The sequence below is a fragment of the Pongo pygmaeus genome, chromosome 5 (genome assembly GCF_028885625.2).
Source record: "Pongo pygmaeus isolate AG05252 chromosome 5, NHGRI_mPonPyg2-v2.0_pri, whole genome shotgun sequence".
In the NCBI taxonomy this organism is placed as follows: Eukaryota; Metazoa; Chordata; class Mammalia; order Primates; family Hominidae; genus Pongo; species Pongo pygmaeus.
The window spans coordinates 96,182,773-96,244,585 of record NC_072378.2 but is presented as its reverse complement, the minus strand read 5'-3'; the positions used below and the strand labels follow the sequence as shown (position 1 = coordinate 96,244,585).

Here is a 61,813-nt window from a genome sequence, read left to right as displayed (position 1 = left end):
GCCACTCTTCATCGGATCTTTCTGATGGCCAAGAGTTTCCTTAACTCCTGAAAAGCATATAAGTCTAGAGCTGGAACACATGAACATGAATACCTGAGCACATTTTCCAATATTTCTACCCTGACTGCAATAGCAGGAATTAGCATATGCAAGAATACAGCTACACATTTGCTGAAATCTAGTTAATTGAGAAATAATTTACTAAGATAAAATGGTTCGAGAATGGCAAACTCTCAAGGAATGAAAGACACTGAGAGCTCTGGAAATATTTTTGTGTAAGAAAAATAAAATCCTTTAATAATGTTCAAAATGAGAATTCAAAATGTATATATATAAAATATATGCACCAATTAATCTTTGTGTTAATAGAAGCTTCAAAGTACTATAAAATTTAGTAGAATAGGTAACTTTATTTTAAATAACAACTTTCTTAACCCTGCCCATTAAGATCACAGTAAACATATAATTTTATTAAGGAAATTAATCTTTACATACAAAATCAGCTATGTAATTTGACTTACAAAACAATAAAAACTGTTCTTTACTGTGGCAACAAAAGAAGCATTTTGACAAATAAAAAAATTAATGCAAACAAATTAAAACAATGCTTTTCTTTTTACTTGGTTCACTGTCTCTTCTATTTATTTTCTATGATCGTTTGACACAAACATGGATTACTTTGATATCTACTGAAACATAAATGATAAGGTTCTTAAAGGCTGAATTAAAAGTCTGGGTGTTCAATATTTTAGAAGCTGAATAAACAAATAAAATGAAATTGGGGTTTGTGATTACAGAGGATTTATCACTTTTTCCCTTTGCCCATATGAAAATATATAATAGAAAATTACCCATGGGAAAACATTTTTAAATTTAATGTTGCGTTCCTATCAACTTTAATAATAATGCCAAGTCAGCAATTTAATTAATTACTTTCACTAAGGATTAATACTTTGTCTAGAATGAAGCAGAGGTAGACTGATCTTTTCGTATTCAAATATTTTAAAATATAAAGTTTAAAATGTCATAAGGAATTATATAAAATAGTATTTTTAAATATTTGAAATTTAATTTATAATTACATTCAAAATAATTAAATCCCTTTTTGATAAATAGTTAAGTTGTTGCTTGAAATTCATTTGGTTGAAATGATTACTCTAAGGAACTCTTTTAGTTATTTTTAATAATAATCTTTAGAAAACAAAAATACCTATTTTTAAATAAGGGTTTCTCGTTTTGGAAAAAAGCTTCTAATGATTTAAATGCACTTACTTACAGATGCTCCTACCACTGGAAAAGGCATCCTATCTGTTTTTCACACTAGTATTTACAAAGTATTATGTGATAGAGCAGCTATTGAACTAAAAAAATAAAATGTACAAATGCAAACTGGGTCAAAGAAAAATCTTTGTATGAAATGCTTAGTTATTCCAATGTTAAATATGACTTGTGCTTACTGGTAATAAATTGCATGTGTTCTCTCTCTTGTTAGTAGCTTGTTTTAGAACAGAACACAGCAATGCATGGGCCACTCTAGCGTTCTTGTGCACCTGTAAAGGCATCCTTGCAGCCCCAACCAAAATCAATGTTTATTCTGCCAAAAATAAGAGCAAGGGCTTAGTAATAATTTTTCTTTTTTGTAAATTTCTGTATTTTAGTTTTGAAGTGCTTTCTATTTAAAAATAAAATACATGATTTATTTTCATTTCTGACACTGAAGTGTTTCTTTAAAAAAAAAAAAAAGACCACATTTTAAATTTCTGCTTAAATGTATATAAAGTATACATTTAAGCATACTGGCACTCGCAACAAATGAATCCTTCCCCAGGGATAAACGGATCAGAAAATTTGTTTTTCATTCAACACTTGGAAAGAGAACAAACCTGAAATATGTAATTTTTAAAATTATGTGAAAATAATGTTTATGTGAAAAATTTCATACAGTATTTGTGTGAAAATAAGGTGGAAAAAAACTTCCATGAAGAACCCAATTTACAAAAATTCACATCTTTTTAAGATTTACATTTAATACAACACTACTGTTTTAACTGAATTGTGTGTGTATGAGGTGGTTTTTGCGGGGAGAGGGGAGTTGTATAGTGACTACTTTTTTGTGACCACTCACCTTCAACCTTGGGGGAAAATGCTTACTATATGACAAATGTAAATTAAGATCATTACTCTTCTGTCACAGATGATTTCCTAGATTTGAAAACAAGGTCTTTAATGGATGAAGAAAGTTCTTGAAGCTCTTTACGAGTAGTACTGGCAACATCTTCTTGTTCTTTGTCTAATTCATTATTCAAGGGATAATCTCCCTGCCCAGTCTTCTTACTTTGACTGACTAGCTGCTTTACAACCAGACCTTGATACTTTACCAAAAGAGCATGCTGATCCTGTGAAAAGGGAAAGAAAAGTTAATCAACACAATTTAACTTTTTGTGGAACAGATAAAGTAGAATTTCTTCAACTAATACACATTGAAGGTCCTCATCTTTACAAAAAACTGGCCATGTAAGTAGCAAGTCTAATCTAACAGTTTCTGCTCTCAAGGAGAGTACAATTTAGAAGAGATAAAACATGAATGCAAATCACTTTACCATAAGTTGACTTTGCCTGGTTCTATCACCAAAGATACAGTCAAAGGGATAGGGAAGTTCCCTTTTAGCTGAGGGGTTTTTTTAGCTAAAAGGGATAGGACAAGACTTTTGAATGGGTCCTTGATGGATAAGTTAAACCTAAAGAAGCTGAAATGGGAGATTTGACATTATTGTATCTTTTCTGAAAGCTTAATTTCCAAATTCAGAACATCCTTGAAAGATTCTTGAGCTTTTTTAAAAAGCTCAATTTTAAAAAATTAATCTCCTAATCCACTGTTCACATTATTGGAAATGGGCTTTGATGTTAATATATTTTATACCCGAGTGCTGACAGTAATTCATCTCAATCCACTCAAAATATTCAGAATCTAAAACTTTGAAAGTTTCAAGTGTATTGAAAATGTAATACCTCTGGAATTTTACTATTAAGAAAAGCAATGATCTGTGGGACACATCTTCCAGGTGCATGGAGCATGCTGTGGGTTGAAAACTGAAACAACAGGACTGATGTGAGGTGCAGAATAAGAGCAGGGTCTTCTGTGACCTTTAGCTGTTCAGCCAGTGCTTGTCGATGTTGGAACAGTATCTGTCTAAAAAAAAAAAAAAAAAAACACACACAAATTCATTATCATAATTTAAGAAGTTCTCACCAATTTCAATTCATCTCTTTCTGTTAATTTTTAGCTTCTCTAGTTTATCTAATTCCATAAAAATTTAAGTTAACTTTTCAATATGGTATATACACACATAAAACCTAAATGGCATGGATAGATTAGTGTGCTACAAAATTAAAGAAAAAGCTATAGAGTGGGAATACTCAAAGTATGTTTTTTGTTTTGAGTTGCTGGAGGTCAAACAAATTTGCACTGATTTAGATAAGGTTTCCTGTAAGGAAAGTCCCCAAGCTAATAAAAAGTTCCTGGGCTTGATGAACTATAGGATAAAGAAACTCTGCTACTTGATCCAGAGGGTCAGAGAGAAATATCTAACTATTTTAAGACTTCGAATATTCTTGAATGTCTACAGCCATTTAGATATATTAGACACATTAGGTACATATTCTCTATGTAAGAGTCAGGCAGTCAAATTCAAATTTCAGATATGAAAGGTTCCACATTTAAGAACATGCCAAATACAGATTAATTTAATGTTACCTTTCCCTTTTTTTGTCTCCCCTTTTCACCATAATATCACAAGCTTCTGCTGCAGAATCCAGAGAAGAAATAAAGTCTTCTATGCTCTGAAAAGGCATTGAATACCATAATTTACTTTTATATATAACTGCATAAGGAAGTATAGCCATTTAACAACTGTTTTGTAATTTTACACCCCAAATACAATTTTTAAAAGGGTCACTTTCTCAGTAAGTTAGAAATTGTGATATAGAACTAAAAAATGGTAAAATGCAAGCAGCTTGGTCTTCTCTTCACATATCAAAGAGACAGCTGAGTGCAAAATACTAGTTTTAGATTGGATTTACAATTACTCTGATAAAAAATCTACTCAAAGATCTTTGTAACAAACTGCTAGCCCTGACATATAAATAGAATAAAACTTTACTTACCTTTTCATTCAGAGAGTTATGGAGTTTTGTAAGAGCTACTTTGGTTTCTTCTGATAATTTACTTAAAATTTTTTTTCTTATCTGTAGGGGTAAATAAAAATTCATTCAGTACTGTGCTTTTGACATGCAATGGATATAAGATAAAGTGAAAAAAATACTGTAACAAGTTGCTGAGTGGAATTTATCATATTCTTGAATTTTAGATCTCAAATTAGAGACAAAAACATTATTAGAGTCAATAGCCAATCAGCCAAACAGGCTAGATACAGCCCTGCTCCTCCCACCTGCTCCATCAATGTAAGAGAAAGACTAGAGAGAGTCATTGACCTTGTGAGAAGCAGAATATTTGGGTTAAGAGGCTAATTCTTCCATTGGAGTAGGAAGAGGGTGTTTTTCTCTACCCAGTGCCTGCTGTGAAGGGCCCCACTCATAAAGATCAAGGATGCCTATGAGATGGGAGACTGAGCTCTTGTTCATGGCTGGATGCTTGTTATGCTCTATGGTATGAGGAATCTTTTCAGCACCACTCTCTACATGTAAGTGTCCACTGAAGTTTTATGGTATTCTTGATCAGAGTCTTTTAGTTTCTTGTGGCATAAAATTTTGGCGCAGACTTGCTAGAATGGCTTGACACCAGGCCCTGAAGTGTATAATGTCTGGGAAGATTAGGGGCTAGTTGCTCCTGTCTAGCCTCCCTGCCCCAATCCCACACCAATCCTTCTGTGGCCCTTAAAGGGCATGGAACAAGATCTGTATTTTCCACAGCAGAGGTGGGTATAAGGGCAGGAGACATGAAACTGTCCAGACAATTAGGGATTTGCTTCTCAAGCAGAAGAAGGGAAGGGGGCCAGCACCTTGCTGGGGTAGGAGGAAGAAATAACTGTTCCTCTGTTTGAGGGATGGTCCTTACTGTGAGAAATCACATGAAACCAAACAACATTCCAAGGAAACAACTTATATCGCCTATGAGGCAATGACTAACTACATCACCAAAGACCACAAACATCAGACTGATTTGGTTTGACCTTGATCAAAGCAGTGACATGTAGTCAGTCACATCAAGACACTTTTTCCTCCCTCATTTTTCCTAAATCTCCAACTCGAAGTGGACCTAGAGAGGTGAGAAAGAAGAATAATAGGAAAGAGGAGGAGAAAGAGGAAGAGGAGGTAGAGGTGGGAGGGGAACAGAGAAGAAAGAGGAGGAGAAGGAGGGGTTGTCATCTTGGGACAGATCGCACCTTTCTTCCTCTAGGCAACTGGGAGCCATTCTCTACATTACATCGCAAGAACGGAAGAGATGAGCTTTTGAATTTAGTTTGAGATTAGAGTTTTTAAAAATTAATTGGAATTAGTCTACATATTGAAATGAGATGTCCTTAAAGGAAAATAACTTCAAAGTTATGGAAACGGGTCAGAATGTTATGGGATTTGCCAGTCATTAGGAAGAGGGAATGTGACATAATAATTAGGAAAAAACTGTTTATTCTAAAGTAATTAAGCATCATTACTTTTAATAGACTAGTTATACTACCAATCCTGCTAGCAACTGTATATATATTATACTGAAATTGAGTAAAAAACTTTTAGATTTTTTCCTCAAACCTCTTTCACTGTATTTTATTTTCCTCTTTACTCCAAATAAGATAAAATAAAATGTGTATAAATGCAAAACAGAACACATCAATAGTGGTAAGGAGATCATTAACATACTTCACTTGTAATGGCTGCAGGATCATCTACTGCCATCATTAAATCCGAAGCTAAGAAGTTGAAAATGAGGTTAGTGATATCAGTACACACTGACTTCAGCAAGTGTTTGGTAAGAGCAGCCTGTGTGTCATCTGGAAAATAAAGGACCTTTATTAAAACTAATTTATTCTCCAAATTATGAAAATCAATGAAAAAATAAGATTAACAAAGATTAAGTATACCTGCAAAAAACTTCATCCCTTTTTCAAATAACCTAATGTTATTGTACAGGTTTGAAACTTCTTCTTGCAAGTCCTTGATTGTGCGTTTTCTGCCCGTCCCAGAAGCAGAAGTTGTTGAAGACATGAATACTGAACGTACCACCTCGAGATAAGTTTTATTAAGAGGTCTGTGCATAAGATAAATAAATATATTTAGTTTATTAAAATGTACTGAGTATATAGATAAGGAATTTTGTTTCTATGGAAATAAGGCTTAAGAATAGAGATCTCTATTTTTTATACAAATAAAATTAATTTGGAGACAAGTTCACTAACAATTTGTTCCACAACCCTAGGAATTAAAACAGAAATAGATTAATTTTCTCTATTTTAAAGTATTCAAAGTTACTGCAATTAAGACACCAAGAATAAAAAAAAACCCATAATTCAAAATTGCTTTTTAAAATTAATTTGGAGAATAGTAGACTATAAATCTGTTCTTCATCTTCAGGAATTACAACTTAAAATTCTCAATTTCTAAAATATTAAAATACATTTTAAAAAAACCTTTTCATGCCTAAAAAGCAGTGCAAAATGATTAGTAGTAACTATTTCATTTTTTTACATGTGAAAACTGTAATTTTGTAATACTTTTATGCACAAAGAATATTTATATTAAAAAATTATCACCACAGAAGTTATATTTCTAAAATCAAAGTTAGATACACTGCTCTCCTGGATGGTATTTATGGAAGCGTACACAGTGAAACTAACTTGAGGGATGACCAGGTTAGTTAGTTACTAATGGTCAAGTTATACATAATTTTCTTCATTTTTATATAAAAATACCCTTAGCCATTCACAAGGTAGGAGTGCCTAAATTTATTCTTTTTGAAGTGAATTTGTTACTCTATATTCTCCTTAAACACTGTTTACTTTCTGCCAAATTAAAATAGAAAATTATCTTTTCTTCCTTTTGAATGTTATTTTTCGTGCTATAGCAGAGACCAGCCAGTGGTTAATGCCGGTCTTTTTCTCCCCAACCAAGACCTATGACTGTAAGATCGGTGAGTGAGGACACTTTCTCGCTCCTGCCTTTTATTTCTCATACTGCTATGCCCAAAGAACTTAATAAATATTTGTTGAATTAAACTGCCGCTGTAGGCAAATAAAATCTGGAATTTGGTGGCTAGGTTAAATTCCAAGTTTGAAATGAAAATATCTAATACATTTTCTTTCTATGATTTTGGAAAAAATCTTATTTAATAACCCATTGAATTTCTATCATAAAACAGAAAAAATACATTTTATACTTGCTTTATTAAGTACTCAGCAAGTTCTGAAATAAACTCCTCAGGGGCATCTTGTATGTGTTTTCTTAAAAAATCTTCAATCTCATCCTGGAACATAAAACTGATCTCTGGCTTCTTCTTTCCTATATCGGACATGAGCAATGGCAAATAAATAAATAAATAAAAAACATGCAACCAAATAGCAAATAGGGTTCCATTAATATATTTAGTAAGACAATAATTCATTCATCACTCAATTGTTAATGTCAAATAGCAACAACTAGTAAAAACAATTTTGAAATTAGGATATATAATAAAACCTCTTTTTAAAAAATATTTTATTTTATATTCAGGGGCTTCGTATACATGCTTGTTACATGAATACAAGACATACTGGCAGGGACTGGGATACTACTGTACCCATTAACCAAACAGTGAACATTGTACCTGTTAGGTAACTTTTTTAACCCTTGCCCTGCCCACATACCCCCTACAACTTCCCTCCTTTTGGAGTTCTTCTATTATTTTCCATGTGTGCCCATTGTTTAGCTCCCATTTATAAGTGAGAACATGTGGTATTTTGTTTTGTTTCTGAGTTAGCTCACTTAGAGTAATGGCCTCAAGTTCCAACCACGTTGCTGCAAAGGACAGGATTTCACTGTTTTTAATGGCTACATTGTATTCCCTGGTATATACCACATTTTCTTAATCCAGTCAATCATTGGTGGACACTTACGCTGGTTCTATGACTTTGCTATCGTGAATAGTGCCTCAATGAACATAAGAGTGTACGTGTCTCTTCAATATAATAATTTCATTTCCTTTGGGTAGAAACCCAGCAGTGGGACTGCTGGGTCAAATAGTAGTTCTAATTTTAGTTCTTTGAGAAATCTCCATACTGTTTTCCATAGAGGTTGAACTAATTTACATTCTCTCCAACTGTGTATAACCATTCCCTTTTCCCCATATCAACACTAACATCTGTTGTTTTTTGACTTTTTAGTAACCAATTCTGACTGGTGTATGATGATATATTGTGGTTTTAGTTTGCATTTATCTGATTAGTGATGTTGAGCATTTATTCATGTGTTCGTTGGCTGCTTGTATTTCTTCTTTTGAGAAGTATCTGTTCGTGTCCTTTGCTCAGTTTTCAATGGGGCTTTTTCTTGTTGAGTTCTTCATAGACTCTAGATATTAGTCCTTTGTCAGAAGCATAATTTGCAAATATTTTCTCCCATTCTGAAGGCTGTTTACTCTGTTGTAATCATTTATTTTGCTGTGCAGAAACTTTTTAGTTTAATTAAGTCCTATGTGTCAATTTTTGGTTTTGGTGCATTTGCTTTTGGGACTTTTATCATAAATTCTTTGCCTAGGCCAATGTCCAGAAGATTTTTTCCTAGGTTTTCTTCTAGGATTTATACAGTTTCATGTCTTACATTCTAAATATTTACTCCACCTTGAGTTGATTTTTGTGTATGACGAGATGGGATACAGTTTCGTTCTTCCCAGCACCATTTATTGAATAGGGTGTCCTTTCCCCATTGTTTATTTTTGTCGACCCTGTCCAAGATCAGTTGGTTGTAGGTATGTGGCTTTATTTCTGGGTTGTGTATTCTGTTCCAGTGATCTATGTGTCCATTTTTCTAGCAGTACCATGTTGTTTTGGTTACTATAGCCTTGTAGTATAATTTGAAGTCAAACAATATGATGCCTCCATATTTGTTCTTTTTGCTTAGGATGCTTTGGCTATTCAGGCTCTCTTTTGGTTCCATATCAACTTTAGGAGTGTATTTTTCTAATTCTGTGAAAAATGATGTTTGTTTCTGATAAAGATTGCACTGAATCTGTAGATTGCTGTGGGGAGTATGGTCATTTTAACAATATTGATTCTTCTAATCCATGAGCCTGGGGTGTCTTTCTATTTGTTTGTGTCATCTACGATTTCTTTCACCAGTGTTTTGTAGTTACCCTTATAGAGATCTTCCATTTCTTTGGTAAAATGTATTCTTAAGTTTTTTTGTTTTTGTTTTTGTTTTTGTAGCTATTAAAAATAAGACTGAGTTCTTGATTTGGTTCTCAGCTTGAAAGACACTGATGTATAGAAATGCTACTAATTTTTGTATACTGATTTTGTATCCTGATATTTTACTGAAGTCGTTTATCAAGACCAGGAGTCTTTGGAGGAGTCTTTATGGCTTTCTAGGTATATGATCATGTCATCAGAGAACAGAGATAATCTGACTTCCTCTTTTCCAATATGGATGCTTTTATTTCTTTCTCTTGCCTGACTGCTCTGGCTAGGATTTCTAGTACTATGTTGAATAGGAGTGGTGAGAGCAGACATCCTTTGCCTTGTTCCAGTTTTTAATGGCTCTATCAATTTTTCTCCACTCAGTATGATGCTGGTTGTGGGTTTGTCATTAAGTAGCTCTTATTATTTTGAGGTATGTTCCTTTGATGCCTAGTTTGTTGACGATTTTTATCATGAAGTGGTAAAATTTCTTATGTGATCATTTTCTAACTTCATTTAAAACTGATTATTTTCTACAAGTCAATCAGAAAATAATAAAGAGTTTTCCCCTTTGTTAAACCTGGATGATACAAACAGCTGGAAATCAAAACAAGTATTTCAAAACAAATTTTTAAGGAAAGAATAATTTATCTTTGTTGGACAAGGAATACTGGGCACTTTTTCCTCCTTTATAAAAATATAAATTTATTAGAAATTAAATAATCCTTATAATTTAAATAAGATCTTTGGAAAGTATAATCGTGTGAATCACAATTCAAATAATTGTTTAAGCTAAAATTTATCTTTTGGAAAAGGCATAGATTAAAAAAAAGTCTCAGAATTCTATAATTTATTTTTGCTCTCACAAAAATAAGTCTATAGTAAGGAAAATTTGTATGCAGCTACTGTAATGAAAATAATAGTTAACTGTGCAAATGTCATGCCTACCCATTTACTTAGGAAAGCATGGGTTGCAGACAAAAAAAAGCTAACAATATTTCCATTAGAAATTGTAAAGGTATAAAAGTGACTATTTCTAGCTTAATTAAGTTATTGATTCTATAAGCAAAAACTTTACAAATAAAAATAAAATGGCTCAAAAATCAATTTTCACTATAAATAAAAATCTAAGGAGTTGACATGCTAGCTGTAGAGTAGACAGACAGTACTATTATTTTCTGGGATCTGCTGTCCATTCCTAATGTTCACATTAAATGATCTATGATTTCCCTGTTTACTTCCTTTATGCATTTTACAAGTTATTAAATTATATTTTCTTCTAGTAATCTTTCATACTGAGTTGATCCTATATTTTAGCTGAGAACCCAATTTCATCCTCTATTTCAAAGATTACAACACAAATTTTTTTCAAAAGCACTGAAATTATATTTTTAAAGGTAGAATGGTTTTACTACTTTTATAGCTCCTTTCAATAATAATCTATTCACAAAAGGAATATCACATGCCTCATTTGACCATTATTTAAGATTACAGATATTAGAGAAGTGTTTTTTTGTAATGCCTCTTCACCCACATGCCTAGTACACCTGGGAAACAGGAAAATTCATTTACCAGTGAAAAATTAAAATTTACAATGGATAGTCTTAAGCCTATTTGAAATAAGGATAAAGCTAGTAGTTCCTATAAAGATACTTTTCCTTTAATTAACATTGTTTTGCATACATGAAGAACAGTAGTTATTTCTACCTATCTCAGAATACTTTAAAGGCAAATCTTAAACAACTGTACTATTACAAATAGCAAGTACAACATTAATAGCTGCAGGCACATCACTTGATATCTACATCTTCCAGCTATAGCCCGTATGTAATGAATTCTGTGAAAGAGGAAAAACATAAATCTCAATCTATTATCATTTAAAGTTTTTTTTTTTAATTTTCATTTTGCTGGGGATAAGGAAGAGGGCAGTATCATGTTTTCATTAAGTTTACCTTTTTTAAACAGAAAAATTAAAAATATCATAATTTTAATTAGAAAAACAAAAGATGTCTCTTTTAGACTTTCTTGGCCAAGCGCTAACAAGTCTAGGAAAAGAAAGATGCGTATAATTAAATCTCTCTCTTAGATATAAGTAACCAACCAGTTAGGTGTTACTATGAAAGTAAAATGTACATAAAATTAATGTTTCCTATTTAAATTTGCAAGTCTACTTTTCAAAAATACCCTAATACTTGTTTTGCATGGCAGTGGAAGACCATAAAAATGATCATGGTAAGGTGAAACCATGCAAAGCTTTCTTAATAATCAATAGGAAAAATTACAATTGTTCTGTGGCCTTTAAAAATTTTTGGTAAACATTAAAAGCTTTTACTGTTGGTTATAAATGTATAGGAAAATGAAAAATAAAACTAATGTTTATAATTTAATATGCCGTATTTTTAACACATTAGAACATGGAGAATGAAAGTGTTTTATTTCTGTGTAAAATACTTACCAGGAATAGTCTGAACAGTGCTTGCTTTCTTCTTATTATCAATTAACTTGCAGTATGGAGCAAGTACCTTTCCTATGCTTTATAAATTGTCATACCACTTTCTAACTCTGAATCAGCTTCCAATGTTTTATCCCTTGCCTTTTCAATGTCTTGGAATATCTCCAAGAATTGTGAAGTTTTTGCCTACTTTACATCCTCTAAGATGTTTTCATCCTTTTTGTCATAACCACTTTCCTCATTTTCTTGAGCAATGGCAGTGTTAACATTCCCACAGTCAGCCATTCCCTCTATAACTACATTTATGCTTGATTCCAATTTTATTTTCAGTGTTATCACTTTTCATTTATTTGCTACGCTTTTATCTTTGTTGGCCAATTCTCTTTTTGATTACCCATTTCTGTAAAATATCATAGCGTTTATCAGTGGGAGACAATTAGGCAATACAGCTACATGCTTTGTTGTTTGTGCATAAGGAATAACCAATGTGCAGTGACCAATCATTGATAAACTATACAATAAGTGGTGTGATTGTCATAGATCATGATATGCATCTGTTATTTATGTACTGATTTGTGGACTGAAGAGCTACTTTATACAATACTCAGTTAATATACGAAAGTATCTTTGTATCTAATATTTAAGATAAATAGTGTTACTGGACTGATATCATTTAACTAAAGTGTGGTAACTGAAATTTGTGTCACTGAAACACTGCAAAATAAGGACTTCCTGTATTCGCATATATACCTAATTATATACATCTTAAGAAAATATGTTAAAAATATCACACATACAACAAGGAAAAGTAAAGAAAAGCTACCTACCAGTGTGGGATGATTGAGATTCATCATCACTATCATCATCTTTTCTTCCTTTCTTCTTGATTTTTTTAATTTTGTACTCTCTGGCATTGCCCCCACCTCCTCCTCTCATGCTTCCACTGCCCTCTGGTGGGAAAATGACATTAGTTAGCATTACCTAACTAAATAATCATTTTTATAAAATAATGACACTATATTGTTGTATTTAACTTTACAGCAGAAAAAATAAAGGCAAAATAAAGAAACTTTTACTCTTTTTAAATCTGGAGCTCCCCTATGAAAAGTTTAGTAAATCCAATACATAAAAAATAAATAATAAAATACGAAATCTTTTGAGCAATCTACCTTAGATAGCCTGACCGCTCTAAATGCATTCTCTTTCTCCTTCTCTAATGTCACCTCTTCTCTGTAACTCTCAATATTTTCTTAACAAAAATCCATTCCTTCACCTCCTCTTCTACCTTCCCCAAAAGAAATGTGTCCTCCTTTGCTCATCTGTGTTACCACAGCCTCATCGATAACCTTCTATTATAAGACTTCACAAATTTAATTATTCTTATTTTGCTTTCTTGGTTGAAAGATTATTACCTGTTTTTAGAGGAGATATCCTGACCCATCTGCTACTCAACCAGATTATAAACTTCTGAAGAGCAAGGATCATGTGTCATTAATGTATATATTCTTTACAGAAATGCTTGAAACATAACACCTGCTTCATAAATGTTGACCATGAATATTAATTGGTTAAGTATAAAAGTATCATTACCTATTGACTATACACTTAAAAAAACAAATTATGAAACAAATGCAAACACTGTAAATAAAAATAAAAAATACTACTTCAGCATTTCCCTGCTCTTTGATATTGACATGTAAAATATCTACTCTACAAAATGGAATACTGATAATGGGTTTAAACCATTGAACATATTACAACTATATTATATTACTTCAAAATAAGTAAAAGATTAGTGTTTTTAATAAAATAAAGATTACTAAAGATCTTTTTCTAAATTCTAAATAGATTTGCCTTAGATTTCATCATATCTTAGAATTAAACTTCTATTATTTTTCCCTTGCTTTTATAATAAAAAAAATTCTATTTTCAAAAACATAAGTCTAAAGTGAACATGCTTTTTTATATTTGACAACAAGTTTCCTATGGGGGGGAACATTCATGATTGACATGATTCCACACACTGTAATTAAACAATTATAATACAATAGCATTATCACTGAAAACAAAACATCAAATGACCCTTAACTTTTAATAAGAAATAAAATATTAAATAGACTAGTTATCTGACATGTCATCAATTGAGTAAGGCAAATTTATAACTATATCTTCAAATATATGATAAAATATCCATAGCTATGAATATTACTGTGATTTAATTTATTAATTTTCCTGGAAGAATAGAGAAATTTCATAATGCCATTGAAAGGTTTTACAGAAAAAGATTTTGGAAGAGGAAATAAACTATCTCAAAGAATTAGAAGTGTATTTATTAATGAAAAATGTTGAATATTGAATTTCTTCAGTTCCGATAAAGCACTAATAACACTGTTCCTACTATAAAAACTATGGAAATACATGTTACTTTTCCATTGCAAATTACAAGCATACCAGTGATACCTAGAATAATTTCTAGTGACTTTAGATTAGAAAAAGAAATGTAAAAATATTTCATTGAGAAATTTTTTCATTTAATTAGTATGTTTACAGGACACCTAAAATATATCAAGTGGTGCTTTGGGTATGTAGCAAGAGTACAACAATAAATGAGATCAACACAGTTCCCAAACAATGAAACACATCATGGTGATAAAGTGATGCAAATAAACTGACAAAATGAGGTGGCAGAGAGTGACTGTGGCTACTATTCCAAAGGGTTAGGAGGCCTCTCTAAGGAAGTGGCATTTAAAGTCGAGCTCTGAATGAAAAGAATAAACCAGTTACTTAAAGTCTGGGAGAGGGCATTCCAGGTAAAAGGAACAGTTGGTGTAAAAGCTTTGAGGTGAATATGACCCTAGCAAGTTTAAGAATCAAAATAAAACAAAACAAAACAAAAAAGGGCTACTGGGCTGGAACACAGACAGAGGATGGGGAAAAACAAGAGATAAGCATGATGATAAAATTAAGTTTTCACAAAAGAAAACAAAACATAATCACCAATATTTCCATTTTAATATATAAAATTTAACACATTAGCAAAGTATTTGGTTGATATTAGCTGTTTAAAGGTAAATCGATAAACAAAAGGCCTTTCAAAGGGCATAATAAATGTGATAAATGCAAAGTTCACTGCAACAAATACAAAACTTATCTTTGAATATTCCTTGTTAACAATTTATTACCTGTTGCCTTCCTTCTTCGCTCATCTTTTTTATCCTTTTTGCTTGTACTAACGCTTTCTAAAGTGGATATTTGTTTCAGATCTTCTTCGGTGATTAAATGCACAGGATTATTTTTCATTTCCTAAAATAAAACATGCTTTTTTTTGGTAGGAAAAACACATAGCATTTCCAAAAGCATAAAAGTTGTTTATATACTCACTAATTATTCGTGTTTGGTTTTGTTGCTTAGAAGAACTATAGAGCTTTGTTTCAGAGCTGTCACTCTAAGGCAAATGTTTCTCCTTGCCCAAAATAGGTCTCTTCCCTTGCTGCTCTTGACTTTTTTTGTACCCATTATTAACTAATGAGAAATCCTATCTTGTCACTTAACAACTGATTACACAGCTGCAATCAGATGCAATCCTCTCCAGCTGTTACTGGCTGGTTTTACCACATCTTAATTGATGCCCCATGCTCCTTCGCTTTTTGAGACTCCCAATTCCAATGCCACCTGGATACTTGAGATTATTAAAGATAATAAACCTCCATCCCCTACCCCACCCAAATTACCATATGTGAGTTGCATACTCAGTCATATAATCTTTTTTCCCCCCCTCTGGACTCATTCTTGATAATTTCTGCTTTCAAAAAGTTTATGATAACAACCATGAAGTATTTCCAAGTTCGGATACTGGTTCTTTCTGATGGCATAAGGTCCCATAATCTCTAGTGACAAAAGTATATATTTATGATAAAAATAATATTATTTCCTTTTTGTTTTTCTAAAGAAAAATGCTTAAAATGTTGACAGTTCACGTGACAGAATCACCTTTTTCGGAATTTATTTTTGTGGTTAGAGGGAGAAGCCCAAGGAAAGAAGAAAAGTGATGACCATGTTAAATTTTTACTTGAGTAAAAAATCCCAAATAAAATTAAGAGTCATTTACTAACTGCTAGTTAACACGGAACAGACATTTTACATACATCCCTTATTTATATTTATTCTTTCCATAGTAGGTATCATGATCCTTTCTTTAAAGATAAGGAAACTAGAGGTCTATTTGTCCAAAGTCATACAGATAATACACGTTTTAAAGTCAGGGTTGCTGACATCAAACATGTATACTTTTTAACCTTCTCTGCTGCTTATCAGGCTAAATGCAGAAGTTTATCTCATTTTTAGACTATTAAAGAGCTTAGAAGGAGAACAGCTAAATATAAACTATTTACATATTTAATAAGCCCTCATGAATTTATTAACAGTTTAAAATAAATGGGCCTATTTTACCTATTTGAGAGCAGGCTTTACAAGGAGATGATGCTGCCAACTAGAAACATGAACTAAAGAGTCATTAACACAGACCCGGCAGAACCTCTATTTCAAAATACTTTCATAGCAGTTGCTCTGAGGAACTAATAAATGGTAACAAAATTTCTTTCTTCAGTAATTTACCCTGTCTGTGTACGCCAAATAGGAAAAATTATTGAGGCTCTGCTAGATTGAGTAAATATATTGTGTATTGGTTGACAAATACACTGTATATTTGTACGTATCTACAGATACTGTTTTTTGTGCATTTTGATGTTTTAAAGTTGGACCAACCTCAGGAAACCTAACTGAAAAGTGTAATTTCCTTTACGTTATTTTAATTTATAAAGTCAGTTTCACAACTTTTAAGTCAGATGTTTTGATGGGAATAAGAGAAAAAACAAATCTGGGAGACAAAATAAAAAGGAATGATACATTAAAGGAAAATAATAAATGATACCAAGTGTTCACTTTCGCTTATCCCATTTTTCAAAAGACATCAGATGATTCTAAATTGAAAATATTATTAAGATTAGCAGATAAAAGGAAATCTGGAATACCTTTTCGGCTTTCTGGTGCATCAGCTCACGGAACAGTTCTGTACAGTCATTTATAAATTTTTCACTGACTACAACAGTATCGCTAAAGACTACAGCTGAGGCCTGTTTGCTGAATGCCCTCATCACCTGCTGAAGCAATATGGCAGCATCTTCAACTGATAAAGAAGTGGGTAGCAGAGGCTAGAATTACAAACAAAATAAAAATAAAGTATAAATGCAATATAATACAGTGAAACCATTTGCTATATACGTATATGCTCTCTCTAGATGATCTCACTAAGTCCAGTGGCTTTTGGAACCATATTTATGCCGATAACCTCCAAATTATATTTCTGGTTTCATCACCACTCTGAGCTCTGAAATCACATATTCTATTGCCTACCTTCCCCACTTGCATGCCTAACAGACATCTCCAATTGTTCAAAACAACACTGAAACCTACAAGGCACACATAGTTCATTTTTCTCACAAAGTCACAAACAGTCCACCAGGATGTCCTGATAACCTTCAAAATGTATTTTGTCATAACTCTTTTTCCTATCTGAAATTATCTTACTGTTTTCCTTAACTATCTTTCCCTAATGTAAGTGGCCCTCCTAAAGACAGCAAGCATGTCTGGCTACCATATCCCCAACAAGTATTAATAGAATGGTGCCTCGCACACAGAAGGTAGTTTCGTTAGATGAATAAAAAAACAGTTAAATCTGGAATCTTTGGGACTTTCATATCCAAAACAGAGAATTTCTGCTTTATAAAGAGGGTCTGGGCCTGACTAGAAAATAATGGATTGGCCTTGTTTGTTTATCTTTATCTACACTTATCTTTTTGGCATACTGAAGGGCAGGTCAACATTGAACACTGAAGTAAACACTATCAGTGCCAAGGCAGCTTGTGTTAATACATTAGCAGAGATTAAAGGATAAGGAATAAACATATGCTACACAATGCCTGATGCCAGTACAGCTGTGAATGCATGGAAAAGATGTGAGAAGTCTCATCAATTCTTTATCAGGATTAACAGGAGTGTTGTTTGCTTGTTTGTTCTGAGATTTATAGAATTCTGGATGTTGACTGTCCACATATAGAAGGTCACCCGAAAGACTTTAAGCATAAAGATTATTTTTGTTATAACAATGATTAGAATTTGCCTCCAAAGCCAAGACCACCTTTATGTATCCTAATTTCTAAATGGTCAAATATTAGTAAAATATTAGTTGTCATTGTTTAAAGAAAAGTGAGGAAAAGATAAAACATACTGTAATATCAACCCATGTTCCAGAGCTGATGGCTTCTTCTACTGATGCTTCCACTTGATCCACAAGTCCTTGACCAACACAAGCTGCTTTCAAAAACAAGAGTTGTGTAGTCTTATATCTTTTCTTTATGTAGCTTACAGCATCTGGGATTCCAAGTCTGGACAAAGCATCAAATTCTACAAATACATCACAAAGTTGGCTTAGAATTGTCAATTACATGTAAGACAAAAGTGAAAAATAAAGACTTAAAAGTTATAGCCAATAAAGTTATTAGGGATGTCTACCTTCTTAACTCCTCTAACTCCACCCCAAATAATCATGCTTAAGAAAACCAGTTATAACAAAGTTCTAATCCATGATTATAATTGAAGAAACTGAAAAGTACATCTCAGGAAGTCAAAAAAACATAAGGAAAACCCAGTATTCTACCATACGTTTAAATTATTTATATACTGAGGAAGTAATCTGTTATGCAGTTTGACTTGGATTATAAAACCGATCAAACAAAGTAAGCTATATATATATATGTGTATATATATCTTATATATATCTGCTAATTGTTTTAATAACTAAATTCAGTCCAATTTATCCAAATGACAGTAGAACTTCAGACACAGAATTTAGAATAACTTCAATGTTTCTGAAGTATTAGGTAACTAATAAAAATACACATTGTAAATCTGATAGTCAACAAAATATTTCTAAGATGATATATCTGAAAAACTGGGCAACTTTGCAAAATGTAAGATATAATAATTACTTTTATGAATTAAAAAATACTTTTAAGTTTATAGTACCATCTTAATAAATGTAACTGGAAGACTGGCAGCAATTAGTACCAGCTTTTAGCCTTTTTACATTATAATTGTTCAGTAACTATAGAACTAAACTCAGTTCCAAGACCCACAGAAACTCGTAGTGTGACTGCTTTTACACTCAAAGGCAACCATTATAATCTTCTGATCATAGAGGACAGTATATGTAGACTCTAGGGTTCCCATTTTTTAATTTTTATTTATTATTATTTTTAATATAACCCACAGATCAAAGGAGGACTCTAGGGTTAGTATAATACTTTTAAAGAATGAGTTTAGTGTTAAAAAGAAATTTGAGTTTTAAAGAAATAAGAAAGTTACCTAGATAGCCATTCTGCCTGAAAAAGGAATCCACCCAAGTACTCTGTGTCCTGGAGTAGATGTCAGGGACAAACACAGCTTTATCCTGTCTCCCACCAACCACAGTGCCTCGTAAGCGTCCGCTATTAACAAGTTCCTCAAGCACAGCTTAAAACAAACCCACATGAATACAAATAAATCAGAGCAGGTATACATCTTAAAAAGTAAAATACTTTATTATTTCATAATTTACTTATTCTTAACCTTTAAAAAACCAATCTGAAGTTGAAATAGCATAAATAAAGGTAGTATATTTTAGACAAAATTTCCCTGCCATTTATGAGAATATTCAAAACATAAATTCAGGGAAATTTTGCATTTTGGCAACTAGCTAAAGGTGTTGAACTTGTAACTCAAGCTAGTTAATATTAACACTGAAATTTTTAGTTTGAGTAATTTTGGTGAAAACATAGCATGCCATTATCTGTCTCATGATTTACAAAAAACAGATGATAAAACACTTCAAGAACAGGAAATATGCAATTATTAGTGTTAACAAGTTCCATTTTTTAATATCTAAAAAAATCAAGACACCCAGACTATAATAGAATCAGTAGTGTGAAATACAACTATAAGCATTTTAAAGAGTTATTCCATTTCCACTGTTTACACTGAAGTAAGACATTTCAGCCCTACCTATAAGAGAAGTGTAATGCCTTGGTTAAGAGGATCAATGTTGGAGTCAGACTAAGTCTAAACCTCAACTCTGCCACCTACTAGCTATGAAACACTAGACAAGTCATTTTCCTTATTTCTCCATTTCCATATCTGTGAAATGGGGATAATAACAATATCATCTCATAGAATTGTTGTATTCAAGTAAATTGCTTGCAACAGTAGCTGGCATATAATAAAGACTCAGTAATAAATATTAACTAAATATCACTACCATCACCACCACCACGAAGTGGAAGATGCTGCCATTAATAGCAAATTTATATTTTTATTTAAACCATAACATTTAACTAAACATTTTGTTTTAGAAATTAAAATCCTCTAAAAAGGAAAAAGCAGATGGAAAGCAGCTATTTCTAAGTGAATCAGCAAGCACATTCAAAAGATGATTGGCAAAAAGAAAGGCTAATGAAAATTAGTCTGTAACGGAAATAAAAATTAGTTTGTGCATGAATTTTAAAATTGCAATGCTGAGTAAATTAGAATACATCAAAAAAGTCCAGAGTTCTCAATAGACTACAACACACGATCCTCAATTTAGTATGACTGTACAATGTAAATCCATTCTAAATTCTGACCAAAGTTGTGAAGTTACCAATTATTATTTGAAGAACTTTACATTACAATGAAATTACACCAACCCCTAATTATATAGATTCCAACAAAGTCAGGTTAATTTTAAATCAGTCAAACAAAAATTTTAAAGTTCATATTCTGAAAATACAGTGAAAATTAATTTTTAGTTCAATACTTGATATTTCTTTTCCATTTTTCATTTTCGTTCTTAGATTTGCACAGATAATCTGAGTTGAAAGACAAAATCATTACTTTTAAAAATTATTTCAGCAAAGCATTAAAAAAACCCTCAAAACCTCCCAACAGCTTCACAAACAACATAGATAATGAACAAAGATTATTTTCGAGTTAACATGTTGTTTGAATGATAAGAATATACTTTTATTGCTATCAGCTTTTGGTAAAAATTGTTAGTGAAACACAATTTACTTTCATATTAGATAATGTAGCAAAATCCTAAGAAACAAAGTAAAAACTATTCTTAATCTTACAATTTTAAATTTCTATATGTACATGTAGAATAGAGTGTGTGAGACATATATTTTCATTATAAAGGCTTACTTTTTTTTCATTATACTCCTCTAGGGCTAACCAATATTAAACGTTTGGTGAGTATAACAGATAGGTACATATATAAAACTTGATAAAAAGAAACTTTTTTAAACCAGGAAATATTTTAGTTACATTAACAATAAAAGAGGAAAAAACATTAAAGTTAGTAAGTTTTATATTAATAGTCTATTCAGCAGCTAATTAAGTAAATATAATTTAAACCAAACTCACAGTAAAGAAGCTGCTCTTGAAATCCATATTTTGAAATCAAAGAATTCACAGCTGTAGGCCTTTATGGAAAGTTAAAAAAAAAATTCTTACTCATTATAGTGTTATAGATTAATGAACTTAAAAAATAGGATAATTAGAATTTAAGAAAAATACTGTTTAATTTAAAAGAAGAAATCAAAAATTACACCAAATTTTAAATCCTTAATTGGAATTTTGCTACTGAAATATCAGGGAAATCAATTTGTACTTGCAATCAAGGATCAGTTTACATTGCCATTCCACTAAATTCTCAGATTTCCATGATATGTAGCTATTTGCCTTGGTCTTTAGGTTTTTCTTCAATGTTTTTTTCTGTTTGGGAGGCTCTTTCCTTACTTGGGAATATTCAAGTGGATGTCATATGATTCCATTTTCGAAGACAAATGAGATCATATGTGCACTGAAAATGTTTGGAATGATATGAGGCTAGATTAGGGTGACTGACTGAGAGGGATCCATTTAAAATCTTTTTTTTTTTTTTTGCTTTTGAGTATTTTCTATTTTCTGCAATGACTATGCATTTCTTTTGTTAACCAGTTTTATTGCTATAAGGTATAATTTAAATTACATGAAATCTACCCCTCGTTTAAGTGTACAATTCAATGATCTTAATACATTTATAGAGTTGTGCAACCATTGCTACAATCCAGTTTATGTTTTCATCACCCAAAAAGTTATTTGATAGCTATCTGCAGTTAATTCCTGCTGCCACTCCTAAATCTAGATAACTATCTGTTTTCTGCCTCTATAAATTTGCCTTTCTAGCCATTAACATAAATAGAATTAATATGTGGTCTCCTTTCTGTGTTTTTGAGATTCATCCATGATGAAGCATGCATCAGTAGTTCATTCCTTCTTATTGATGAACAGCATTCCCTAGTATGAATATACCACATTTTGTTTATATACTCATCAGTTGACAGACAGGTGAACTATTTCTAGTTTGTGGCTATTGTGGATAATGCTCCTATGAACATTTATGTTTTTGACTTTGTATGGATGAATGTTTTCATTTCTTTGGGGCGGACTCCTATGACTGTATCTCATTTATAATAACTATAGTTTTTTTTTTTAAAGGATACAAGAAAAGAATCTAGACTTTTTATTCTGATTACAATTTTTTTTCTATTCCTTTTAAGCCAGTATGCCTGTTCTCTCTAGTTAGTCTGTTTTCATTTTTAATGCATATAACAAAACAACTTAAGTAATTCTAACATTTCAATCCTCCATTGTTGATTATTTAGGATATTGTAAATATTTTCTACTTCAAACTTGTGAAAGCAGAAACAGTTGTATGAAAATGAATTGACTATTTAAAACTTCTGTGTTTTTGAGTAAATTATTATTTTTACCAAATTCTTAGGATCAATTTGCTTTTTATTAAATTGTTTTACTCAAAATTTTCAGCTAAATTATCTGGAAGCACAGCAGGGGCTTTAGTCAGTTTAGTGTTGCTGTAACAGAAGACTTGAGGCTGGGTAATTTACAAAGAAAAAAGGTTTATTTGGCTCATGATTCTGGTGACTGGAAAGTTCAAGATTGAGCAGCTACATTTTTTGAGGGTTTCAAGTTGCTTCAATTTACGGTGGTAAGTGGAAAAGGAGCAGACATGTATAAATAAATCACGTAGTGAAAGAGGAAGCAAAGGGGAGAAACCAATGAAGCCATAATCCTTTCAACAATATACTCTCTTGAGAACTAATCCATTCCCATGAGAACAATAATTCACTCACCCTGGTGGGAGGGCATTAATCTATTCATGAGAGATCCACTCCTGTGACCCAAACACTTACTAGGTCCTACTTCCCAATACTGCCACATTGGTGATCAAACTGCAACATAAGTTTTGGTGGGTACAAACCACATCCAAACCATAGCAAACCTCCAAACCAACAAGGTCTAGGTCCTCTGTGAATTTTGCTCTCCTTTGTTTACCTTATAATCGTTACAACCTCTCATGTTTTTTGTCTTTTGTTCCCTTCTACGCAAACACATCCTCACAAAAATGTAGAAGGCTCCTTGAAGGACTTCATCTTAAAATGTCTAGGTACCTAGCTTATTGTGGGTGTTCAATAAACAATGAATTGAGTTGTGCAAAATTTCTAGCTTTTTTTGTATGATGAAACTTTAGCTGAATTTTTATGTCAATTTGGAATACAACATATTTAGTATACCTACATATATCATTCTTCTCACTAACTGCTTCCTGCTCTTCTCTCTGGCTATCCATAATAACAAGAAATATCCATAAAAACAAAAAATATGAACTTTTTAAAAGTCAGAGGTGCAGGTGTCTCCTTTGAAGTTAGACTAGAGAAGTGGGATGGTTCATTATTTTTAAGAGACAAATACGAAGATATGGTGCCTTAAATGGTACTATCTGGAAGCCACACAACCTAGCAACATCTTTTGAGGCTCAAAACTTATTTTCCTCTCATTATTTGATGGTACCTCCATATAGCAAAACTCAGGACTACTATGAATGAGAAAAACATAGCTGATTTTGATGAAAATTACTATCACCACAATAGTTAGTCAAAGAAAAAAGGTAAATATTTATAAATAGGAACAAAGATATTTTTAGTTTTTAGTTTTTGACAAAGTAATAAATGAACAGGGTACAAAAAAGTTACAAAACTGAAGAATCCCTCTCCATTCCTACCACCCAGCTACCCAGTTTCTTTCCCCAGAAACAACCATCCATTTCTTGTGTTAGGAGGGTGATCTGGCGCAGACTGTCAGAGCCTACATGGAATAAAGAGAACACCCCCATGAGAAAGGGAGCTGCAGTAGCAATGGGAAACCAGTCACATAAGGGGAATTAATCAAGTAACTAAATACATTAAGGATAATAGGAGTTAGATTTTTCTTAGTCAGTGAACAAAGCTACAAACATGGAAAAGAAGGAAACTAGAATGAAATGAAACTTACGGTATTGGACTAGAAATGGAAGTATCAGCACAAACTCACAGTTTTCAATACACATAAAGATACAGAAATACAGATGTATAGAGGGGTGTATGTACATGTGTATGTGTATCTCCTAGTTCAATGGTCCCCAATCTTTTTGGCACCAGGAACTGGTTTCATGGAAGACAAATTTTGCACGGACCCAGGTTGTGGGGGATGGTTTCAGGATGAAACTGTTCTACCTCAGATCATCAGGCATTAGGTTCTCATAAGGAGTGGGCACCCAACATCCCTTGCACGCGCAGTTCACAATAGGGTTCACGCTCCTATGAGAATCTAATGCTGCCACTGATCTGACAGGAGGAGCAGCTCAGGCGGTAATGCTGGTTTGCCCACCCTCACCTGCTGCACAGCCTGGTTCCTAACAGGCCACAGACTGGTATTGGTTGGCAGCCTGGGGATTGAGGGCCCTTGTGCTAGCTTGTCTACTCTGAGAGGGCCTGGGAGCAGTGAGAACCAAATAGTGATAAGTAATGTAGTATCCAGATCTTGGTTTCTAAATCCCATACTCTGCTAAAAGCAAGCAGGGATCTCTGGAGAAAGGGCTGATTTGAGGCTTGGGACAGGGAAAGTATGAACTGAGCATCTTAAGCCAGTTCCAGGCTTAAGCCTGGAACATCTTAAGCCAGAAAGAAAAGAAAGTTTCAAGAATGATGGGAGCATGCAAAAGACAACCTGCAGGCGCTACCACTAGCTAAATCAGGGCCAGTATGAACATGTAAATAATGACAGCAGATTATAATCCAATAAATAAATTAGGGAATAATGAGTCCATAGTGATTTAAATGAATGAATAAACTGCAAGTCTGATGAAGAACAGGACAACGTCCATGGTCCCAAATTGCCCTCCCCACAAATACTTATTAGTTACAAAGGAAAACAAGTAGCTTTACAAGCCTAGCTGGTATCTCTATTAGGAAAAATCTAAATTGTATGCCACCTGATAAGATTCAATAACAAGAATATAGTGTTACTTCTGAGATATTCCTATCAAAAGACATACAACCTGAATATGAAAAATTATGCATAACATGCATAACACAAATAGGTATAACATGAAAAAACAGCAGACAAGCAACAATAAACATTCTATAAAACAATCAGCCTGTGATCTTCAAAAGTGTCAAGGTCATGAATGTCAAGGAAAAATCAAGTAAGTATTCCAGATTGAAGGCGACTAAGGACTCTTATCAATTAAATGCAATCTGTGATCCTGAATTGGATCCTTTTTCTATAAAGGACATTATTACAATAACTAGTAGAACATAAAGGGTCTCCAAGGACTGGATGGTAGTAATCAATCAATGTTAATTTTCTGTTTTTGATGACTGTATTATAGTTATATAGGATGATGCCCCTTTCTATAGGAAATACAGATTAAAGTATCTGTGATGATAGAACATCACGTCAGCAACTTCCTCTCAAATTGTTCAGAAAAAAAAAAGTTATCTTGCACTGAGGGAGGGAGGGAGGAAATCATTTCATTAGAATACACGCTCTCCTTCTAACTTTCTCCCTTTTGTACCCCAGTGCCTTACATGCATTAGGTGCTCAACAAATGCTTGTTGATTTGTTGAATGACAAAAAGAGAAATCACTGTGGCTGCCATGTGAAATCACCTAAGATGACAGCACAGAACTGGGAAGAAAAGATGGCGTCAAACTTTAAAGGATAGTGAAAGAAAGAGCTAGAAAAGGTAACTTAGAAGATGCAGCCAAAAGAGAGAAGAAATCTAAAGTGTTATGTTTTAAAAAAGAGAGTATTTCAAGAAGGAAGTTGTAACTGGAGTTAAATGCTGCTGCAAAGTCAAGTCAAATAAACAGAAAGTATCCATTAGACTTACAGATAATGAGACATCAGTGCTATATATGTAGTAGAAGCTAGAGAGGTGGGTTAAGAAGTGACAGAAGGTAACTGAGACACTGAATGTAGATTTCAACTGTTGAAAAGGTTCACTTTAAGAGAGATAACAAACAGCATGATAGATGATGGAGAATAAAAGGGTTCGGAGAGGTTTGTTTTAAAATGGGAGACTTTTGGACATATTTAAATGCTGATAGGGCATATAGCCACTGAGATGAAGTTGATGACACAGGAAAGAGGAGATAATTGAGAATACAGGTTTTCTGAATTCTATGCTGGAGTCTGTCACACATACCCAAATATTTCAGAAATTCTTATTTTAGAAAAGTCAGTGACTTTGCAAGTTACATAGTTATTCATTACAATTATAGAATGCTAGAAAGTAAAAAATGTCATAAAATTCCCTAGCCCCATATGATGCCCAAAGAAGTTAGGCGACTGACTTATCTGCTCAAGGTCATGTGCCTATTATGTGATAAAGCTATGAACCAAATTCTTCTGACTTTAAATTGCATGTTCTTTCCATGATTCGAGGGTGACACTTATATACTGATCTGGGCAGCAGTATTTAAACTGCATTCTGCAGAAGTGTGTATGGGGTCACAAGGGTGGTGAAGGTAGGGAGAGGAAGGAGATGCTGACTGGAGAGAGAGGCTGCATTCTAGAACTCTGGAATCTCAATTTCTATTTTACAAAAGCTGCCCTTTTATCTGTTTAATAAACTGGGGTCCTAAATGAGACTTTATTAAAACAAAGAAAAAGATTCAGCTGCTAGGAAAAAAATGCAAACCATGATCAAAGAAATGTGCAAATATATATACTTTAAAATATACTTACCGGGTAATAGCACTGAATAGTCCACGGATACGTGCTTTATGTCGAGCTACAAAAGCTTCCGTAAAAATTACTCCTCTATTATCAAGATCAATATGTCCACTGATAATTCTACCAAGTCGCTGAGTTAGTGCCTGTGGGTAAAGATGTACATTTTTATTAATTTAAAAGAAAAGAATTACACATATGCATTTGCATAGTCATACTCAAGTCATGCTGCCTGCTGAGGTATCAATCATGTGATTGAGAAATTTCAACAAGCATAGATTACAAGATATATCAACTAAAGTGAAGATTCAGTGTCTAGAAAAGTTCACTATCTCATGGCAGAGCCAAGAAATGAGTCAAATTGCTTGCTTACATGTTAAAAGGTTGAGCTGTCATATTATCTGTTGTTAATGAGGGCTATTTCTAACATAAAAATGACTATCAATATGATGATTATTTGATATGATGGTTTCTAGATATAGGCAGCCTCCAATATATAGAGAGCCAAGACATACAAATGGGTATTGGAGAAGACCCTTTCTGGAACTTCTAATACTAACAGAAGTATAAATGTTATTCCAGATTCTGCAACATAGGGAAACATAAGACCTCAAAAGCTTTCCTCTCTAATCCAAATTTATCCCCGTCCAGAAGATCTATGGCAGATAATCTGACTTCTTGGTAACCTTCTTTCAAGTTCAGCAGAGTATTTCTACACAGCTATACTACGACTGGCATCAGGTACATCTGAAATAAGTTTGGACATATTTCACATTTTAAGATAAGTTAAATCTACTCAAGTCAGCTCAGCTCATTATTTTTATGATATAGAAAAATGTTTTTCAAACAACTTAATGAGCTTTTAGAATACTGCTATATTCAGAGTGGAAGTGAAACATATTAAAAACTACGTTTCTAAAATGTATTCAGAAACAGTTTTATAAGAAATCATTTGGATTTGAGCTGGATACTTTAAAGAAGTATTTTAAAAATATATTTTTTGTCCTGTGATTAACATATGTTTGCCCATGTAAAATATAACTTCAGCTCCTGAAATACTATATAAAACAGATCTATACTATAAATGGTATTTTAAATGGAATTAGGGAAGCTCATTTTCTTAATATGAGTAAGTAAATCTGCTTGTATCATACATTAATCTCATGCAATTACGGTTTGGACAATTTTGCAAGTTGGAGTTTCTTAAAGTGATAGATACCTAAAGAGAGATTTGGCTTTTCCCTTGTTTCAGTAAATATAAAAAGAACTAGCATTATTTAGTTTCTCCATTGTGTTAAGGTATTTCACTAGATTTCAATGAAGCCTATAAAAAAGACGTTATTTCCTGTTTTACAGATATGTAATGTGAAGCATAAAAGAGATGAAATGATTTTCCTAATGTCAAATAAGAAGTGGTGCAGACCGTATTCAAATCAAGGTCTTTTAAAAATCTCAAAAGCTTACGTCCTTTCCACTCTACCAAATGAATTTCTATGATTCTAAAAAAACAAACAAAAAAACAGAAAAAAGTAAACAAGAAAACAGCCTATGTTTTCAGGCAGCATTGTTATTATACATAAGATATTTGAGTACTGACACAAATACCTAAAGTTAAAAGAATGTCAGATTCCTTGGTTCTTCTTCCTATCATACTGACAGTTTAGAAGAGGATAAATGGTGAAGTCAAAAGATGTTGGCACTACTGACAGTTGGAACAAAAAAATTCTTTGTTGGCGGGATGTCCTGTACATTGTAGGATGTTTAGCAGCATCCTTGACCTTTACTCACAAGATGCCAGTAGTACCCCCTATAAATTATTATCTTCATCAATTATTTCTTAAAATTTAACTGGGCAATCAGAAATTTAATCGTCTGGTTACAGTTTCTATATAGCTGGTATCAAAAGCATTAAATAAATCCATGCATTTATTGTACATTTGCTAATTGCATCAAAGCAGCCCTAGAACTTAGTCTATAAATTAGTTTTAGGATGTCTCTCAGTTTAGGAAGATTACAATCATTTTTAAAGTGCCTGCTCAGAACTATTAATGTACTAGAAGTACCCCCCAAATATATTGGTACAACATATATCAAGTCAGACACCTGCAATAAATCAAATGATGGTGAGGAAGTCTCATTCTTTTCCCCCCCTTCCATTCAAAGTCTTTAAAATCCTTTGGTAAAAAGACACATTGTATTATTAGGAAAAAAAAATACCTGTGTCAGAAAGTTCCCAGGAAGATCATAAGTTTTACACAGTTCTGATATGGTGACCTGACCACTTTCTTGCAATTTATCATTTACCTCTTCTGCCAACCGATCCAAATAATTCCTAATAGTGAAAACAAGAAAATAATAGAAAAAAGAATTAGGAATGTTTTTTCTGTTTCCTCATTTTATGTTTAATTTCTGTTGAAATGAAGTATGTCCCAAAAGTAATGAAATGTGTGTGTACATGAACACCACTCATTACTCATATTCTAAAAAATATTTTTTTCTCATTAGTGTAGCTAAATGTAAGGTTAATCAAACAATAAATTTTTTTTTCTTTTTTTTTTTTTTTTTGCATCAAGGTCTCACTCTGTCACCCAGGCTGGAGTGCAATGGCATGATTATGGCTCACTGTGACCTTGACCTCCTGGGCTCAAGCAATCCTCCTACCTCAGCCTCCTGAGTAGCTGGGACTACAGGTTCGAGCCACCACATTTGGCTAATTTTTTAATTAGCAAACTTAATTAGTGAAATGGGTTTTGCCACGTTGCCCAGGCTGGCATGCTGGGATTTTTTTAAGTGGAAATTTGCATTTGATTTTCATTAACATTCTCGGAACAAATTTGCTTTCAGAGTTGAGATTATATGGGAAAGAATATAAAAGTTATGTTTTACATTTTCTTATTAAGAAAAAAATAGAAGTTTATATTATTTCTAAGTATTCCATACATTAACACTGATTTTTTTTTTTTTTTTTTTTTTTTTTTTAATTTGAGACAGGATCTTTGCTGTGTTACGTAGGCTGGTCTCAAATTCCTGGTCAAGCAATCCTCCAGCCTCAGCCTTCTGAGTAGCTGGGATTACAGGTACATGCCACCATATGTGGCTTAAACACTTACTTTTTAAGTGAAATAAACCTTATCATGAAAATCAGCACTGTAAGAGTTCTAAATGAAATGTCTAACTGGCCATAATTGGCCTAAATTTAAATACTATTTAAAAAAAAAGAAAGAAAATAAAGTGCTCTTAAATTTGTACTTTATTGTACTTACTCATCTATCAGTTGTCCCAACACTAACTGAACATGCTTTTCTGATTTAATAATGTCACCAATTCTATTTTCAATATGAATCAGGTCCACATTAATTACCTGGAAAACAAATACAAATTCTATTAATGTTAAGTTTGTATTGTTTCTTAAGCTTGAAATTATACACTTAGAACTATATTTTTAAAGAAATTGCTGGCCAGGCATGGTGGCTCATGTCCGGATCCCAGCACTTTGGGAGGATGAGGCGGGAGGATCCCTTCAGTTCAAGAGTTTGAGACCAGTCTGGGCAACATAGGGAGACTCCCATCTCAAAAAAAAAAAAAAAAAAAAAAAGAAAGAAATTGCTTATTCTTAAATTTTGAATCAATCTGAAATAATACAAAAAGCATTGGCCAAATAAAAAACTAGAGGTGTATTGCTTATTTATTTTCAGTTCTAAGGAATTACATTGTCACTTGCTAGTACGTTTATATAAAGCAGTAAATTACATATTCATATAACAGATAGCATTTTACAGAAAATTTGCTGGCTTCTTGTTTATAGTGTACCTTGGTAATGACATATATATTTGTATGTTTTGAAAATAGCGTCTACTTTTAAAAATATTTCTCTATTTCTTTCATATACTAAAAACATATAAACATGAAACTGGTGATTTTTCTCCCAAAATGACATAAACTCTATACTTACATAAAATAACTATGAGTTCATTTGGTAAAAAGTTAAGAACAAGAAAGCCAACTGGGGAAGAGTTGGCCAACTCTTTAATAAGGCCAACTTATTAAATCATTTCAATAAATCAGAATTTATTAAATCATTTCAATGTATCAGAATTTATTAAATCAATTCAGTGTATCAGCGAGGCTTATATAACTATTTCTTTATAAACACTATACAAAATATGATACCAGCATTAGGGAATACTTGAACAAATTCACAGTATCAAAAAATTGAGAAATTAAAGCAAAAATTTTATAAATTTAAAACCTACCTGTTGTAGATCAACAATGTTTACTCGACCTTTGAAGAAAAGACATTCATTTATTTTAAATGATCTATGCGTACATACCAACCCAAAGCTATAAATTCTAACATTTAAGTTTTGGTCAAAGTCCTTCTGCATAGAACAGAGAGCCAGAATAATCAATGTCTTCAAATACACACCATTAGCTGATGGCTAAGTCTTCATGGCTGAAGCCATAAGCAATAACTTACTTTCAAATTTTTTTTTTTAAATAACATCAGGCCAATTATGAGCACCAACTGGCACACAAATTGGCTCTATCTATGAAGGGTATTCATTTCCCTTCACAATTCAGAATTTATCTACTGTGATCAAAGAGATATTGACAACTAAATTAAGATGAACTTTTTTCAATTATTTGATACTAAAAGGTAGGTTTCTACATATCAGCATAAGAAAATCTGTTAAGTATTTCAAATTATAGCTCATATTTCAAAGGTACTATGAAGGAAAACAGATAAATAAGAAAAGACAAAGACCAATGTTACACTGATAATATGAAGAGATGCTTTCATAATTGCTTCTATTTTAATCAAATAGTATTCAGATATGCTTGGTAGTCTGTTCAAATTTTAGGAAGACAAAGGAAACCAACTTTGTGTGTGTTTTTAATAGCATTTCATACAAAATGATTGGTGTAGCACCACACCGGATTGAGTTACCTAATTTTGTAAGTACAAGTAAGCCTTAAAAAGAAATACAGCCTGGATTTTCAAAAATCTATAATCCTGTAAGATACTGTCCCCCTTCACAATTACCACCTAATAAAAGGCAGCTGAATACCCTTCCCTGAGTCATGCAATAAATTAACGAATTGTAAAAAGAAACAATTAATTCACATATAGCACACATAACTCAAAATGATAAAATATTTTAAGTGATAACATTTGAGTTCATTTAAATTATATGACCATGTTTGCATGAATCCAATAAAAATATTAAGCCTGATTATCAAATTAACAATTGAAAACGATATCTTACAATCTATAAATAATTTAGTATGCAATTACATGTTTACGGGTTTTTTGTTTGTTTTTTTTGCCCCTTCCAAAAATCCAAGAAAAAAAAAACACTAAAGAATTACCTACCACCTCGGACATGTAGCTCATCTCTCATTTCTTTACTAATTTGGGCTGGAGTGATATATTCCTTTCCATCGAGTGTATGAACTACTTCTAGCTGTCTCTGAGCAATCAATTTATTAACAATCTCAATGCAGTTCCGCTCGGACAACCTGAAGGAAAGAAAAAAAGTTGTTTCAAAAGTCCACTTGATACACTGGTGCTCAATAAAATTAATACAATGTATGAAAACAGGCTTTTAAAAAGTTTGTTTAGTCACTAACTTCTACATCACAATATCTGTATTTTTCACTAACTGATTCAATAAGTTAAAAAAAAACTTTCAGAGTAAGTAGGTTTACATATGCTTAAATCATTTATTTAATTGGTACACATCATCCCATCACAAATTTCAAGTCTGTTGTCTCTTACAGGCCTGCTTCCAATCTTCAAATCTGAATGGAAAATTGAAGACATTTACTTAGGTAGGAAAAACAAAACAAAACAAAACAAAACAAAAAATGCCCTAATTTCCAGTTTAATCAGAATTTTCTTTTAAATTAAGTGCATAATTGCCTCACTTACACACATGGTCTGCAAGCAGGCAGGGGATGTGGCCTAGTGAAACCATAACTGCTACCCATGTTAGTTACCCATGCAGTTACGAGTTTGCTATCAGTGGTAGAAAATACAGCATAAGGGGATTGCTGTCTTCGGGCTCAAAAGGAATAAAACATCGCAGGTAGGAAGTAGTCAAAGAATAGAAAGGCTTCTATTAGCGTTATTTTAAAAAAGCAGAGTTAGGTTCCTCCGGACACATCCTCCAAAGGTTAGTGGGCTTGTAGAAAATGTCAGTGCCCTAACAGATGGCGTCAGGGGTCTAGCCCTAGGTCTGTTACAAAAGATAAAAGGGTAAAAAGTTCTAAGGATCAACATACTATTTGCCAAGTACTGTACTGGGGGGGGATTAGCCTCTCCTTTCGAGCTCATTCTAGATCAGGAAGTGTATAATAGCTAAGATGTCACAGTGATTTGGTGGTTGGTGGGTGAGGGAGGGTCAAAGAAATGCTCAATAAAGGCAGCTCGAAATCACCGGCCCCGTCCATGGTGGGGCGGGGCGCGCCAGCATCTCGCTGCAGCTGGGCTGGGGGGCTCCAGGGCGTCCTAGGCTGCGGACATTCCCGCCGAGCCTTGGACTTGGAACTGCGATCCAGGCTCGGGGCAGAGGGAGGAGGAGAGAATGGTGATAAGTAGCGAGAAGATCCGGGATGCAGGGCCGCGGGTCTAAAGTCCCAGATACAGGCGTGTCCGCCCACGGCCTAATTTGGGCTCCACAAAGGAGAGGGAGGGTCGGGCACCTCTGCGTGGCCTCGGCGAACTGCGCCCGCTGGAAGTCGGCCGCCAACCGCCTAATCTCTTCCCAGGCGTCCGCCATCACGGCCTGACTCGCAGTAGACGCGGAGGAACTGAAGACACGTCAGCCGACAGGCGGTGGGAGAAGAGAGGCGGAACGGGCCGCGCAGAGGGACAAGAGGCTCCGCCCCCGACGCAGACACACCAAACGCTTGCGCCCGAGGGGCGGGAGGCGGGCGGAAGTGCCGTGGTTCTGCCGCGGCGCTGGGGTTCCTCGCGGCGAGGCTGGCGGGGCTGAGGCTGCCAGGAGGGTGGTGCGTAGGTGTTTCTGGGGGGTCGTGGGCAGGATGCAGGGTTCAGTAAAGTTTAGCGTCAGAACTTTGTTTGCGCTACCCCTAATATTTCCGTAGAGTAATGGTTGTGTTAACTACTTTTCTTTTTTCTTCAGTCCTCCATTTGTTTTGGGGGAGGGTGGGGAGGGATAAGCCTGTGCCTAACATTGGCGCCTCTCTTCTCTAGCTGTTCACTCTGAGCATTCTCTTTTGTATAGGGTATCGTGTTAATTTTTACATGCACCCAGAGCAATCTGCCTTTTGGGAGATACATGGGAGACCCTACCGAAAGTAATTACTTTTTTTTTTTGCAGAATGAATAAATTTGCATGTCATAAAGGCTGTATAATTGCTTTCGTGTCTAGAGTTCGAGTCTTTCCTATTTCTCTTATTGCAATGATTAGCTTCATCAAATAATGAGGAATATAAACATAAGTATGCATGGCTATCAAGGAAACAGGGAAAGCAAAGAGAACATGTATCCTGCTTCCCTGTTGAGTAGATATTTACTCAGGTGTACCTTTCTCTTTCTTTTTTGTATCTATGAATGGAAAATAAATCATGGGACCCCCAAATCACTAAGCTAAAGGGAAAAGTCAAACTGGGAACTGCTTAGGGAAACCTGCCTCCCATTCTATTCAAAGTCACCCCTCTGCTCACTGAGATAAATGCATGTCTGATTGCTTCATTTGGAGAGGTTCATAAGAGAATGCAACTGTCTTTTACCTACCTATGACTTGGAACCCTCCTCCCCACTTGGAGTTGCCCTGCTTTTCCAGATCAGACCAATGTTTATCTTACATACATTGATTGCTGCCCCATGTCTCCCTAAAATGTGTAAAACCAAGCTGTGGCCCAGCCACCTTGGGCACATGTTGTCAGGACCTGTGCCATGTCATGGATGCAAGTTCTTAACTTTGGCTAAATAAACTTTCTGAGTTGATTGGGACCTGTCTCAGATATTTGGAGTTCATATATCTCACTCTTTACTATTTAAAAAATATTATTCCAGTTAGAAAGAATGAATAATATCAAGTATTTGATAGCACAACAGGGTGACTGTAGTTGTCAGAGACGTTTGAACTAGAGCAACTCCATCTTGAATAGGGGCTGGGTAAAATAAGGCTGAAACCTACTGGGCTGCATTCCCAAGAGGTTAGTCACAAAGTGAGATAGAAGGTCCTCAGGCAGGAAAAACCAGTCATAAAGACCTTGCTGATAAAACAGGTTGCAGTAGTGAAGCCAACCAAAACCCACCAAAAACCAAGATGATGAATAGAGTGACCTCTGGTCGTCTTCGCTGCTCATTGTATGCTAATTATAATCATTATCATGTTAAAAGGCACCCCCACCAGTGCCATGACAGTGTACAGATGCCATGGCAATGTCTGGAAGTTACCTTATATGGGTCTAAAAAGGGGAGGAACCCTCAGCCCTGGGAATTGCCCACACCTTTCCTTGGAAAACTTGTGAATAATCCACCCCTTGTTTAGCATGTAATCAAGAAATAACTATGGATGTCCTTAGGCCAGCAGCTCAAGCCATTGCTCTGCCTATGGAATAGCCATTCTTTTATTCTTTTGCTTACTTTATAAACTTGCTTCACTTTATGGATTTGCTTTCAATTCTTGTACGAAATCCAAAAACCTCTTGGGGTCTGGATTGGGACACCTTTCCGGAAGCATAGTCAATAATAATTCAATTGTACATTTTAAAAAACAAAGTACAAGTGGCTTGTTTGTAACACAAAGGAAATGCTTGAGGTAATGGATACCACATGTACCCTGATGTGATAATTACATGCTGTATGCCTGTATCAAAATATTTCATGTACTACATAAATATATACACCTACTATATACCCACAAAAATTAAAAACTAAAATAAAAATAAAAATATTTCCTTTAATCATATATTGATAGAGTTGGTAAAGAGGAGCTATTTCAATTTCTTTTCCATCTAAGTACATTACTGTGGGCAACTCAAATCCAATGCCATAAACGTATTTGTCTATTAAATTCCCCAGCTTTATTTAAAAGACAGGTAACTCAGTCATAAAACCTTCCACTAAGTACTGCTAGAAAATGACAATGGCTACCTGATTATGGACCAAGAGGGAAAACACCAGAAGTCAAAGAGGTAGTTTGGAAGGTGGTAGTTAGTGTGGTTCCAGAGAGCATCAAGCTTCAAAACAAGCAGAAACATTCATTCCCAAAACACATATTTATTAATTCTCTATCAGATGCCATGGAGCACAGTGGTGGATAAGGAAGACATGGTCTGGCTGTAACAATTTAGAAATCTAATGAAGCAGATTAAAAAGATAAGTACAATAAAAGTGTAAAAATTCTAACAATAGGGGAAGTTTAGGGCAGTATGTGATCACTTGGCAGCCAAACTTCTTGCTTCCTATGTAAGACTCTCACAGTCAGACTGGAGCTGCACATCTCTGCCGCTGCACAACACATGGAGAATAGTCTGCTGTATCCTAGTCTTGCCAAGCCCTTTCAGGACCCCATGTCTTTACTGGAATGCCTGTCCACTTCCCCACGCCCCCCACCCTCATCCCCTCATATTATTTTGTAACATATTTCTTCACGCTATCCCAGCTTTAAAGTCTTCAATGAAACCTTTTAAACTCCTACAGAGTTATTCTATATGTTGTGTTTCCACATTTCTTTATTTAGATGCCTCTAATAGCAAGTAAAGTTATATTGTAGTTTATTAACTTATTTACTGCATCTCTCAATATCCTGAGCTCCTAAAGGAACTCCTGAAAGTTCCTCAGCACTTAGCATGACAACTAGTACATAGTACCTGCTGTATTCTATAAATGTCCTTTATATGAGTAAGTCAGTGTAAATGTTTTGGTGCAGCATTATACTTTGGTACAATGGTACTATGTTAATGTTACTAATATTTACATTTATTCCTGAGAAAGGAAACCATAAGAATAATTCATGGTTATATTTTCTAGAGACTAGGCTTGTTTCGTCCAGTATGGTACTCAATAGCCATATGAAGCGATTTACATTTAAATTAATTGAGATTAAATAAAATTGATAATGTGGTCCTTCAGTTGCGCTAGCCACATTTCAGATTCTCAGTAGTCACATGTGCCTCATGGCTATCATATGGGATAGTTTAGAAAAACATCTTCATCTTCACAGAAAGTTTTATTGTACAGCTCTGGTCTAGACCTTTGATGGGATGCACATTTGTTCAGACTCTGAGATCATATAACTTAAATATCTCCACCTAGCAACCATATACTCTAACTACATTTTCAGTTATTTTTAATGGGTAATAAGCATTTGAATGGAGGATATTTCAGTGTTGGCTGATATCTGATATTAAGTAGAGCTTTAATCAATACAGTGCATGCCTAGAATAATGGTAAGAATCCCAAGTGGCTATTTAATAACAGATGAGAGATTCTTTTGAAGAGCAAGCTTTGTGTAGACTTGGGAAATAGAACTTCCATTCTCTACAAAATATTCTAATAGTTGTGGTTGTGTCTACAAACTTAAGTTGAATTTTGATATGTAGATGATGGGGGAGGATTGATGATGTCTTCAGCTGCACTCTGTACATGATTTGCGACACTATCCTTAGACTCACTTTAAAATATGAAGGGCAATAAAATATTGCCACATTTATAATTTGAATTGATGGCTACCCTGATAGCATATCAAGTGTGATCTGGTAAAGTTCCTCCATGATAAATTTAAAAAAAATAAAATTTGAAGTATTTTTTCCTTGTCTGTCAAGAAAATACAACTGTAAACTTTGAAATACTTTTCCTGGTTCAACTAGGAAAATAAAGTAACTACAATTGGGTATTGTCAAGCAAATCAGTATTCACTGTTTGTCACATAGGGAAATTACCAAGACGTAGTGTTAATTGTGTCACTGACATTATCCTATGTAATAAAGGATTTAAAAATTATTTTAATCCCATAATCAAAAATGGTAGTGAACATCCAAACATAGCAAGTATTAGTGCCTTAGGAAAACACTATGATTCATGAGTAGAAGGAGAGCAAAAAGGCCACTGAAAAAGAGGAAAGTAATTAGAGAAGCAAAAAATTATAGACGAAGGATAGTTAACAATAACTCTACAGAGTTAAAGAGAAGGAAAATAATGCAGGCCCACTGGCTATTACAGCAAAAAGGCTATGCCTTTTACTTTATTTATTTATTTATTTATTTTTAAAAATAGAGATGAGATCTTGCTCTGTTGCCCAGGCTGGTTTCAAACTCCTGGCCTCAAGTGATTCTCCCACCTTGGCCTCCTTAAGTTCTGGGATTACAGGTGTGAGCCATCATGCCCAGCCAGGCTGTGACTTTTAACAGGGGATTGTTTCTTTTTTTCCTGCCATGGTTGCAATAGAAGTCAGATTGTAAGAGCATAAAGAAGCCAAATTAGTGTGGAGACAAAAGTGACTCCACCTTAAATGCTAATCTGCTATAGTGATTTTTGAGTATCCTCAGTCCCATGAATGCCTCCTGATTCCTACTTTATTTACTGTCCCTGGAGAAAGAACATGTCAACCTTGATGTTATCGCACAGTTTACAGACTATGATGAATATATAGCATTGTTGCCTGTTCTGGAGGATTGCCTTTAATTATCTTGCATAGAGAGCACTTATACCCTTTCACTGTAGTATAGAAGCTCTGGGTTGGGAGGTAATAGGTTTAGAGATCTACCTGTCTTTCTGCTGCCCAAGACCACACTTTCGTCTGTAAGTTATCTCCATTACTGACAAACTGGATTTTTCTACCTCATTCTTTGATTTCTCAGCTCCTCTGGCATCTGGGGGGAACTTTGTGTATATGGTGGCCCTTTCACAGAACAGTCAGCGTTCTCCAGAGTAACAGAGAGATTATAGTAATTGGCCCATGTGATTATGGAGGCTGAGAAGTCCCATGATCTGCAAGCTGGAGAACCATAAAAGTTGGTGGTGTAATTCAGTCTGAGTTTGAAGGTCTGTGAACCAGGAGTGCTGATGTCCAAGAGGAGGAGAAGATGGCTGTTGCAGCTCAAGCAGAAAGCTAATTCACTGTTCTCTGCCTCTTTGTTCCATTCAAGCCCTCAAGGGATGGTATAATGCCCACCCAAATGGGTGAGAGCATTTTTTTACTCAGTCTACCAATTCAGATACAAGTATCTTCTGTAAACACCTTCACAGACATACCCAGAAATAATGTTTTACCAGATATTTGGGCATCCTTTAGCCCAGTCAAACTGACATAAAATTAACTGTCACAGAAGGACTACCTCGTTAGCAACTAAGAACAATGGGACTTAGAACAGAGACCTCATCAGGTATTAAATTGGAAGAAGATACATTAATGAAAAGAAATGTTATGGTACTGTTGAAGATGGAGACAGCAAGACCCTCCGAGGCTATAGAAAAAATAGCATAATAAACCCAGAAAGGCTCTTCAAGATATCTATGCTAGTGTTCTACCTAAGACAGCAATAATTTCTTTGCAAAGGCCCTGGAAGATTATTTAGTTTGCTTGGATCCTTAAGATGATGAAGTGTTCCCTTTTTAGCAAGGTAAATGAATCTGTTTTTGGACAGATGTAACTCTTAGAAATTTCTTCCTTGTACTGCTAAAGCAAGATCTGTTTCCCTGTAGCTTCCATATGGTTTCCTTAAGTGATAAACAGACTGACTGTAATATATCTTTCCTATGACAGCCCTCCAAATATCTGAAGCATGTCCCTCCTACCTGTTTTCTTTTTTTAAGTTAAGCATCCCATATACTTCAATTATATCTCCTGACAAGATTGCCAGACCTCTTAATATTTTGGCTGCCCAATCAGAATAAAGTTGTTGAACTCTAGTTTGCTAGTGTCAATTTTAAAAAGTAATGTCCAGAAGGAATTTTGTATTTTACATGTAGTCTGACTGGAACAGATAAGAGACAGTGAAATTAATTTTGTTAGATATTTTACACTTGTTAATTGGACTCTTGGCCTAAACTGAACAGTAATGAATGTACCTGTCTGGTATTTATCTAAATTGCCATCAAACCAGGTTTAATCTACTCTGTAGCTGAAAAAATTAATTTTATTTGATAAATTTTACCTTGTTCATTTTGACCCATTCATTCATTTATTCATTCATTGTTTCAACAAATACTTTTTGAGGTCAGCATTGTGGCAGTCTTCGTTATGCCCTGAGATTACCAGAAAGTACAAGTTATTCCAATTAGTTGAACTACTTGAGATCATTTTAAAATGTAAATCTAATATTCAACATTGTTATTTTTACATCACCTGTCATCTATAAATTTCATAAACATGATTATATCTTTATTCAGTTAATAACAAGACTAAAAAATCAAGGACATATTCTTGTGATAAGCTGGTGATTTTGAATCATCAGGATTCTAGATTTAAAAGTTTTTGGAGATAGAGAGCATTTAACAGTGTGATTTATTTATTTTATAGAAGAGAGTTAATATATGACTTAGAGTTTGTCTTAAATACCATCTTTCTCTTTTTGTCCCAGGGGAAGATCACAGAATGCCGCCTTGCTTGTGGAATTACAGAATTCAAATCTATCAGTTTTATCGGGAGTAATTTTTCAAGACTTACTCTTAAGGAATTCATACTGATTCCTAATAATCATCATTTTCTTAACCTAAATCCTACAAAGCCATCCATTTAATCATTTGTTTTAGAATGTTTCCTGCTTTCCTATATGTTTCTTTTTCTTCTTACTTTAAAGCAAGGTTTAAACATCCCTTTTGATATTTTTAGGTTTTGTCGGGGTGTAGGGAGCAAGGTTATTGTCACTGTGACTTTGCCCTGCAGCAGTAAAGCAATAACTAGCATCATTTCTGCTTTGTATTGTTTTATCATTTCTACATCATGTTTGTAGGCTGACAAATGAAGTCAAATGCTTATAAATGCTTTGTAAACTATAAAATTCTCCATTTGTATATATTTCTGCCCCACTTATTTCTCATTAATGTTACTTGTGATTATATTGTCAGAATTCCATTTTAGAGCCACATTTTTGTGAATATTGTGCTGCAAATATATTTATTTGTTTTTAAGCACTAAGTATTCTTTTGTTCCCAGCAAAACAAATTCTATATGAGTCTTTTCTGGTTCTGTTTTTTTTTTTTTTTTTCAATCTCTTCACAATATTGTATTTAGAGCCAGATTTATCAGCCCCAGGCATCTCTTGCTTTCCTGTGTCTACTTCTTCACAGTATAACTCTCAGGCAAAATAACAAAAAGGCAAGTTCACAAAGGAACCAGTGAGTGTTCTTGTCAGTGCTTGGGTTCCATTCTCAAATAAGCTGAAAATTCTTCTATTTCATCAGCAGAATGTGATTTAAAGGGATATATTGCCAGCTTGTATCACTGCTAAACAGTGGTATGTCACTGTAGAGCAAATAGTCACAAGAATACATTCTAAGGAAATATATAGTTATATCTATGCTTTCTGCTAAGCAAGGAGAAACACAGACTGGCTCAAATCTCCAGAAATGACTTGTATCCTTCTTCTTTATTTCTTACACCTTTTCTTTTCTTCATCTCCTATTTCTTCTTTCCCCATGTCCTCTTCCTGCTTTCACAATTTCCTTCTCCTCCTTATTCTTCTTCCTTTTCACCTCCCCATCTTCTTCCTTATGCATTAATAATTATGCCAGCAAGATGATATCTTGTAAAGAAATGGAATACTTTTAGCAGATGCCACACTATAGCCACAGCAGTGACATCTGGAATTTGTCAAGAGCCACAGTTGGCATCCCTAAAATTCACCTGCCTGGATTCTGTTCTGAGAAGATTGTGTCTGCAAGAAAGTCTGGCCAAGTTCCTAAAAGAGGCAAAATCAAGGATAGATGGCATCTATCCTAGTTCCTGTGAAGGTTAAAAGCGTCTTCAGGTACTTAGATACGTAGATATACAGGCTCTGTTATTACAAACTTTCAAGGCAATTCTTATGTTCTTATGTATTTATTTGCTTTTTGAATCATAAAACTTATGCTTATATTTTAAGCAGATGGAGTTTGTTTATGAAGAAGGGATTATTGCTGATCCTCATTATTACACATCAGAGTAGTTATATTTCTATGTAATTTTTGCATAGAGTAGGCATTTGTGGTCTTGCTCTATATCTGTTTGATCATAGCAATTCCAATTGATTTCACAGGGTCAGCAAATACACAGCACATAAGCTAACACTCTTCCTTCTTGTACCCACAGTAGACAACTAAGCAATTATGGCGTTTGTCTTGCTAAGCCAGGAAACAGCTTCAGAATCCTTCTCAAACAATGTTTCAGACAGCTGCTATTAATATGTCAGAGTTGGCACTTGATGAGAAATACAGTTGCCATTCCAGATTAAGGCCAACACCCCCCACCACCCCAAAAAACAGCCTCATAAAAAAGACCTCTGGGCAGTAGCATCAGAAATATAAGGGTCACTGATGGAGTATGACAGGAATCTAAGACAGAGAGAGATCCTAATTTCCCAGGAGCCAATAATTCAGAGTGGATAATTCTGGTTTGGACTTAAGGTAGATGTAGGATGGAAGTAAAAAAGAAAACATACATTGGGACTGGGTCCTTAGATCTATAAATTGTTTATTTGGGTAGCCATTACTCAGATTTCTCATTCTATAGAGTGGTTTTTTAAAGTTTCACAGTGGTACCTAATTGTGACAATATGGGTTTTTCCTATGATTAGTGACCCAATAGAATAGTGAAAAGGAAAGTATTTGTTTTTGCACAACATAGAGGCATGAGTGCCTTCTTTTAACCCATTGATTCCCACACTTTGATCTTGAGAAACTTACGGTCTTAAACCCTCTGAAGACCTCCCAAAGGGCTTTTGTTTATATGGCTGTATCTATCAAGATTTATCATATTTAAATTAAAATGGAAAAATGTTAAAATAGTTATTGAAAATGAAAATAGTAGAAGCCTGTTTACTTAAATAATATTTAATCTCACAAATCCCCTGAAAGATTTTGGAGAATTTCCTGATTGGCACTTTGAAAACTGCTGCTGTAACCCATTCTGTGATGACTGCTGACTTGATGTAAGGTGAATGCAGAAAGTCTCTTGCTAGGACTCTCCCTGGCATTGCCTCATTCACAAAAATTTCAGATACTATATATATAAATTCCGATAATTCATTCAGTTAAATGTTTATTAAATATATTTTCAGATTTTTTATTGATATAGAACTAATTATTCTATCAAGGACACATATAAAATAATTAGGTATAGAAAATATAAGAAAGAAAAGGAAATCAAGATTAGGAAAAAATAACAATGCAGCTATTCAGACCATATAGTCCTATAAAGTTGGCTCATTATTTTGCTAATGTGTTTACTGAGCACCTGTTCTAGACCTAGGAAATGCAGGGATGACTACAATTGCCCCAGTTGTTATCTCATTGAGGTTACATTATATTGTACTTGTAAAATATGCACCCCCACTCATGGCTCTAGGCAAAACAAATGAACAAAAACAAAAACCAACAAAACAAATATATCAGTTAAAAGATCATTGACCAAAATGTTAAATGGAGTACTCTGAGGAAGCAAAGAGTTTTGGAGATATGCAAAATAATTTTCTTATAGTACATTTCCTAATTGACTTTATAAAGCTGTTTCTTATGGTCTTCATTAATGAAAGTTAAAGAGGCATGAGAACAAAGTGCTGCTGAGAATATTATATCAATTAATTTTTGTGAAAACAAAAGTATAATCCATTTGTTGCCAATATTATCAGACTGTGATTCTAAAGTGAAACTACCTTTCTTTTTTACATCCATGTTTTCATAGTATAAGCCACTCCTGGTCCATTAAAAATGTAGTACTGCCAACCTAAAGTTAGTACGAGGGCTTCACCTTATACCAAGAGAGCTGAGAAATGTTGGGGAGCACAGATCATTTGATGAGTAGTAAATGCCTGATATAGCTGGTAGTTTGAAGTAGTAGCTCCTTAGATGATTTTTTTTTTCCAGAAGGGGGAAGAACGTTATGTGTTATAGATGGAATTCTGTCCTTCCAAATGTATATGCTGAACTCCTAACTCCCTGTACCTTAGAATGTGACTATACTTGTAGATAGGGTTTTTAAACAGTAAGTAGGTTAAAATGAGGTCATTAGGGTACTCTAATCCAATATGCCTGTTGTCCTTATAAAAAGGTGTGCTTAAGACACAGACACCTACAGAAGGAAGACCATATGAAAATACAGGGAGAAGAAAGCTATCTGTAAGCCAAGGAGTGAGTAAGGCCTCAGAAGAAAGCAAAGCCTGCCAACACCTGGATCTTGGATTCTGGCCTCCAGAATCATAAGAAAATACGTTTCTATTGTTTAAGCTACTCGGTCTCTGGTACTTGGTTACGGTAGCCCTAGCAAACTCATATGATTCTGTGATGAGAGGAAAGAACTGTTGAAGGGTGAGCAATCAAAGATACAAGGAAAAAGAAAAGGGAGGCAGAGGAGTGGTGGGGATCAGAGTGAGAAAATATCAGAGGGGGCAGAAAAGTATGGGGCAAAGTCATAGATAGGTGGTGTGTGTATTAGTCAATTCTTGCATTGATATAAAGAACTACTTGAGACTGAGTAATTTATAAAGAAAAGAGATTTAATTGGCTCAGAGTTCTGCAGGCTGTACAGAAAGCATGGCTTGGGAGGCCCCAGGAAACTTACAAGCATGGCAGAAGGTGAAGAGGAAGGAGGCATGTCTCACATGGCTGAAGCAGGGGGAAGAAAGAGGGAAAGGGGAGGTGCTACAGACTTTTAAACAACCAGGTCTCTTGATTACTTACTCACTACCACAAGAGTATAAAGGGGGAAATCTTCCTCCATGATCCAATCACCTCCCACCAGACCCTACCTCCAACACTGGGGATTACAATTCAACATGAGATTTGGGTGGGGACACAAATCCAAACCATATTATTCCACCCCGGCCCCTCCCAAATCCCATGTCCTTCTCACATTGCAAAATACAATCCTCCCTTCTCAACAGTCCCCTAAGTCTTAATTCATTTCAGCATTAACTCAAAAGTCCACAGTCCAAAGTCTCATCTGAGACAAGGCATTCCGTTCTGTCTATGATCCTGTAAAATTGAAAGCGAGTTAGTTACTTCCAGGATACAATGGGAGTACAGGCATTGGGTATATACACCCACTCCAAGAGGGAGAAATCAGCCAAAACAAAGGCACTATAGGCCCCATGCAAGTCCAATACCCAGAAGGGCAGTCATTAAATCTTAAAGCTCCAAAATAATCTCCTTTGGCTCCATGTCTCACATCCAGGCCACACTGATACAAGGGGGGGGGACTCCCAAGGCCTTGGACATCTCCACCTCTGTGGCTTTGCTTGGTACAGTCTCCTCAGCTGCTTTTACAGGCTGGTGTTGAGTGCCTGTGGCTTTTCCAGGCACATAGTACAAGCTGTTGGTGTATATACCATTCTGGGGTCTGGAGGACGGTGGCCCTCTTCTCACAGCTCCACTAGGCAGTGCCCAGTGGAGACTCTTGTGTGGGGCCTCCAACTCTACATTTCTCTTCTGCACTGCTGTAGTAGAGATTCTCCATGAGGGTTCCATCCAGGCAGCAGACTTCTGCCTGGATATTGAGGTGTTTTCATATATTCTATGAAATCTGGGCAGAGGCTCCAAAGCCTCGACTCTTGCCCTCTGTACACCCACAGGCTTAGCACCACATGGAAGCCACCAAGGCTTATAGCTTGCACCCTCTGAAGCAGCAGCCTGATCCATATCTGGGGCCTTTTTAGCCATGACTGGAGCTGGAATGGCTGGGACACAGGGAGCAGTCTCCCAAGGTTGCTCAGGGCAGCAAGGCCATGGCCTGGTCCACAAAACCATTCTTTTTTCCTAGGCCTCTGGGCATGTGATGGGAGGGGCTGCCATGAAGCTCTCTGAAATGCCTTCCAGGCATTTTCCCCATTGTCTTGGCTACTGACATTAGGCTCCTCTTTACTTTTGCAAATTTCTGCAGCCAGCTTGAATTACTCCCCTGAAAATGGGTTTTTGTTTTCTACCACTTGGCCACATTACACATTTTCAAAACGTTTATGCTCTATTTCCTTTTTAAATATATGTTGCAATTTCAGACCATCTCTTTGCTCATGAATATAAGCATATGAGTTAGAAGCAGCCAGGATACTTCTTGAACACTTTACTGCTTAGAAATTTCTTCCACCAGGTACCCTAAATCATCTCTCTCAAGTTCAAAGTTCCACAGATCCCTACAGCAGGGGCACAATGCCACCAGTCTTTGCTACAGCATAGCAAGAGTAACCTTTACTCCAGTTCCCAATAAATTTCTTATCTCCATCTGAGACTACCTCAGCCTGGACTTCATTGTTGCAACAATTTAACAAGTCTCTAGGAAGTTCCAAACTTTCCCTCATCTTCTGGTCTTCTTCTGAGCCCTTCAAATTGTTCCAACATCTGCCCATTACCCAGTTCCAAAATCGCTTCCACATTTTCAGGTATCTTTGTAGCAATGCCCCACTTCCCTGGTACCAATATTCAGTATTAGTCCATTCTTGCATTGCTATAAAGAACTACCTGAGACTGATTAATTTATAAAGAAAAGAGATTTAATTGGCTCAGAGTTCTGCAGGCTGTACAGGAAGCATGGCTTGGGAGGCCTCAGGAAATTCATAAGCATGGCAGAAGGTGAAGAGGAAGGAGGCACATCTCACATGGCTGAAGCAGGGGGACGAGAGAGGGAAGTGTGAGGTGCTACAGACTTTTAAACAACCAGATCTTGTGAAAACTCACTCACTATCACGAGAATAGCAAGGGGAAAATCTAGCCCCATGATCAAATCACCTCCCACCAGGCCCCCGCCTCCAACATTGGGGATTGCAATTCCACGTGAGATTTGGGTGGGGATATGAATCCAAAACATATCAGTGTGGTAGGCTAAACAATAGCACCAGGCTGGGCATGGTGGCTCATGCCTGTAATCGCAGTACTTTCGGTGGCCAAGGTGAGTGGATTGCTTGAGCTCAGGAGTTTGAGACTAGCCTCAGCAATATGGTGAATCCTGTCTCTACAAAACATACAAATATTAGCGAAGTGTGGTGTTGTATGCCTGTAGCCCCAGCTACTTGGGAGGCTGAGGTGGGAGGATGGCTTGAGCCCAGGTGGCGGAGGTTGCAGTGAGCCAAGATTGTCCCACTGCACTCCAGCCTGGGTGATGGAGCCAGATCCTGTCTCAAAAAGAAAAAAAGCACCAAAAGAACTCCATGTCAAATTCCCTAAACTTGTGATTTTTACCTTATATTATAAAGGATGGGATAAATTCAAGGCTCTGAGGGGAAATGTTTATCCTGGATTATCTGAGTCAGTCCTAAATACAATCACATGTATCCTTATAAGAAAGGAGAGACAGTTGTGAGACAGACACACAGAGGACAGACACACAGAAGAGGAGAAGGTGATATGATGTTGCCTCAAGCCAGAGAACACTTGGCACCCGTGGAAGCTGAAAGAGGCAAGGAAAGAAGAAATTTCTGTTGTTTTAAGCCACCAAGTTTGTGGTCATTTGTTACAACAGCCACAGAGAACTAATATAGATGGACTGAGCTTGGATATCAGAAAATAAATTTCTTCCTTTCAGACATGGGGTAGAAAAGTAAGGATGTTTATACACTGATTATCTTGGTGGAGGTGGTGGTGGTGATATTGTAGGTAAAGTAATTACAGACTATTAGTTTTGTATGTAATAATGCATCAAGAACTTTTCTGATTTTTTATTTGTTAGAAAACTCAGAGTTTAGACCAAACCCCAAATATAATAGAAAACATTGAGTTTTTAAAAAAACTTTTGACCATTTGTACCAACCAACTGTAAAGCTTCTTCTTTTATATCTTTCAGCATTTAGTTATAAATAATGAATCAGGAAACAAAGGGCCAATAATGACATAATGAACTCCTTAAGGTACGCATAATGTTTCATAAGTTAAGTTAGAAATTTCCAATTGCTTTTTCTGAAATGGAAACAACTGTATAACAAGATTGCTTCTTTGAAATACTGTAAGAGTATAATGTTCTAGATTGTTCTATACTGCAACATATTAAAGCCTAATGGATTTTCCTCATGAAAATCTGTAATATTGCTATGATTGAATATTTCTTCAGAACTTGGTAAACATGTTGCTTTTTTAAAATCTTGTATTTGTCATAGTACTTATTCTGGCAGGTGGGGGAACATTTGGGTGATGCTTGTTGTTAACAGAAGGATGAATTAGTTTTGCAGCATGAATTAGCATTCCATAAAATTCATTCACAAAATAATTGCTTACTGGGGATTTTCATCATTATAACTGAGAAAGAGGAGGCACATCTGTGCTCTTTTGCAATATGAGACAATCATTTTTCAAACAAATGATACATGCAACAATAAATGGGGATATGGCGGGAAAAAGATTCAGTGGTTCTATCTGAGCCCGTGATTCCAATACTAGAGGCAGAATTGAGATTCAAGTCAATAACTGTACCAGGAAAAGTCATAATAAGGGTATAGGGGGTTGATACATTTAACTTCTGTCTATAACAGCTTTCTTTGGATAATTTGGTAGAAAAAACAACATGAAATAAAAACATCTTTAGAAGTCTTAGATGTATTACTAATTGTTTATGGGACTGATTTCAGAAATTTGATACCTTAACATCTTAAACAAAAAGGAAGGCCAGGTACATTGGCTCAGACCTGTAATCTCAGCACTTTGAGAGAGCAAGGAGTGAAGATTGCTTAAGGCCAGGAGTTCAAGACAAACCTGGGCAACATTGTGAGACCCCCAACTCTACAAAAAACAAGACAAAACAAAAAACAAAAAACCTAGCTGGATATGGATATGGTAGCATGTGCCTGTAGTCGTAGCTATAGGAGGCTAAGGTGGGAGGATTGCTTGAGCTCAAGGGTTCAAGGCTACAGTGAGCCATGATCAGCCCATTGCACTCCAGCCTGGGTAACAGAGTGAGATCTTTTCTTTAAAAAGAGAGAGACAAACAGAGAGAGAGAAATACTCTCAACAGGCAGCATGAAATCATGTTCTAAATCCACACTTCTTTTTTTTCCTGAAGATATTTGTTCAATAACATACGAGCCAAATAATGGAAACTGACATCTTGTGTGTGTGTGTGTGTGTGTGTGTGTGTGTGTGTGTGTGTGTGTGTGTTGGGGAGGAGCTAGGTATGCAGGAGAACCAACCACCAGGGGAATCTCCTAGTACTTCCTGAATCCCAAAGGTTCTTTGCCTCTAATATCTGACATCCTTCACTTCCTTTCCCTTCTCTTTGCAACCACCAGCAACTTGACTTACTTGTTACTTGGGTTTAGGTACAATGTATTAGTTTTGTTTGTTTGTTTGTTTTGTTTTGTTTTTAGATGGAGTTCTCTGTTGTTGCCCAGGCTGGGGTGCAATGGCGAGATCTCGGCTCACTGCAACCTCCACCTCCCAGATTTAAGTGATTCTCCTGCCTTGGCCTCCTGAGTAGCTGGGATTACAGGCATGTGCCACCAAGCCTGGCTAATTTTGTATTTTTAGTGGAGACAGGGTTTCTCCATGTCGGTCAGGTTGGTCCCGAACTCCCGACCTCAGGTGAGCTGCCTGCCTCGGCCTCCCAAAGTGCTGGGATTACAGGCATGAGCCATCGCGCCCAGCCAATGTCATTAATTTTTATACCGACAGATATACATAGCACAGTGCCTTGAGGTGAAATATTAAATTGCCACTTTATACATGGATTATTACAATTGCTATTTAACTGTTTTGAGGATTCCAGTTTACATTTTTATTTATATTAAAACCATAATTATATTGAATATAATTCAAGTGATGCCACTTGTGCTTTTAAAATCATTTAAAATGTTTTGTGTGTTTTAAAATGTTAGTGACTCCTTAGTGGTCAAATAAATGAAGTATAGACTCCTAAAAATCTCCTGAAATAGCCCAACCCAATCTATCCCCAAATTACTGTCCCGATTGCAGCCTAATCTCCTCAGCACCCTTCATGAAGGCTGGCATTCAGCCACATGCCACATTGTTGCCCTTCTGGAAATGTGCCAGATTCTTTCAGGGCTCTGAATATTTGCAGAGAATGTTTTACCTTTCTGAAATACCCTTTCGTTCTTCTTCAGTCCTGGCAAAGTTAGTTTCTTCCTCTTATTTGTTCATTAGGCTTTATCTACTCTCCTCTTCAACAATGTAAGGATCTTAGAAAACTTTAACCTTTCCACTTAAATAATTTTTAAACTTTATTCCATTATTTTTTACTCACCAAATTCAGTATAAATTTATCCAAAATTTAACATCTATTTTCCTCTGTGTTTTTCATCTACTATTTCTTTCTTTCTTGGTTCTATTTTTTCATTGTAAAAAACTAAGGTGGACTTGTTAGTAGTTTTTTCTGCAAAAGGCTATCAGTAGTAAAACTATTATAGTCTATATTTGTCCAGCATCAAATCTACCAGAATGGCTAAAATTAAAAAGACTGACAGTAACAAGTGTTGATGAGTATGTGAAATGCTGCTGGTGGAAATATAAGTAAATACAACAATTTGGAAACATTATTTGGTATTATCAACTAATGCTGAACATAATAAACATCTTATACCCCTAGGTAAAATCCAACAGAAATGCATACATATTGTGGCAGGTTGAATAATTGTCCCCCAAAGATGTCCATATCCTAATACTCAGAACCTGTGAATGTTACCTTATATGAGAAAATAAAATTTGCAGGTGTGATTAAGTTGAAGATATTGAGATGGGGAGATTATTCTCAATTATCTGAGTGGTCTCAATGTAATCACAGGGATCCTTATAAAAAGGATGCAGGAGAAGTCAGAGTTGGAGAGAAAGCAATCGATGACTGAAGCAAGCAGAGCATGTAGTGATGTGGCCACAGTTCAATGAATACTAAGTCTAAAAGCTGGAAGGGTCAAGGAACAGACTCCTCCTGGAGACTCCAAAAGAGATCAGCCCCGGCCGGGCATGATGGCTCACGCCTGTAATCCCAGCACCTTGGGAGGCTGAGGCGGGCAGATCACAAGGTGAGGAGATCCAGGCCATCCTGGCTAACACAGTGAAACCCCGTCTCTACCAAAAAATAGAAAAAATTAACCGGGCATGGTGGCAGGTGCCTGTAGTCCCAGCTACTCGGGAGGCTGAGGCAGGAGAATGGCGTGAACCTGGGAAGTGGAGCTTGCAGTGAGCCGAGATCGCGCCACTGCACTCTAGCCTGCCTGGGCAACAGAGCGAGACTCCGTCTCAAAAAAAAAGAAGAAGAAGAAATCAGCCCTGCTGACACCCTTATTTTAATCCCATGAGCTCCATTTCAGGCTCTGACCTCTAGAATTGTGAGAGTGGGGACTTTATTTGCTTTCATTAATGGTAGGTCCCTATGCCTAGACAGTGTAAGTGCTCAATAAGAATTGTTGAACAACAACAAACTGTGTGAATGAATGAATGAGTGCAAATGTCTTTATTTCACTCTTATTTTTATGGGTAAATTGGCATGGTATAGAATTCTAGATTGATGGCTGTTTTTTTTCAGCACTTTAGAGAGTTTTCTGGCTTTTCTTTTATTATTTTCCCAGCCATTATCTCTTTGAATACTGTGCCTCCTTCATTTTCTCAATTCTTTGCTTTTGTAACTGTTACTGGACTTTCTAGCCATGGTGTCTTTAAATCTGTCCTTTATTTTATGCATCTCTTTATTTCCTCCTGTTGCTCTCTGGATATTTTGTTCAGATCACATCCAGTTCATATACAGTTTTGTTTAACTCATCCACACAAAGTGCACAAGTCACAAGGGTGAATCTCAACAAACTATTACAAAGTAAACACACACTGTAACTAGGTCAATAAATAAAATTCTGTCATTGCCAAGAAGTTCCCTCATGCCATCTTCCAATCACTATGGCTTTCTTCCTATCTAGAGGTAATCATTCCTTTAATATTTCCATTAGTGGAATCTACCAGCAATGTCAGTGGGTCTACTGACAACAGATACTATTGCTGTGGTCTGCAAATATCCTAATTTGACTTTATTCCTCAAAGACATTTCATTGACTGTAGAATTTTAGATTGGCAGTTATTTTCTTTTGGTACTTTGAAAATACGTTTCAGTGTCTTCTGGCTTTGTAGTTTTTATTGAAAAGGCAATTATGATTCTGATTCTGATTCCCATCGAGGTAGTCTCTTTTCCTTCCCTATAGATGATCTTATGATTTTCTCATTTTTCTTTGTTTTTCATTGATTTCACTATAATGTGCTATGTGTAGATTTCTTTGTATGTATCCTTTTTTGGGATTCCTAATACTATCTGAATCTGCAGCTTAATCTCTTTTTCCAGTTGTGAAAAATCCATAGCCATACTCTCTTCAACTATCTTTCTGCTCCATTTTTCTCTCCTCTTCTTCTGGGACTCCACTTACACATTTGTTGGAACTTTTAATTGTATCCCCGATGTCTTTCCTATGTAATTTTCTCTATTCTTCCTTCTTTTTGTCTCTATACTTCATCCTGGGTATTTTCTTCTGACCAATTTACCAGGTGATTTATTCTTTTTTCATCTATGACTAACTTACTGTTAAACCATATATTGAGTTTTTTTCAGTAATTGCATTTTTTCATATCTAGAATTTTCATTTGATTGTTCTTTAGATTTTTAGCTATCTGACAATATTTTAAATTATGTCTTTTATTTCCTTGACTATATTAACATCTATTTCTAATAACTTTATAATTTTGAATTTTCTCTTGTCTGTTTTTGACATCTGTTTTTCTCTTGGTTGTGATCATGTTGTCTTGTCTCCTTGTTATTTTAATTATTTTTTAATGTAAACTACCCATTTTATACAAAGTAGTAGAGATAATTTAAGTGTGTAATATCTTCCACCAAAGAGAATTTATATATTTTTTTCTAGTAGGTGGCTAGAAATTCCAGATCACCTTGATATAATCAAGTCTTATAAAAGCCCACTTAAAAAATCATAAACACTGATTTCTAGAGTGTATTTCTTTGTGATCTCAAATAAAGCCCCAGATGTTTGCCACTTGCCTGTCCTAGGCAGGCAATGAACACCAATTTTTGTTCCCTTGGCACCATGAATCTGTTCAAAGTTTTGCAAAGCTCCTGATTCTCTCAGGTGCCTCTTCTGGTATGAGCATGGACAGAAAAAAAAATGGCACCAGTTGCAGAACTATTCTGTCTTTTTCATTTTCTCCCCTAAATATCTTGATCTTTTAATTCACCTCTGCCTCTTTAATGTTCAAATGACATAGAACAGATTTTTAAAAAAATATTTTGCAAGCATTAATAGTTGCTCTGAGCCTGAAGCTTGATCTGATTTACTTTGCAATTACTGGAAGTCAGGAGCAATTGCAAGATATTCACAGCTATAAGTTCTATTCTATTCTTTTAAAAATTTTCTTCTCTTTTTGTAGATTATTCTTCTTTTATTATGTCTTGGTTTGTTTCATAGGTCTTCTATTTTTATTCTAAACATAGCTACTTTATACTGTCTGGTCAATATTTATGTTATTGGAGGTCAGAGGTTATAATCCTATTGTTTATTGTGGGTTTTTAAAAAAGGAGCTCTAAGAGCACATATTAGTTCTATCCCTCTTAATTTTTTATGGCCTTAAGCAATTTGCTTACATTTTTTAAGGCTTAACTTTCCTCATCTTTCTGAAATGGAAATTGTGTTAAATATAATTTTCATAGTTAACTGTGTGACATAGTTTTTTTTAACCTGTTGTTTTAGTATAAATGGTAAAGAATCTTGGATTAATTTTTTTCTACCAGAAAATGAATTAAAATATAAATATCTTACAGGATATGAAACTTGGTATTTTGGAGCTCTCTGTAATCACAGTTATTCATTACAGCATTATCTTGACAGATAGTACTCCCATCTCTACTGATAGAGAAACATGGAGATTTCTGTTTCCAGCAATATAAAAAACTAGATCACCTACTGCAAGATGTGCTATATATAATTCAACAAATTCTTTAAATTCACAAGGGAATTCCCTATTGTCTGAAAATTTTTAAAAAGAAGGAATTTGGTATAGTAAGCCAATACCAGACTTGTGACTGCATGACAGTATTTTATGATGCCAAGAGACTTACTTGTGTTTTCATGATTCAGTAATACCTTGTGCCTACCTAAGGTGGTTTACATAGTCAGTTCCTTCAAAGGGATTTTTTTTTTTATGGAATCTTGCTCTGTCACCAGGCTGGAGTGCAGTGGCATGATCTTGGCTCACTGCAACCTCTGACTCCCTGGTTCAAGTGATTCTCCTGCCTCAGCCTCCCAAGTAGCTGGGATTACAGGCATGAACTACCATGCCTAGCTAATTTTTGTATTTTTAGTAGAAACAGGGTTTCACCATGTTGGCCAGGATGGTCTCAATCTCCTGAACTTGTGATCTGCCTGCCTTGGTTTCCCAAAGTGCTGGGATTACAGGTGTGTCCCACCGTGCCTGGCCCAAAAGGATATTTTCACAGTGAAAAGACAAACCAGGAAAAAAAGAAGTCTACCCACCAGCAAAGACACATGACAAAGTTATTTGTTTGTTCTTGGCCCTGACTCTAGGTAGGACAAATATAATGTATTTCTTAAGAGTTCCTAGATATAGCACTGGCCTTATATGGAATTGGTATTTGGATTTTTATACTCATAAATCTAAAAATTAATTTAATGTGATCATGAGTATTTGGCAGAAGATAATAAAATTACTCTCTAGAAATATCTACATTTAACTCAGACTCCCTCAATATTTCCATAGATTTAGATTAACTGAACTCTAAATTCCAAATGATAAAACTGATGAAACAAGATATCATAAGTGAGAAGTAGCATGAAAAACAAATAGTAGAGTTAGAAATGCTGCATGGTGTTATTGTTTGCTTTACTTTGTGTTGTTTTTTAAAGACAAAATAGACTGAAACATGATTATAGGTCAAGAGGAACACATATTTGACAAGGAAGAGCCTGGGGAATAATTGATGGGAATCTTGGAGTAGACCAGAAGAGAGAGGATCAGGAGTAGAGACTGGAGGGAGACAACCCATTCATTCCCAGAGGAAGGGAAGCTGATGTTGAAAAGTTAAATTAAAAATGGACAGGAACGATCTCCGTTCCAAGATGGCTGACTAAGAACAACTCTGGTCTGCAGCTCCCAGTGTGATCGACACAGAAGACAGGTGATTTCTGCATTTCCAATGGAAGCACCTGGTTCATCTCACTGGGACTGGTTGGACAGTGGGTGCAGCCCATGGAGGGTGAGCCAAAGCAGGTTAGGGTGTCACCTCACCTGGGAGGTGCAAGGGGTCGGGGGATTCCCCTTTCGTAGCCAAGGGAAGTGGTGACAGACTGTTCCTGGAAAAACTGAACACTCCCACCCAAATACTGTGCTTTTCCCATGATCTTAGCAACTGGCAGACCAGGAGATTCCCTACCATGCCTGACTTGGTGGGTACCGCACCCATGGAACCTTGCTCACTGTCAGCGCAGCAGTCTGAGATCGACCTGCCAGGCAGCAGCCTGCTGGCGGGAGGGGCGTCCACCATTGCTGAGGCTTGAGTAGGTAAACAAAGCAGCCAGGAAGTTCAAACTGCAGCTCAGCAAGGCCTACTGCCTCTATAGACTCCACCTCTGTGGGCAGGGCATAGCTGGACAAAAGGCAGCAGAAGCCTCTGCAGACTTAAATGTCCCTGTCTGACAGTTCTGAAGAGAGCAGTGGTTCTCCCAGCAGGGCATTTGAGCTCTGAGAATGGACAGAATGCCTCCTCAAGTGGGTCCCTAACCCCCGTGTAGCCTAACTGGGAGACATCTCCCAGTAGGGGCCAACAGACACCTCATACAGACGGGTGCCCCTCTGGGAAGAAGCTTCCAGAGGAAGGATCAGGCAGCAATATTTGCTGTTCTGCAATATTTGCTGTTCTGCACCCTCTGCTGGTGATACCCAGGCAAACAGGGTCTGGAGTGGAGCTCCAGCAAACTCCAGTAGGGACAAGCAGGTCCGGGCAGCTGAGGGACCTGACTGGTAGAAGGAAAACTAACAAACAGAAAGGAATAGCATCAACATCAACAAAAAGGACATCCACAGCAAAACCCCATCTGTAGGTCACCAACATGAAAGACCAAAGGTAGATAAAACCAAAAAGATGGGGAGAAAGCAGAGCAGAAAAACTGAAAATTCCAAAAACCAGAGCACGTCTTCTCCTCCAAAGGGTCACAGCTCCTCACCAGCAATGGAACAAAGCTGGACAGAGAATGACTTTGACGAGTTGACAGAAGTAGGCTTCAGAAGGTTGGTAATAACAAACTTCTCCAAGCTAAAGGAGTATGTTCTAACCCATCACAAGGAAGCTAAAAACCTTGAAAAAAGGTTAGGTGAATAACTAACTAGAATAAACAGTGTAGAGAATACCTTAAATGACCTGATGGAGCTGAAAACCATGGCACAAGAAGTTCGTGACACATGCACAAACTTCAATAGCTGATTCAATCAAGTGGAAGAAAGGATATCAGTGACTGAAAATCAAATTAATGACATAAAGCAAGATGAGAAGATTAGAGAAAAAAGAGTAAAAAGAAACAAACAAATCCTCCAAGAAATATGGGACTATGTGAAAAGACCAAATCTATGTTTGATTGTTGTACCTGAAAGTGACAGAGAGAAAGGAACCAAGTTGGAAAACACTCTTCAGGATATTATCCAGGAGAACTTCTCCAACTAGCAAGGCAGACCAACATTCAAATTCAGGAGATACAGAGAACACCACAAAGATACTCCTTGAGAGGAGCAATCTCAAGACACATAATCATCAGATTCACCAAGATTGAAATCAAGGAATAAATGTTAAGGGCAGCCAGAGAGAAAGGTCGGGTTACTCACAAATGGAAGCCCATCAGACGAACAGTGGAACTCTTGGCAGAAACCTTATAAGCCAGAAGAGAGCAGAGGCCAATATTCAACATTCTTAACCAAAATAATTTTCAACCCAGAATTTCATATCCAGCCAAACTAAGCTTCATAAGTGAAGGAGAAATAAAGTCCTTTACAGACAAGCGAATGCTGACAGATTTTGTCACCACCAGGCCTGCGTTACAAGAGCTCCTGAAGGAAGCACTAAACATGGAAAGGAACAACTGGTACCAGCCACTGCAAAAACATGCCAAATTGTAGAGACCATCAATGCTATGAAGAAATTGCATCAATTAATGGGCAAAATAACCAGCTAACATCATAATGACAAGATCAAATTCATACATAACAATATTAACCTTAAATGTAAATGGGCTAAATGCCCCAAGTACAAGACACAGACTGGCAAATTTGATAAAGAGTCAAGACCCATCAGTGTGTTGTAGTCAGGAGACTCATCTCACATGCAGAGACACACACAGGCTCAAAATAAAGGGATGGAGGAAGATCTACCAAGCAAATGGAAAGCAAAAAAAAAAAAAAAGCAGGGGTTGCAATCCTAGTCTCTGATAAACCAGACTTTAAACCAACAAAGATCAATAGAGACAATGAAAGCCATTACATAACGGTAAAGGGATCAATTCAACAAGAAGAGCTAACTATCCTAAATATATATGCACCCAATACAGGAGCACCCAGATTCATAAAGCAAGTCCTTAGAGTTCTACAAAGAGACTTAGACTCCCACACAATAATAATGAGAGACTTTAACACCCTACTGTCAATATTAGAAAAATCAATGAGACAGAAGGTTAACAAGGATATCCAGGACTTGAACTCAACTCTGCACCAAGTGGCCCTAATAGACATCTACAGAACTCTCCACCCCAAAATCAACAGAATATACATTCTTCTCAGCACCACATCACACCTATTCTAAAATTGACCACATAATTGGAAGAACTCCTCAGCAAATGTAAAAGAACAGAAATCACAACAAACTATCTCTCAGACCACAGTGCAATCAAATTAGAATTCAGGATTAAGAAACTCATTCAAAACTGCTCAACTACATGGAAACTGAACAACCTGCCCCTGAATGACTACTGGGTACATAACAAAATGAAGGCAGGAATAAAGATGTTCTTTGAAACCAATGAGAACAAAGACACAACACACCAGAATCTCTGGAACACATTTAAAGCAGTGTGTAGAGGGAAACTTATAGCACTAAATGCCCACGAGAGAAAGCAGGAAAGATCTAAAATCAACACCCTAACATTACAATTAAAAGAACTAGAGATGCAAGAGCAAACAAATTCAAAATCTAGCAGAAGGCAAGACATAACTAAGATCAGAGCAGAACTGAAAGAGATAGGGACACAAAAACCCCTTCAAAAAATCAATGAATCCAGGAGCTGTTTTTTGAAAAGATCAACAGAATTGATAGACTGCTAGCAAGATTAATAAAGAAGAAAAGAAAGAAGAATCAAATAGACACAATAAAAAATAATAAACGGGATAACACCACTGATCCCACAAAAATACAAACTACCATCAGAGAATACTATAAACACCTCTATGGAAATAAACTAGAAAATCTAGAAGAAATGGATATATTCCTGGACACATACACCCTCCCAACAGTAAACCAGGAAGAAGTTGAATCTCTGAGTAGACCAATAACAGCCTCTGAAATTGAGGCAATAATGAATAGCCTACCAATGAAAAAAAGGCCAGGACCGGATGAATTCTACCAGAGGTACAAAGAGGAGCTGGTACCATTCCTTCTGAAACTATTCCAATAGACAGAAAAAGATGGAATCCTCCCTAATTCATTTTATGAGGCCGGCATCATCCTGATCCAAAACCTGGCAGAGACACAGCAAAAAAACAGAATTTTAGACCAATATCCCTGTTGAACATCAATGCAAATATCCTCAATAATTACTGGCAAACCAAATCCAGCAGCACATCAAAAAGCTTATCCACCACAATCAACTTGGCTTCGTCCCTGGGATACAAGGCTGGTTCAACATACACAAATCAATAAACGTAATTCATCACATAAACAGAACTAATGAAAAAAACCACATGATTATCTCAATAGATGCCGAAAAGGCCTTCGACAAAATTCAACAGCCCTTCATGCTAAAAACTCTCAATAAACTAGGTATTGATTGAACATATCTCAAAATAATAAGAGCTATTTATAACAAACACACAGCCAATATCATACTGAATGGCAAAAGTTGGAAGCATTCCCTTTGAAAACTGGTACAAGACAAGGATGCCCTCTCTTACCACTCCTATTCAACATAGTGTTGGAAGTTCTGGCCAGGGTAATCAGGCAAGAGAAAGAAATAAAGAGTATTCAATTAGGAAATGAGGAAGTCAAATTGTCCCTGTTTGCAGATGACATGATTGTATACTTTATACTTAGAAAACCCCATCGTCTCAGCCCAAAATCTCCTTAAACTGATAAGCAACTTCAGCAAAGTCTCAGGAGACAAAATCAATGTGCAAAAATCACAAGCATTCCTATACACCAATAACAGGCAAACAGAGAGCCAAATCATGAGTGAACTCCCATTCACAATTGCTTCAAACAGAATAAAATACATAGGAATCCAACTTACAATGGATGTGAAGGACCTCTTCAAGGACAACTACAAACCACTGTTCAATGAAATAAAAGAGGATACAAACAAATGGAAGAACATTTCATGCTCATGGTTAGGAAGAATCAATATCGTGAAAATGGCCATACTGCCCAAGGTAATTTATAGATTCAATGCCATCCCCATCAAGCTACCAATGACTTTCTTCACAGAATTGGAAAAAATTACTTTAAAGTTCATATGGAACCAAAAAAGAGCCTGCATTGCCAAGACAATCCTAAGCAAAAAGAACAAAGCTGGAGGCATCATGCTACTTGACTTCAACCTATACTACAAGACTACAGTAACCAAAACAGCATGGTACTGGTACCAAAACAGAGATATAGACCAATGGAACACAACAGAGCCCTCAGAAATAATACCAAACATCTACAACCATCTGATCTTTGACAAACCTGACAAAAACAAGAAATAGGGAAAGGATTTCCTATTTAACAAATGGTGCTGGGAAAACTGGCTAGCCATATGTAGAAAGCTGAAACTGGATCCCTTCCTTACACCTTATACAAAAATTAATTCAAGATGGATTAAAGACTTTAATGTCGGACCTAAAACCATAAAAACCCTAGAAGAAAACCTAGGCAATACCATTCAGGACATAGGCATGGGCAAAAACTTCATGACTAAAACACCAAAAGCAATGGCAACAAAAGCCAAAATAGACAAATGGGATCTAATTAACCTAAAGAGCTTCTGCACAGCAAAAGAAACTACTGTCAGAGTGAACAGGCCACCTATAGAATGGGAGAAAATTTTTGCAATCTACCCATCCAACAAAGGGCTAATATCCAGAATCTACAAAGAACTTAAACAAATTTACAAGAAAAAAACAACCCCATCAAAAAGTGGGCAAAGGATATGAACAGACACTTCTCAGATAAGACATTTATGAAGCCAACAAACATATGAAAAAATGCTCATCATCACTGATCATCAGAGAAATGCAAATCAAACCACAGTGGAATACCATCTCACACTGGTTAGAATGAATATCATTAAGAAGTCAGGAAACAACAGATGCTGGAGGGGATGTGGAGAAATAGGAACGCTTTTGCACTGTTGGTGGGAGTGTTAATTAGTTCAATCATTGTGGAAGACAGTGTGGTGATTCCTCAAGAATCTAGAACTAGAAATACCATTTGACCCAGCGATCCCATTACTGGGTATATACCCAAAGGACTATAAATCATGCTACTATAAAGACACATGCACACGTATGTTTATTGTGGCACTATTCACGATAGCAAAGACTTGGAACCAACCCAAATGTCCATCAATGATAGACTGAATTAAGAAACTGTGGCATATATACCCCATGGAATACTATGCAGCCAAAAAAAGGATGAGTTCATGTCCTTTGTAGGGACGTGGATGAAGCTGGAAACCATCATTCTCAGCAAACTATCACAAGGACAGAAAACAAACACTGCATGTTCTCACTCACAGGTGGGAATTGAACAATGAGAACACTTGGAAACAGGGCGGGGAATATCACACACTGGGGCCTGTCAGGGGGAGGGGGCTAGGGGAGAGATAGCATTAGGAGAACTACCTAATGTAAATGATGAGTTGATAGGTGTAGCAAAGCAGCATGGCACATATATACCTATGTAACAAACCTGCATGTTCTGCACATGTACCCTGGAACTTAAAGTATAATAATAAAAAAAAAGGACAATGACTTGAAAGATTCTTGGCCCAATTTTCTATTTATTTATTTATTTATTTTATGTTTTAACTTTTAGGTTTGGGGGTTCATGTAAAGTTTTGTCACATAGGTAAACATGTGTCACAAAGTTTTGTTGTACATATTATTTCATCACCAAGCTATTAAGCCCAGTACCCAATAGTTATCTTTTCTGCTCCTCTCCCTTTTCCCACCCTCCTCCCTTCTGATGGACCCCAGTGTCTGTTCCTTCTTTGTGTTCCTAAGTTCTTATCATTTAGCTCCCATTTATAAGTGAGAACATGAGGTATTTGGCTTTCTGTTCCTGTGTTAGTTTGCTAAGGATAACATCCTCCAGCTCCATCCAGGTTCCTGAAAAAAAACATAATGTCATTCTTTTCCATGACTGCATAGTATTCCGTGGTGTATATG

The 61,813-nt window shown here is 35.6% G+C and overlaps 1 protein-coding gene across 1 annotated transcript; it reads right to left on the bottom strand.

The window, feature by feature from the left end:
- Positions 1-1,627: 1,627 nt before the first annotated feature.
- On the bottom strand, positions 1,628-33,998 carry UFL1 (UFM1 specific ligase 1). The gene is made up of 19 exons (XM_054490847.2): positions 33,724-33,998; positions 32,393-32,538; positions 31,272-31,300; positions 30,282-30,379; positions 29,236-29,350; positions 27,034-27,164; positions 21,325-21,383; positions 19,252-19,398; positions 18,116-18,291; positions 16,860-17,039; positions 15,012-15,132; positions 12,657-12,779; positions 7,392-7,509; positions 6,096-6,262; positions 5,875-6,005; positions 4,165-4,245; positions 3,755-3,840; positions 3,010-3,190; positions 1,628-2,396 (listed from the first exon to the last, which is right to left on the bottom strand). Exons 1-19 carry the CDS (start codon positions 33,798-33,800, stop codon positions 2,178-2,180), a joined length of 2,385 nt encoding a protein of 794 aa, XP_054346822.1. The 5' UTR covers positions 33,801-33,998; the 3' UTR covers positions 1,628-2,177.
- Between the last annotated feature and the right edge of the window lie 27,815 nt (positions 33,999-61,813).

Excerpts from the sequence above, each read along its gene's own strand:
- UFL1 (XM_054490847.2), bottom strand. The coding sequence starts at position 33,800 with ATGGCGGACGCCTGGGAAGAGATTAGGCGGTTGGCGGCCGACTTCCAG. Across the intron at positions 32,539-33,723 it reads TTCGCCGAGGCCACGCAGAG|GTTGTCCGAGCGGAACTGCA; the intron begins GTGCCCGACCCT and ends TCTTTCCTTCAG. Across the intron at positions 6,263-7,391 it reads CTTGCTGAGTACTTAATAAA|ACCTCTTAATAAAACTTATC; the intron begins GCAAGTATAAAA and ends TCTTATGCACAG.